The sequence below is a fragment of the Tyto alba genome, unplaced genomic scaffold (assembly GCF_018691265.1).
Source record: "Tyto alba isolate M040663 unplaced genomic scaffold, T.alba_DEE_v4.0 Super-Scaffold_40, whole genome shotgun sequence".
Taxonomy (NCBI): domain Eukaryota; kingdom Metazoa; phylum Chordata; class Aves; order Strigiformes; family Tytonidae; genus Tyto; species Tyto alba.
Genome location: NW_024881316.1, coordinates 49,329,425 through 49,396,974, shown reverse-complemented (window position 1 = coordinate 49,396,974; position 67,550 = coordinate 49,329,425). Strand labels below are relative to the sequence as shown.

Here is a 67,550-nt window from a genome sequence, read left to right as displayed (position 1 = left end):
CTTTGGCTGGCTGCCTCCCTCCTTTCATCCTCGCTAGAAGAAAGCAAGGCTTCTGTCTTCTCTGGGAAGTTGCAGAATGCTACAAAATTCCGGGATTTGTGGAAAGGTGTGAAAGCGCAGACCTTGGCAAGGTGCCTGGCATCAGGGCTAACGCCATCACCCTGGCACAGGGAGGTCCAGGATGGGCCGCCAGGAACATGCAGTCTCCTCTGGACAGTGACCATGGTGACTTATCAAAACCAGAGGAGACGATGGGGAAGTTGGTGAGATGAATCACCAAAGCCACTGACTCCAGTGCTGAGCTCCATCATCTCAGCTGGAGATCAGTTTTTGCCTAAGTGTCCCCGAAATACACCTCAACATGGTAATAGCTGCAGTAGTGAGCTCCAACCTCTTGGAGAGAGCTTTAGCGCGCTCACCAAAATAAATGAAGCGTCAACATCAGCAGGTTTAGGTTAAACTTTTAAATATCCCGGGCCAAAGCTCAGAAATGTCATTATGAGCCTGACCAGGAAGACGGTGGAGGAGAGGTGGATGTGCTCCTGGCAGCTGCTGCTGCTGAAATGATGGTGTGTATCTGCTGACCACTGATGTCCTCACGCTCTGCTCCTTTTCTGTGGCCTGATCTTGGTGGAAGTCGCTTGGCCAGGCACGGATGGAGATGTGCATTGAGTCCACAGTGCCCTAAGGTGTCTCCTGGCGGTCATGTTGGATGTTGAGTAAGTCTGGAGCAGACCTTGGATAAAGCTGGTGGAATTCCTCGGCATCACCGCTGACCCTCTCCCATCCCTGATGGCCACGTAGCATCGTCCTGCAGATCTGCGGTGGGAAGGTGGTGGCTCGTAGAGAGGGGACAAAGGAAGCGACACGGGCTCGGTGGTGAGCAGGGTGTCTGCCCTCCAGCTCCCCTTGGCAGTTCAGAGACGTAAAGTGTAATTTACACAGCTTTAAATTATTCCCTAATCTTGTGTTGTGCTTTGGTGCCCAGCTTGGTGGGGACCTCCAGGTCCGAAAGGAACGGGCCGTGGGCCGAGCGCCTCCAATTTGAGCATTTAAAAGCAGAAGGACCCAAACCCGCCAGTTCCTTCTGAGTTTGCAACGTGAAAGGGAGGATTTGAATCAGCTCACGCTGAACCGCAGCAAAGGAAGAAACTTTAAACTGTTCTATTGATCCGTATGTGCCAGGACTCTGTGTGTGTGCATACATGCACCAGTGTGTAAAGAAAAAGGAAACATATATAATAATAAATATGTACACATGAATCTACTGTACTATGTACTGCACAGCATATATAGTATATATACAGTGTGTATATTTGTACTATATATGGAGAGTATATATAGATGGTAAACATAATACAGTATAAAGTATATATAGATAATAGATATGTACTATATAGATGCTATATGTGCATCTATATAGTGTATATAGAGTGCGTATGTATACACATATAGTATACATACTATATTTACACTATATTATATACTCAGTGCTATGCATATATGGTATATACACTACATATAGATAGCATATATATTGTATACTGTACTATATAGCACACACACTATTATGTACTGTGCAGCATGCTATAGTATATTCTGTTCTATATATAATTCAGTACATATATGCCTCTGCAGATTCTTATATGTATTATACACACATGATTATAATATGCATTATATAATTACATACATGATATTATATACATGTTTTTCCTGGTATGCCAGGGTAGTGCCATCCTATGCGTCAACCAGGAGAGAAAGGTGGGCAATTATTTTTATTCCTTCAGCTTTTAGGTAGTTTTCGCTCGTGATGTTGTTCCTAAAAGCAGCAGTGAAGGGAAACACCGGCGCTGCGGGGAGCAGCCGCCCTTGCCGGGGCAACACCGAGCGAGCCAGAAAGCTTCTGGGATCCCTTGGGGATGGGAAACTGGGGGGAAATCAGCAGGGAAAGGGTGCTGCGGTGTCGGCCTGACAGAGCCCTGCGGCCACCTGCATCAAAACCCAGCCCAACAGCGCTGGCTCACTTGCAAGAAACCCTTAAGCTTCACCCAGCCCCTTCCAGGCAGCATGATTAGGCATAAAAATGGTATAAACTCAACTTTGCACGTGGCGTCACCTTCCCGAGCTGCACCAGCGTGGCGAAACCTCCGCACGCCGCCTCCCCGAGATGAGATTCCCGAGGGGGATGATTTTGGCTGCAGGTGCCCGTCGCTGGGTCAAGCTGCTTGTAAAATACACAAAAGCCTGGAGATGCCACCCGAAAATAGAGAGGAGGGGACAAAGGCACGCCGCGGAGCTGCGTTTCTCAGCCTTCTGGAAAATTTGAAAAGTCATTAAATTTTTGAAGCAAGGACGTCAGAATGGCACAGCAGCGCCAGCCAGCTTAAAATAGAGCAACAAATGACTGCTGGAGACAGAGGGCTTAATTACAAGAGGCAACAGGATCATCAAAAGTCACCATTGCTCCCACTTTGGGAAGACATCGGCTTGGGTTTGGCTTGCCAAAATTTTGGCAGCCGCTGTTTCGTTCCGGCCCCTGGATTCTCAGCATCTCAGTGTGCGCGGGATGCGAAGCCAGTAGTGGGATTCCTCTGTTTCTTGTCCAAACTGGAGCATCCTCAAAATGTCCCAGGGATGATATTCGTAGCCCAAGAAAACCTCTAGGATGAGTGATGAGGATTTCAGAGGCTGCTTTAGTGCACAGTGAGGCTGTAGGCTCCCTGCACGGTGAATTTTGCGTGAGAATAGTGGCAGAATTTGGGTCAACGCAGCCTGTTCTGCACCCAAAGGTGCCAGCTCGGCGCCGGTGCCAGCCCAGAGGTGACCAGCACAGGGACTGGTCCCCACTGAGGTCCCAAACCCACTTCTCATCCCATGAGCCGCATCCCAACCGACCTCACGCCATCCCCGGGAAAGGAGCCGGGAGAGCTGCTGCCCTGGCTTTCTGCAGCTTGGGTTTCTTAACTGCAATATTTTGGTGAGGATTTTTGTACCCTTGAACTATCTCATTTAATTGCTTTCTTGATTGCTGAAGTTCATTTAATAACAACTGGGCAGGTAGAGGGGCTGGAGAAGAATCTGGGTCATGCTTGTACCCTCAGCAACCGCCCAGTGCACTCCTTGAGAAGCAAATGCCGGAATAAAATATGTTTAATTCCCTGTAAGACCTGGGAACCTGCTGAGACGTGTTACAGAGCTGCCCTGAGAAAAGCCAGCCCCTGCCCAGCTCCTCGGCTTCATCCCTGCTGCCCCCCATCCCTCTCATCTGCAGCTAAATCGCTCGGGTAGGAATTAAAATTCAAATTTAAAGTGATTTAATCAATAGGTGACATGTCCACCCATATTTATATTCACATTGGGCTGCTGCTCACACAGCTCAGCTGACGGAGAATCAATTCACGCCATCGGAGGAGGAAAATCTCCAGCCACCACGGTGTAAATCACCTAAAAGCCTGACGATGTTCAAACTGGAGCATCCTCCTCTTGTAGCCAAGCCCATGGCTTATTGCTCTTGTCCCGGTGGAAATGAGCCCTTAATTTTTTTTCCTTCTCCAGTGATGGTGCAGTCAAACCCAAAGGGAATAGGAACACATTCTTTTTTAATGGTGATGTGGGTTATTTCAATATTTACACAGAAAAAAGCCCTTGTTTTTTGGTCTCTGGATGTTCCGGAGGATGGATCCATTCTCCAAAGCGGGAGCTCAGGTCCTGCAGCCGGGATGGGGCAAAACTCTGTGGGATTACAGCTGCTCCCCAAACCCTGCCAGGTCCCAGCATATTTATAGCATGGAAATAATGAAAGAATAAAGCTCTGAATTTTTCCTGTCAAAAATAACATTTTCTACCAATCTCGGTTTTATCAAGACCTTTTTCCAAAGCATTTTGGCAGCGAGGTGAGTTCACCAACAAGGGTATATTCCGTCAAGCATCTTGCTGAAAAATATAGATTTGCTGGATCTTCACCATCTTTCAGCGGCACCGGGAGGGAAAACGCATCCGATGTCCTGGGTCGTGCTGCCCTCTGCAGAAAATCCCGACGGATGCCGCGACGCCTTTCTGAATGAACTCACGATAAGCAAAATATTCCGATGAGGATGTGCTGGGCTCAGAGTGGTGTCGAACAGCTTGGGTGTGATCCCCGCTTCCCAGGACGGGCAGCAGGGCTGGGATGTTGCAATCCCACATCTCCGCAGCCCCGAAGGCTTTTTTCCCCACAAAATGTGCCTCTCCCTCAGCTGGGACGAGGCAGTTATTGTCCTTTTGGTTACGATTGGCTTTTGAACCTGTTTTGCATGTGCTTGCCCTTCGGGTTGCCAACCCCATTTGGGTTGCATGCATGTCAGCTTGGAAATGTTGCAAATTTACTTGTTTATTATCATGTTTGGGTTTGTTGGTTTTTTGTTGTTTTTTTTTTATTTTATTTTATTTTTTTATTTATTTCAGTTTACAGAAAAGTACTTCATCCATTGCCAGTTGAACTAGATGATCATTGTAGGTCTGTTCTAATTCTTCTCCTCTTCTCTTCTCTTCTCTTCTCTTCTCTTCTCTTCTCTTCTCTTCTCTTCTCTTCTCTTCTCTTCTCTTCTCTTCTCTTCTCTTCTCTTCTCTTCTCTTCTCTTCTCTTCTCTTCTCTTCTCTTCTCTTCTCTTCTCTTCTCTTCTCTTCTCTTCTCTTCTCTTCTCTTCTCTTCTCTTCTCTTCTCTTCTCTTCTCTTCTCTTCTCTTCTCTTCTCTTCTCTTCTCTTCTCTTCTCTTCTCTTCTCTTCTCTTCTCTTCTCTTCTCTTCTCTTCTCTTCTCTTCTCTTCTCTTCTCTTCTCTTCTCTTCTCTTCTCTTCTCTTCTCTTCTCTTCTCTTCTCTTCTCTTCTCTTCTCTTCTCTTCTCTTCTCTTCTCTTCTCTTCTCTTCTCTTCTCTTCTCTTCTCTTCTCTTCTCTTCTCTTCTCTTCTCTTCTCTTCTCTTCTCTTCTCTTCTCTTCTCTTCTCTTCTCTTCTCTTCTCTTCTCTTCTCTTCTCTTCTCTTCTCTTCTCTTCTCTTCTCTTCTCTTCTCTTCTCTTCTCTCTTCTCTTCTCTTCTCTTCTCTTCTCTTCTCTTCTCTTCTCTTCTCTTCTCTTCTCTTCTCTTCTCTTCTCTTCTCTTCTCTTCTCTTCTCTTCTCTTCTCTTCTCTTCTCTTCTCTTCTCTTCTCTTCTCTTCTCTTCTCTTCTCTTCTCTTCTCTTCTCTTCTCTTCTCTTCTCTTCTCTTCTCTTCTCTTCTCTTCTCTTCTCTTCTCTTCTCTTCTCTTCTCTTCTCTTCTCTTCTCTTCTCTTCTCTTCTCTTCTCTTCTCTTCTCTTCTCTTCTCTTCTCTTCTCTTCTCTTCTCTTCTCTTCTCTTCTCTTCTCTTCTCTTCTCTTCTCTTCTCTTCTCTTCTCTTCTCTTCTCTTCTCTTCTCTTCTCTTCTCTTCTCTTCTCTTCTCTCTCCTCTCCTCTCCTCTCCTCTCCTCTCCTCTCCTCTCCTCTCCTCTCCTCTCCTCTCCTCTCCTCTCCTCTCCTCTCCTCTCCTCTCCTCTCCTCTCCTCTCCTCTCCTCTCCTCTCCTCTCCTCTCCTCTCCTCTCCTCTCCTCTCCTCTCTCTCCCTCTGAGCAAATTTTATAGAATTGAAAACAAACCAGGGAAATATTTTCTGTTGGTTTCATTCTTCTAACACCTACACTTGCATCCAAATTTGCCCTGACAGGGACCATTTATCAGTGTAAACATGCGAGTTCAAAAGGGAGAGCGAAGGAGGCTTTGCGTGCAGGATGGGACAGTGCAGCTTCATCCCATCAACACCCATTAACACCCCCACAAAGTGCTTCACTCAGGAGCCTCCGGTTTCCTCTATGGGGAAAATACCCCTTTTGGGGGATGCTGGGGACATTGCTGACCTGCAAACAGGCTTTGGGATCCCTCAGTAAAACAGCCATTAAAATAAAGGGGAGAGGAGGAGGGCAAGACCCCAGGAATGACAGCCAAGAGCCTTTTTACCGTCCCTACAGGAACAATTTCCTACGGCCCGTCCCTCAGAAGGGGCTACAGCTCACCACCACGGGGCTCATATCCCCAGAGCACATCTTGCAAATGCTCCCTCACCCCGCGGCTGTGCGGTCTGGGGAGGAATTCAGTAAACCAGCAACAGGACTGGGAGGAGAAAAGAACCCAGCTCAGCTCCCAGGAGCCAAAAGCTCGCCAGCGGGGTTGGGTTTTGGCATCACTGGCTGGAGAGGAAGGAGCATCGCGCTGGGTTTTGGGTCATCCCATGGGGAGGATGCTGCAGAGCTGCTCAGGGGCCAAAAAAAGGCATCCCAGGTACCAGGCTGGATGTTTGCCTTGCTGTAGAGACCCATGGGGGTTGAAAACACCCCTCTCCATCCCAAACTCGCTGTGAATTAAAGGTTATTGTAATTTAACAGCTCAGGTCTCGGGGGACAAGGCCATGCTCCCTCAGCTCCAGGTTTCCCAGCTCAATCCGGACTCATTTCCCGGGAAGCCACCTCAGTGCAGACAAGGGATGTTGTGTTTCCAGAGGAATAAATGAGGCTGAATTTTGGGAAGGACACATCCATCCCGGGCTGGAGACACTTTCATGAGCACCCTTATGAACAAAGGTTTCCAAAGGAGAAGGTAGCAGATGTCTTTCTCTTTTATCTTTCTCCTTCCCTCACCCAGCTCCTCTGGGAGTTTTTCCCTGCCCCGGGAATGCGCTGTGGCCAGGGATGCTCCCAGGGATGAGGGATGAGGGGGTGGTTGGGGGGGTCACGATTCGTATGTTTACATGGAAGAGACTGAAAAGCAAGAGGTGATGGTGGCCATGAAACAGGGAAAGGGGAAAAGGAAGGGGAAAAGGAAGGGGAGAGGGAAGGGGAGAGGGAAGGGAAGGGAAGGGAAGGGAAGGGAAGGGAAGGGAAGGGAAGGGAAGGGAAGGGAAGGGAAGGGAAGGGAAGGGAAGGGAAGGGAAGGGAAGGGAAGGGAAGGGAAGGGAAGGGAAGGGAAGGGAAGGGAAGGGAAGGGAAGGGAAGGGAAGGGAAGGGAAGGGAAGGGAAGGGAAGGGAAGGGAAGGATGAGGGGAAGGGAAGGATGAGGGGAAGGAAGAAGGACTCATATTCTAAATAAATACCCACAATTTCTTTCTTTCCTCAGTTTCCCCTAAATTGCCTCTTTTACCCATCCTCCCCCCAATGTTCCTTTCCTGCACAAACTTCTTTAGCTTCTTGACTTTAAATGCAAATTTCACAGGACTTTCTGCTCCGCTCTTCTCTCCTCCCATGCCAGGATGCTCTGAGCTGGACTACTCCCACCAGCACCAGGGCTTCAAAACACTCGCTGAAATATATATATATATATATATATATATATTTTTTTTTTTCCCCCAATTTCTGCCCCTGCGTGCCTCACAATGTGAGAAAATGACTCAATTTTTCACAATGCCACTAATGCCTTTTGGTTGGGGAGGGCTGAGGTGCGCTGGGTGCAGCGACCTGAGAGCAGGGGGGTACCGCAGGGGTATTTCAGTAGCTTTTTGGGTGCTTGTGCCGGTGCCACGCGGATGTGGGTGGGTGCTGCACTGACATGGAGCGTTTCTGACGATGATGGGAATCCTGTGGGATCCCAGCATGGCCTGGGCTGCGGGCTGGGATGTGCTGGGCACGCAGGCAGCTGCCTCCAAATCCCTCCTGGGCTGGGCCTGCAGATTTAATGGCATTTAAATAAACAGGTGGGGTTTGGATTTGCTTTGGAACAGTTGTAAGGGGAAAGGAGCGGGATCCCAGTAATGTCCTGGCCCTGTGAAAGGGGGAGGTGATCCAGGATGGAGAGGGATCCAGGACAGAGGGGAGGCCAGGATGGAATGTGATCCAGAATGGAGGGAGATCCAGGACAGAGGGGGATGCAGGATGGAGGGGGTTCCAGGAGAGATGGAGATCCTGGTCAGATGCAAATCCAGGACAGACAGGGATCAAGGATGGATAAGGATCCAGAACAGATGGGGATCCAGGAGGGATGAGCATCCAGGATGGAGAGGGATTAAGGATGGAGGAGGATCCAGGACAGACAGGGATCCAGCACAGCTGGAGATGGGGGGTGGATGGGATCCAGAACGGGGGATGATCCAGGGTGGAGGGGACGGCCAGCGCTGGGGACAGAGGAGCTGACTGAGAGGCGGGTGCCTGGGGACAGTCCGGGGGAAGCAGGAGGGGGCTGGTGCTGGGGGGACCCTTCTTGGTGGCAGTTCTGTGCTCCCCAAAGGGGTGCTGGGTCTGGGGGTGCAGGATCCCTCTTGGGGGAGCAAGACCCACCCCCCCCCATGGGAGGTGCAGGTTTCAGGGGTGCTGGACCCCTCTCCCAGGGTGCAGGTTTGCCTGGGGAAACACGCTCCGTCGGGCCCGGGTGCTGCCGGGTGTCTCGTGGGAGCAGGAAGCCGGGGTGCGGCGGGTGCCACCCAACAACCGCTCCCGTCCAAAGTTGAGCGGCGAGAGGAGGCGGCAGCACCCGGCCCTGCCCGGCCCGGGGGGGTCCAGCACCTCCGTGGGGTGAGTGGCTTCCTCAGGGCTGGGAACTGGGGAGTCCTGGGCTATGGGGTGCCCCCAGCCCCACCCCGGGTTGGGGTGGCAAGCGCGGTGGGGTGTGGGCAAGCACCTTGAGCTGAGGCCGGTTTTGCTTGTCCGAGGACACAGCTGGGGAAACTGAGGCAGGGCAGGCTGGCAGCAGGTTGGAGGGCTCAGCGATGCGGGACGTCACCGGTGCCTGGTCCCGGCGTGCGCCCCAGGGCTGGCAGATCAGCTAGAGGAGGAAGACGCCTGCAGCATCCACGAGGAATAAATCCCTAATTAACCTTGTTCTAGAGGCAAAAGCACCGCCGGGCCGTGGCCTGACTTCACACCCAGCTGGGGGGTGATTTGGCCGTGGAGCTGCGGGACTGTGGGGTCCCCGAACCCCGACGTGGCTCCGGGGGCCGGGATGCCGTGCCGGGAAGGCTGAGTCACAGCCGGCGGAGCGGGCTCAGCCTGTTCAGCGTTTCGGTTTGCCAGGTTCTCGCTTACAAAGCTGGGCTTGCCCGGGGAGCTCGGCTCACCCCAGGTTTTAAGCAGGGGGGGCTTGGGTGGGGGAAAGGTCCAGGGGATTTTTTGGGGAGAGGCTGGCAATGTGTTTTCTCAAGGAGGGGGGTGGCCTCCCTGTGCTCGGTGCAGGTTTAGGGGCACCCCGGTGAGGATGCCCAGTGCAGTGGCATCACCCCACATTCCCTGGCACCACCCCCCATGTCCCAGTATCACCCCCCCCATACCCCAGCATCAACCCCCATACCCCAGCATCAACCCCCATTCCCCAGCATCAACCCCCCATGCCCCAGTATCACCCCCCCATGTGCCAGCATCACCCCTCATGCCCCAGTATCAATCCCCCGTACCCCAGTATCACCCCCTCCATTCCCCAGTATCACCCCCCCATGCCCCAGCATCACCCCCTATGCCCCAGTATCTCACCCCCTGTGCCCCAGTATCACCCCCCATTCCCCAGTATCACCCCCCCATTCCCCAGTATCACCCCCCATTCCCCAGTATCACCCCCCCCATTCCCCAGTATCACCCCCCATTCCCCAGTATCACCCCCCATTCCCCAGTATCACCCCCTGTGCCCCAGTATCAGCCCCCCATGCCCCAGCTGTTTTTGCCACCCACTGCCCGTCACCACAGAGGCGAGTGGCCACCAAGTAGCCGGGATGGGGATGGGGTACGACACCCCCCCCCCCAGACCCTGCTGGGGAGGGGGGGCTGTGGGTGCCAGTGCCACGCACTTCTTCACCACAGGGAGCTTTCCTGCGCTCCCCATCACCCCAAAATCCTCTGCCCCCTGCGAAGGGAGAGCAGGGTGGGACAATGCCGGGCATCCCGCTGGGATGAAGGGATGGGGAGGGATCCCTGGAAAAATTCCTCCTGATATTAAAGGCAGAATGGGAACCTCCCCTTCAGCACCCCCAACCAGCCTCCTTCACCCCGTTATTACCCCAATTCCCCTCCGCCGGCCTGACCCGGGGCTCATCTCTCCCCCAGCTCTGCCTCCCCCCCCCGGGCTCGATGGCTCCGGTGCTGGCAGAGGGCTCGGTGGCCCTGGCTACCGCGGTGGCCTGGGGCTCGGCCACCACCGGCCTCTTGCTGCTGCTCCTGCTCCTCTTCTGCTCCTTCTCCCACAGGTACGTTCGCTTATGGGGGTAAAAGGAAGGATTGGAGTTCTTCCCGAGGGTTTGCCACGGAGATCGTGGGCTCCGGGGAAATGCCGTGGGTGGGGAGGTGGGGTCAGCGTGGGATGGGGAGCGGGGAGCTCCGCGCCGGAGGGCGCTCTGGGTGCGAGGAACCTGCGTGGGGTCAAGCGGAGAGGGGGCGAGCAGGTGAATAAACGGAAAACAGCAGCGAGAGGAGGAGACGGGGGCGGGGGGGGGGGGGGGGACACACGGGGGGGCTCATGTGTCACCTCTGAGCCCACCCTGACCCGAGCATCCCTGGGGACGCGGCTCCGCTGACCTCCCCCTTCTTGCTCCGCAGGGCGAGCCGGCGGTTTTCCACCCAGAAAATCAAAGAAAAATCTGGGCTGGTCCGAGGGGTGAGTCCCCCCGGGGTCCCCACCCGTGTCCTCGCGGGGCCACCAACGGCTGCTGGCCCCCGGTGGAGGGCGAGGCGGTGGGTTGGGGGGACCTGGGGCCTGTCCCCACATGTCCCCTGTCCCCCCCCCGTCCCCCCCCCACCCCCGCATCCTGCGTGCTTTGACAGCCCTCCAGCGTCAGCGCGGGGGAACGTCCCTCTTCTCGCCCCAAATTCACCCCGAATGGCTAAGTTGGTGTGTGTGTCCCCCCAAAAAATAAAGCGTCACAATTAAGGGGAGGGGGGGATTGGGATGGGGAGGGGGGACAGAGGGTGGCCCTGGGCACGTGTGACCCCGTGGGTGCCCCACCCCGGGGTTTTCAGGGGATGTGGGTGAGCAGAGGGGATGTGGTTGCCCCCCCCCCCGGAGCTGTGGGGTTGTTTGGGGTCAGTCGGGGCTGGTGGGGGCCGGTTGGAGAGGGCAACCGGCCCCCCCCCCCAAAATCCTGTGTCCCCCCTGAGCACACACCCCCCCCAACACCCGTTCTGCTGGCACAAGGGCTGGGGGGGGTGACACGAGTGCCTGGGGGGGTGCACAAGTCCTGGGAGGATGATGCACAAGTGCTGGGGGGGGGTAAAAGTGCTGGGGGGGGGGGAGCACAAGGGTCCAGGGTGGATGAATGAGTGCTGGGGAGGCAGCGGGGGGGCATCAGTGCTTTGGTAATACACAAGTGACAGCAGGGGAGGATGCAAAAGCACTGGGGGGGGGATGCACAAATGCTGGGGGGGGGGATGCAGAAGTGCTGGGGGGGTGCACAAGCTCCCAGGGGGGGATGCAGAATTGCCAGGGTGGATACGAGTGCTGGGGGGAGGGAGGGATGTAAAAGTTCGGGGGGGGTGGGATGCATGAGTACAGGGAGGGGGATGGATGAGTGTTGGGGGGGATGGATGAGTGCTGGGGGGGATGCATGAATATTGCGGGGATGCATGAGTGCTGGGGGGGTGGGGGGATGCACAACAGCCCGGGGGGGGGGATGCACGAGTGAGCAGAGAGGATGCACAAGTGCCCAGGGAGGTGCACGAGTGCTCGGGGAGCGGCGGGCGGGGGGGGGGGGGGGGCTGCATGAGTGCTGGGACTGGGGGTTCACAAGTGCTGAGGGGGAAGCAGAAGTGCCGGGGGGGGGTGCATGGGTGTCGGGGTTGGGGGCGGGGGGAGGCTGCACAAGTACTGGGGAGGGGGATCTACATGAATGCCCGGGGGGATGAACAATTTCGGGGGCGGGGAATGCAAAAATATCAGGGGGATGCACAGCTGCCCCGGGGGGCGTGTGGATACAGGAGTGCCCGGGGAGGTGCACAAGTGCTGGGGGGGTGCACACAATTTCTGGGGAGGATGTAGGAGTGTCCAGGGAGGGGGATACAGGTGTAGCTGGGGCGCGGGGGGGGATGCACGAGTGCCGGGGGGGGCTAATACATAAGCACCCACTTATTCCCGTTGCAGGTGAAGCTGGTGAGGCTGGGCTCCGGCGGCGGGGGAGCAGCACGGCCGGGAGGTGGGTCACAACGGGGGGGGGGGACACACACACATACACACACACACACTGGTTGTGTCCCTCTGCCACCCCCGGCCCCGCCGCCGCGGGTGCTCCCGGGGCCCCTCGCACACGCAGGGATGTGGGTGCCGGGTGCCACTTGCCAGGGCCCTTCCCCGGTGTGGGGTGCAGCGGGATGGGACACACACCCCCCCCCCCCAAAACACCCACGCACACCCCGGGGTGCTGGCTGTGCCCCGGGGAAGGGCCACGCTGGTGGAAGGGAGCCGGGCGCCGCGGGCCGAAGGTCCCCGGGGACTCGTCCAACCCAACCCCGTTAATGATTTGCCCGACCCATGAACTCGGAGAAGCTCAGGGGCTCGGCGGGACTTTGAGCCGGCCCTCGGGCAGACGTGGGGGGTTATTTCCCCCCACCTTCACCCCCCCCCCCCCCCCCCCCCCCGCAAGTTGGGGTCACGGCAGCCAAAATGGGATAAATCAGCGCAGTTCGTTAAGCAGCTACTTGCAGTCCCCCGGCACGGAGAAGAGGACGGGGGACACCCCGCGGCCACGGTGAAGGGGCTCGCTGTGTCCAAAATCAGCTCCTAAAATTCCCAGTTACAGCAAAACAGCCCAGTGAAACCTGCTGCGGGGCCCAGTCCCTCCAGCAGGACAGTGTCGGCTGCTTTCAAATACCCGCTGGCCTGCCCCGTGCCAGGAGAAAGGGAATTGCCTGGGGAAAGCTTTAAAAAAGATATTTTAATGCTCCAAACCTTCCCGACGGATTAAGCATTCAGCCCGTTTGCTTTTCCACGGAGCTGGGAACAAGTTTCTCGCCCCGTTTTACGCCAGGAACACGTTATTTAGCACCGCTGGATAACGAAGCGAATTAAACGCCGCGTATTAATTTCCCCTTTTTGCCGCGCTGTGGCTGAGCTTCGAGCTGCTCAAGAGAAATCCCTGCTCCTCCTTGTGCTGCGGCGGGGAACACCTGAGTATTTTATGGGGTGGCCCCACCAGCCTGGCCCCAAGCACCCCGTTTCTGGGGCTCCCCCGGGTGCGTTTCCCCCCCCCCCTCTCAGCGAGGCACCCCTCACTCTCTCCTGCTTTTCTGTAGAGGGACGGGGAAAGGACACCCCAAAAGCGAAGCCTTGGTCCCTTGGGGTGCGCAGGCGGGATGCTGGGGTGCACCACGGTGCTCTTGCTGGGGTACTCACATCAGGGGGGGCTCACACTGGGTGCCCGTGTTGGGGTGCTCATATTGGGGTGCCCACAGTGGGTGCTCATGTTGGGGTGCTTACATTGGGGTGCTCGTGTTGGGGTGCACACACCAGGGGTGCTCACGTTGGGGGTGCTCACTTTGGGGTGCTCATGCTGGGATGCCAACAGAGCATTCATGCTGGGGTGTTCATGTTGGGGTGCTCATGTTGGGGTGCTCATGCTGTGATGCTCACATAGGGGGTGCTCACACAGGGGGTGCTCACACTGGGGTGCTCGTGCTGGGGTGCTCAGGTTGGGATGTTTGCTTTGGGGTGCTCATGTTGGGGTGACCATGTTGGGGTGCTCATGCTGGGGTGCTCATGTTGGGCTGCTCATGTTGGGGTGACCGTATTGGGGTGCTCATGCTGGGGTGCTCACACAGGGGGTGCTCATGCTGGGATGCGCACACTGGGATGCTAACAGAGCACTCATGTTGGGGTGCTCGTGCTGGGGTGCTCATGTTGGGATGTTTGCTTTGGGGTGCTCATGTTGGGGTGCTCACGCTGGGGTGCTCACACAGGGGGTGCTCACATTGGGATGCTCATGTTGGGGTGCTCACACAGGGGGTGCTCACATTGGGATGCTCATGTTGGGGTGCTCACACCGGGGTGCTCACACTGGGGTGCTCACAGCCAGAGGCTGCTTTCTGCCAGGACAGAGCTGGTGGGGGGTGAGGAGGCTGCGCTTTTCCCGAGGGGCTCCAGCCTGGATTGGGGGGGGGAGCACCCAGCATCCTGCACCCCAAATCCCACAGGACCACCATATCCCTGCATATTTAAAGCAGAAGGCGAAACACCCAGTTACGCAGCTTTTCCAGAGTCTCCTTTGCTTTCGGAGCGAACAAACTGGCTCGGTGTCCTGCTCCACCAGCTCCCTGTGTTGACAGATCTCGCACGCAGAGCAGAGCCTCCTACTTAAATAAATATTTGACCGAAGGGGAAGGCGGGTGGCAGGTCCTGACACCGCGCTGGTCCCGCAGTGGGGAGCACAAATCCCCCTGCCAGCAACCCGGGGATGCTGGCCCTGGTTTTGCTTCGCTTTTTATTATCTTTTTCACCAAAAGCTGGGGGAGCAGGACCCGGTGCTACTTTACCTTTACATTAGGCTGGAATGGTGCTGGGGGTACCCTCCCCAGCTCAGCATCTCTTCTCCCCCCTCCCTGCAGGCACCCCCTCTCCCGGTGAGCCCCAGCAGCAGGAAGACAGCCCCACGGTGCCGGGGGACCCAGATAATCCCGCTGCGGGGGATCCTGAGCTGCACATGCTGGGCTGGACACCCCGTTCCCACGTACTCTCCAGCCCGACCCCAAGGGCCCCCGAGTTTCTGCGGCACCGGCAGCTGCCGGTTGTACCCGGGGGTGCCGGCACACCCGCAGCGGACACTGTGCCGGATGCCGAGGGACCCATCTATGAAAGTATCCGGTACAAATCTGGGACGCTGGCAAAGCCTTGGGGTGGTGGCAGCACCCCGGGGGACTCCCCACCCCAGCCCGCCGGGGATGAGCTGAGCATCCCCGTGCAGATCATCGCCCAGGAGGAGCCGGGCAGCGAGGGGAACCCCGACCCCGTGTACGCTCGGGTGTGCAAACCGCCCCGGGCGCCACAGCCCCGGCAGCCCACCGGCCCCGCCGAACCCCAAGAAGAAGCATCTCCATCGGTACCAGAAAAACGCTTCGATGTGGCATAGGATGCCCCGGAGATGTTTTGGAGCTGCCTCAAGCCCAGGCGGTTCGTGCAAGTTTGATGGAGGGTTTTCCCGGCTGCGGGCAGGCACGGGCAGCGGCCATGGAGAGCAGCTCCCTCCCTTCCCAGCTCGAAAATTAAATGTAGGTGGCCCGGGTCATCCCACAGCATCCAGCATGGGGGTCCCTGAGTGTCCCTCTGGGACTTCCCCATTGCTTGGGGGGCCTGTGGGGAGTTGGGGTCACTCCCACGTGGGCTTGGCCAAAGAAAAAAAATGCAGAAGAAAAACGCGTGATTATTTTTTGGAGACGCTCCCCCCCCCCAAAAAAAAAAAGCAAAAACTTTCTTCCACGCATCATCCAGCTCAGATCCCCTGGGAAAAACCACCTGTAGGAAGGTCTTGCTTCCTGGGAGCAAGAGTTTATGGATGGAGAACTGTGTAAATAGTCCTTAATGGCTATTTTAATCATTTTTCATGAGTGTGCTGTGCTCTGCTTCATCCCCGAGGCCGTTTGGATGGGCTCTGCTGGGGGGACGAGTATCCCGCGGCCGGGGCTAAGGCAGGGGTGGGGACAGTGGCCACATTTCGCCGGATCCGAGGTGTGGGCTGGCCTGATAGAGTGATGGGACTCAGCTTATCTGCTCCCCAAAATGCTGACGGGGCCCCGGGAAGGGTTGGAGGGCAGCGTATAATGGGAGCAGCGGTTATGTGGCGTGTGCGAGATAACGCTGTTGTGCCCGTGCCGGGGGTGGCCCTGGATCTCCGCTACCGCTGCAACCCCCCACCAGCCCCAGGCAGCTCCGTGGGGACCTGCACGGCCCCATCTCCCCCCTCTTCCTCGCTTTCCATCGCCTCCCCTTTGCCCGTTGATGGTGGCCACCAGCGGATGCCCAGCCCAAAGCGGGCAGAGCCGCGGAGACCCATCGTCCCCCGTCCCACCACCGCGGCAGGAGGGTCTGGCTGCTCCCATCTCCCAGCTCGCCATCCCAGCAGCCGTCTCATCCTCTCCTCCCTCCTTCTCTCATCACATCAACCTCCAAAGCAGCCTGGGCTGCAACCCCAAGCTCTTCTCCTTCTCCCCTTTTTTGCTCTGCGTCCTGGTAAAACACCCAGGCGGGGCCCATCGGGACGTGGCATCGTGCTCCCAGACCCACCTCGCCGGGCTTTGCTTCTCCCCTCCTGCATCCACCCCCGCTGCTACCGATGCTGGTGGCCGACGTGCCGCGGGCCACAGCGGAGATGCCAGGGAGGAGACTTAGCTGCTACGCAGTGGCTCTACTGGGGCTGAGTCAGAGAGAATTTTAAGAAAGGGATTTCATTTTAAAGGGACAAAAAAAAAAAACAAAAAAAAAAACAAACAAAAAAAAAACACCAAAAAAATAATAATAAAAAAAAGGCTGTGACGTTATTCCTGGCTCAGGAGCTGGGGATATTTCTATTTTCACTCTCTGAAGTGTGGTGCTGCAAGCGGCGGGGTGAGTCATCTGGGCACGGCCCCGGCACGCCGGGTCCGGCACGGCCGCGCTCGGGGAGGCGAGGGTTGGGTGGCCGGAGCCACGGCGAGTCGGAGGGTTCTGCTCACCTGGGTCTCCCCCCGGCCCCGCAGACCCACCGCCCCCTTCGAGGCACCGGCTGGCGTGGGGAGAGGGAGGTGCTGCGGCTCGGGGGGCGACAGATCACTGACCCCCCGGCATGGCTGGGGCTGGAAGGGTCTATATGCTCACCTGACTTCCTATACACTCAGCCACCTTCCTGCACACTCGCCTGCCTTCCTATATGCTCATATCTCCTCCTATATGCTCATATCTCCTCCTATATGCTCAACCTGCCTTCCTATACACTCGCCTGCCTCAACATACATCCACCTTCTTACACTCACCTGCCTCTCCATATGCTCATCTGCCTCCTTAGACATTCATCTGACCTATACATTCACCTGCCTTCCTATACACTCATCCACCTTCCTACACATTCATCTGCCTTCCTATACACTCACCTGCCTCTCCATATGCTCTTCTGCCTTCCTAGACATTCATCTGACCTCCTATGCACTCACCTGCCTGCCTTATACACTCATCCATCTTTCTACACACTCATCTACCTTCCTATATGCTCACCTGCCTTCCTATATGCTCATCAACTTTCCTGTATGCTCACCTGCCTTCCTATATGCCTATCTGCCTCCCTACACACTCATCTGCCTTCCTATATGTTTACCTGCCTTCGGATATGCCCATTCACCTTCCTATACACTCACCTGCCTTCCTATACACTCATCCACCTTCCTACACACTCACCTGCCTTCCTATATGCTCATATCTCTTCCTATATGCTCAGCCTGCCTTCCTATACACTCATCTGCCTCTCCATATGCTCAGCTGCCTTTCTATATGCTTGTCTGCCTTCCTAGACATTCATCTGACCTCCTATACATTCACCCGCTTTCCTATACACTCATCCACCTTCCTACACACTCATCTGCCTTCCCATATGCTCTTCTGCCTTCCTAGACATTCATCCGACCTCCTATACACTCACCTGCCTGCCTTATACACTCATCCACCTTCCTGCATGCTCATCTACCTTCCTATACGTTCACCTGCCTTCCTATCCATAGGTGCTGCCGGTAGCATCCCCCGCCGAGCTGGAGCAGCGTGTCCGTGGGAAGCAGCGGGGCAGGCGCGTGGCCGTGTCCCGCTTCACACCACCTGCAACCCTGGATAGAAACATCAAAAATAGAGATTAGAGGGAAAAAAAAAACAAAAAAACAAAAAAACAACAAAACAACAAGTGTCTTCCCCAGCAGGTTTTGCTTCTCACAGCTGTGCTGTCACCTGCAGCACCCGTCCTGCTGCATCCCGGCGCAGCCAGAAAGGAGAGAGGTGACAGCTCACTGTCCCGTGAGGGGTGTGTGTGGGCTGGAATTGCTTGAAATGCCCCTAAAAGAGATGAAGTCTGGTGCTGCTGGTGGAAATCCATGGGAAACACAGCAAAAAAAAAAACAAAACCAAAAAAAAAAAAAACAAAGGAGGGCCAAGAGGATGCATAAAAGCCCCTGGGTGCTGCCCTGGTGTTGGGCTGGGCCTGGCTCCAATCCCCTTGCGCCTGCGTTGCTGCAAGTAATTTTAGCAGCATAAAGGGAAAACACTAAATTTTTAGGAGGGTGACACATGAAAGTTTGAAAAGACTGAAGATTTTGATTCGAGGCTGGCTTGCCCCGGCTATCTCAGGAGGGGTGTGTTGGCACATTCCCTGTTCCTTAATAAATATTAACCCATCGGTTGATTTGCACTGGGATGGAGATTTAACACTAACGACGTCTTTACAGGTGTCATAAAAATAAAGGAGTGGGGTTGGAACATTTCCAAGCTCGCCCATCAATCAGAAGGGTGAGTCTTTGACAGAGGCTTCCTTTCATCCAGTTTCAACAGAATTATTCAGTTCTATCTAAAAGAGGAGTCTTTGCTTCTCTGGACACTGTTGGAGTTGTCCTTCAAGCCCCAGAGAAGGGGGTGGTGATGTTCCTGGTCCATAGTTGAATGAGGATGGGAAATAACTCAGGATTTTCCTTCTCCACTGGAAAAGGAGGAGGTCAACCTTCTCTCTCTGGCCAAGCAAAGCATCTTTCATTAAAAAAAAAAAAAAAAAAAAAAAAAAAGAAGTAATACGTTAATTAAGTGAAAAACAAGCAGAAAGAGATCAAACCGACCAACTCCTACCTCCTTTCTTACCATCTTTCTGCATCCTAGAATTCCCAGATTAGGGCGAAATTGCCACCTCCAGCAGCTGGAGCACGTTGACGTGTGCTGCAAGATGGGTACAAGAGGATGGACGTCCAAGAAGGTGACGAGATGCTGCAGGGGGTCGGTGACCCACTGCCACACCCGGGCGCGGAGGGAAGACCCTGCAGATGCAAAAAAGCAGGCAGGTTCTGAAATATTCACAATATTTCACAAATATCGTGGCCGGGAGGCGCGTTGCAGTAGGACAGGCTGGTTGCAAAGAGAGGTGGCACTGGCTGGTGGCGGAAAGCCCTGGGGTGATCAGGAGGCCATCCCGAAACGCCGGCATCCTGTTCGCGGGGAGCAGCTCGCTGGAAAAACAAACAGCGACAGGCAACCTGTCAGGCAGGTGTTAGGGGGTTCCTTTACCCGCCGCTCAAAGGACAGGCCAGTTAATTATTAATTTTCTATTTTAAATGAAGCAGAGTGAAAGAAGGAGGCTTGGCTGGGTGAGAAGCTTGGGGCTGCGGGGAAGGGCAGGTTGAGATCGACACGGGCAGGCCCAAAAAAAAAAAAGTCAGTGATCCTAGAAACCTGCTCGGGGAGCAGCACCGAGATCTCATCTGCTGTCAGCAAGCCCCAGGAGAGGACAAATCCTGCCCGTGCCGTGTGTGTGTCCAGCCAGAGGCCTCCAGCCCCTCTCCCCTAGCTCAGATGGAAGATCTCCGTAGGGTGCTCCCAGCCCTGGGACCTTTTGGATGGGAGGAGATCCAGGACAGAACAAGCCTTTGCTGACATCCCCCATGAAGGGTCTTGAAGCCTTCAGCAACCCACAGGTCGGTAACTTTGGGAGCTAGAGGTGACGTCTTTCTATTTCAGAGCCCTTGGTGGACCTTTCTTCCATCTGTCTGTCCTGCGAGTTTCTGGAGCCGTGCGAACCTTTAGCACCCAGAGCATCCGGCGGCAAGGAACCTCTCAGCTCCACAGGGGACTGAGATGAAAGGCTCCACGTGGTTTTGAACTTGTAAACCAGCTTCACTCATTATCCCGTTTAGTAAAAGAAAATTCACTGTTTCCGAGCCACTCGCCATCTTACAGACCCCTGTCACACTCCTCCTTGGTCTCCTTCCTCCTCACCAGCTAGTTTGTGCAGATTACAGTTTCCCCCTTATATCAGACTGATACAGCTTTTTTTTTTTCCAGAGAAGCTCCTCCACACTTCTGTCTTCATCACGTTCTCCAAGCAAGAGAGTTTTCCCCAAAACCACCCACTGAGCTGCAGTGGAGAAGCTCCAGTTTGTGCGCGGTGGTCTGAGCCACGGTGAAGAGTCAGACTCCGTAGCGTGAGCGCCCCGGCCTTTTTCCTAGGAGCTCCATATCTCACCAACTTGGTTTTACTCAGCTTCCAGAATAAACCAGACGCAAGAAAGAGCCCATGCCCTGTGCGCTTGACTGAGTACTTTGTAGAGACCTGGAGATTTCTGAAACCATGTGGTCCCCAAGGGAAGAGCAGTGCTAGGAGTGAAAGCAGAGAGTTAAAAATGAGCAAGCCAAAGCAAAGGCAGAGGGAAGAAAAAAAAAAAAAAAAAAAAAAAGGCAAACAGGCCAGAGGTTTTTTTTTTTTAAAAAAAAAAAAAGTAGAAGGGCAAAGAGCAGAAAAGGAAACTCGTGAGCTTTCTTCCCCTCTTGGCTTGTCCTTGCTCAGACAGCAAAGAGGAGGGGAGGCTGGAGCCCGCGGGTCTGCTCCTGCAGCCGGGCTTGTCTCCTGGAGAAGTCCCTGCAACTCCAGCCCCGCACAAACCTCTTCCCTGGCAAGAGCAGGAGAGGGGCTGTGAGCTCTCTAATGTATCCGCGTGTTTCTTAAACACCCTTAAGAGGCGTACACCCTCCAAAAAAGCTGGTTATCGCTGGGTTTCAACACTTCCACGAAAGCCAGGAGGTGCAGTGAGTGGCTAAAAGCACCATTTCCTCCAGCGGAACGCGGCTGGGGCGCTTACGCCGCCCGGCAGATTTGGAAATGCAAGTTTTGGGATGAGCTTTTTAACGCAAGAGCGGGCTCCGCTTCCCCGCGGACATCCCAGCAGCCGCCGGGGAAGGAGCCGGGAGCCAAACGACTTTGCTCCCTTCCCCCTTCCCAGCTCCACCGGCAGCTTGTCGAGACGAGCCGGCGCTGGCTGCTGCACGCTTGGCAGCGAGGGAGCGGGGAGCCTTGCCCAGGTTTGGCTGGGCGAGTTCCCCGGATCGTGCGCGGCAGATTTGGGTTAAAATACACCAAATAGGTTGTCCGCTCGTAATCCGGGGAACAAGGAGGCGTCGCGGCGGCGCAGGGACACCGACAACAGGGTGTGTGGGCACAGCCGATCCGCTGTGCCCCGGGGGATGAAGGATAACCAGGCACAGACCCCAACACCACATCACAAAATAATTATATGGTTAAATAAAACGGGAAGAACAAGGAGAGCCCAGGGGTCCCTGGGCCATTTTAAGGTGATTGCTCCCCAAATGAGTTTTTGCTAATGGGGCTCAGATGGTGACCTGCAAGAGAAAAGCCCCCCTGCCCTAGCAGGTGCTGGTTTTGGTGGTTTTGCTTTTACGTGGCCCACCCAGTGCCTGTCAAACACTGTATTTTCAGACTATCAAGGAGCGGTCGCATCGCACTTCCAAAGATTTTCCTACTTGCATTAGAAAAAGCAATTTTTTTAATGTAAGAGTGGGGTGTCTCCACGGGCTTTAGTCACACAGTGCCTGAAAAAAAAGCACCTCACCATTGATTTTTCAGCTAACAGTGACGCATCATGCAAAAAAAAAAATCATTTCCCCACTTTTTCCTCCCTCCCCCAAGAGTTTGATGCATTAAGGAGGGGCTGAGGGCCAACAGCTGGAAGCAAGAGAGAGGCAGTGGAGGCAATCGGGAGATTTGCAACCCAGCCAAGGGCTCTGAAAACCTCTGCCAGCACCCGCCCCTCCTTCCATGGCCCCCTCCAAAAAGCAGGGGGAGAGGAGGAGCAGGCCTGGGGCACCAGCAGCGCTGTTCGGAGTCCACCGCGAGCACGGGCTTCGTTACCGATGTTTACATCGTTCTTTCCTGTTTCCTTTTTTGTATTAAAATTGGAAATCCCGAGCGCAGCCAGGCTGCCCTTGAACGCTCCTCACAAACGTGCCACGAAGCATAAACAGCTGGGGAGCCCTTTATTGCACTATATATGGACAAGGAGCCAAACTCCCTTTTTAATTTTGAAACAATCCCCCACCACCACCACCCAAAAAAAAAAAAAAAGCACACGCTTTCTTTTTCAAACATGCTTACTCCTTGCAGTTTGTTTCATCTGAGAGAGCGCCGCTGAAAAGCATTCCCTACAGACAAAAAGCAGAAGTGCAGCATGGAGCGAGAGTCCGGGGCACCAGTTTCTGCCTTCTGCATTAAATGTTGCAGGCTGCTTTGTTTACAATGTGGAATAGAGCCTGGAGGGTGTTTGGATGGAAGCAAAATTGCAAACGGCTGACTTGAATAACCGGGAATCACGGTCGCGTATCACCGTCTTCGCTGCAACTCAGAAACGACACAGCAGGCGCCGAGAGCTGCAGGACGTGCGTAGGATCAGAGCTTCCTCCGTGGATGCTGACGTGCCAAACCCCACCGCCTCCGCGGAGCTTCCCCGGGTCCCCCTGCTCCTGCGAGACGCTGCGAATAACTGCGCTGCGGAAAGCTTTCCCGACGTCACGTTTCTCTTCGCCATACGCGGCTTTGCGGATAATCTTTTTAAGCCCCTCCCAACGTCCTGCTCAGCGTCCAGGACGCTTCCGCATGGGAGAATTGGCAAAACCGCATTAAAAGAGCGTTAGGATCAGACTACCAGCTTTCGTGTCGGTGACTGGAACAGGCACGTTGCAATAACTGGCTCGCTGAAAAAAAAAAAAATGAAAGAAAAAAAGCTGGGATTATTTCACTTAAAAACAATAAGCATATAAATTATTCTTCGTGGCTACCTACTTCCCTCTTCCCCAGACCAGCCCCCTGACCACACAATGTTTACCGTGGTGGCTCTGGATCTGACTAGGGTTTGTAGCTGCTTGTAAATTCGGGAGGCTTTTCCCCCTCCAGCTTGTTGAGAGCATCGAGCCTGGGAAGGTCATGTAATCTGCTCCCAAGCAGAGGCTGCACCAGCCTGCTGACTCCCGCTCACCACGGCGGGCAAGAATGTCACCTCCTCCCGACAGCCCAATTCAAGCTTTTCCTGTAAGTTGGAAGAAATTATGCTCTGCAAAATAGAGACGAGCAAGGCAGCTGCCCTGAACCCTGGCAGTTGGCTGCTCGCAGGAGACAACGCTCAGCCAACGGCTTCCTCTCGCAGTTCGCGGCTTGCCAGAAGTCGCTGCGGGGAGATGAACCGTTTTGCGCGGTCGCCACGAAAGCCCTCCTACCCCGCAAGAAGTGGTTTTGCAAGCCTCGCTTCAAGAAGGTAATTAATTGCTCACAGAGTGTGAAGTAAGCGAAAAGTCCCGTTGAGACGTGATTAACTTCAAACTGATGGACTCACTCGCGCTCTTAGCACAGTCCTCGGCGTAATTTTGCCGTGGGTCAAGTTGCACGTCTCCAGATAACTCCCAGGCATGGGTGAGGAGTTAGCACGGGCTGTGGATGATTTCTAGGAGAAAGCTGAGATAAAGCGACTCTTCTCCTGGGGCTTTGAGAGTTCAGGAGTGGGGATGCGGCCAGATTTTCTCGGTGGTCCTCAAGGCCTTACTGTTGTTGAAGTCACCAATATCGTTTGTTGCCTCTGAGTCAAAATTGGGAAAAATAAGGGAAACTCTCCCCAATCCAGCTGGCTTTTGTTAAGGCCAGGATTTTAGGTAAATATTCTCCACACATGCACTGATACAGCAGGCCTTCAAGCGTTGCACAAGAACAAGGGGTTGAAGGCAATCAGTTTGCAGGACGTTGCCTCCATTTTAGATGGACACCACATCCCACAGAAGAGGCTCCTCACTGCCAACGGCCAACCGCACAGCACTGACAAGCTCTGCAGGATGAAACACCCCACAAACTGGGGGAGAAGTCTGATTTTGCTACCGGATGGCCCTGACAAGATGCGGCTTCGATAAGTGCCTGCGCCTGGAGTCTGGGAGGGCTTTTAGCTCTTCTTCTGCCGGTCTCATCTGCCAACGCTCGATTTGGGAAGGAGAGCGATGAGCAATGACGGGTCGGTTGACTTATGTAAGTCAGCTCAACTGCAGCTGTCAGGAAGACGAGCTTCTATGTCTCAGGACAAGAAGGGCAGCATCCAAACTCATGGACAATGCTTTTTAGGAAATTTTCATACTTTTCTTCAACTGCACAGTTGATGAAAATTTTCTTAACTTTCTCCTTGTTGCATTTCTTCCTCAAATGTCTTGATCCCATGAGCTGAGGATTTTAACAGCATCACGTTCCAAAGACCGCATGAATTAGCAACTTTGAGACCTGGATTTTCCCAGATCACAGTTTCAGTCCTTTGTGACAGCAATGACGTGCGGGAAAATCTAGTAAAAACCCTCCAGTTTATTTGGTTAATTTGGTATTGGTGGCTTGGCTCTGATTCATCTCCTATCAAAACAAAATTAATGATATTAATAGATTCAAAATGCCAGTTAAGCGGTTTATCCTGAGCTCATGTGTTCAGAAATGAAAAACTCTTGGGGTCGGGGGACAGAGGCCAAAGTGAAATGCCAGGCAGAGCAGTGGGTGGGTAAAACCAAGCCAAACTGCTCAGCATTGTTCAACTCAAACTAACAATTAATATTAATTTAAATTAAAGCTGTGACTAATGGTTATCCAGTGGACATGGGTTTCTTATGTATGACTTTTTTTTTCCATTGTGGTTTTCCCCATTTTAAAATGTTGCACAATTAGTTAAAAAATTGGGTGTGTTGCACACATAGCAATATTGGGAACACTACAAAGAGAAAGAGTAAAAAAAAATCAAAACCAACAGAACTAAACATATCTTAGTTCTTCTTATACAAAACAGGCTAAACCATCGCTAAATATTTTTAATTGTGATTTTTCACTTATGAGTTCATGGAGATTCACCAAAATCCCCTGTCAAATTCTGAGAGACCAAGGCTTCGTGAGATAGGAAAGGAAACCTCTGTTGTAGATAACTGGTTTAAAAATTTTGAGGAACCAAGGGTAGGAATAAACAGTTTCACGTCCATTCCCCAAGGCAGGAGGATAACAGATGGAATCCCTCATGGATCTGGACTAGGCGATCTGTTGTTCAACACATCATTACAAAATCTAACCAGGGAGTGAGTAGTGAGGTGACAACATTTACAGGCAAAATTATCCCAAACAGCCGTGCCTGAAACCAGGGAAAGATCTCATAGCACAATGTGATGAAGAGATACAATGGCAGACATGATTTAATGTCAGCAAGAAACACATCTTGGAAAAATGATGCTAATCATATGTATACAGTCACAGGCTCTAAATCAGCTATTACCTCTCAGGAGTAAAGAAAATTGGGGGTGATTGTTGATAGATGTCCGAGAAGATCGGCTTAACGCTCAGCAGTAGTCAAATCAAATGTTGGCAGCTGTTAGAAAAGAAATAGAAACCAAAATAATAAACATCATTATGCTGATGTATAATTACGTACCACATTTTGACAGCTGAGGCCACCCCATCTCTGATGGTTAATCAGAGGGAGAAGTCAGCTTCTGCGTAAGGGGAGACCAAAAGTCTGCAAAGGACGTGACTGGTGGGGCAGGGAGGGAGAACACGACAGAGCTCCTGAGTCACGAATACTGCAGGGACAACGAAGGAATAATTAGGCAGTAAACACCTAAGACAAAAGCTCAAGACTCTAAAGAAATTCCAGACAAACAAAAGCAAAGAAGTTTTCCGCGTAACTTATCGGCCCCGGTGAAGCTGCAGGGGCAGGATGTGGTGGAGACCAAGCGAATTAAAAGGGTTCAAAAAGGGACTAAAGAAATTAATGGATTAGAGGTGCATTAGTGCTATGAAACATGATGGGCGGATGCTCTCCAGATTAAAAGTGGACTATTAACCACAGAAAAACTACGTGAACCCTACGTGAAAAGATCTCAATGCAAGATTTGAAAGGCTGCTCCCGCGTCACACGCGCTCATCCTCGGTTCTACCACGCTTGCTCACAATCCCAGCAGAGATGCCACAGGGCGTCAACTCCAAATCCAGCCACGAACCTTCTCGTTTTGGGTGTGTGTGTGTGTGTGTCAGGTACAGGGACATATCGATGAGCTTTACGTACCCGTATTGTTCACATTTTATTTTCTTGGTATACAAAGGAATTAGCTGCCCAGGACTGGGATGCTTAAGCAGTGGATCACGCACACATACTGCTCTCACTGTATTATTAAACACTCTTACACTACACCAAGTCTCTGAATCCAGACTATAGACAGGCACCATGAGTACTTATTCTGCTTGGATTTAGCCCTTTCAGCTTACTTGCAGCTAAAATTTAACCTGACATCACCCCCAAACTTTTGATGCTAAAGGTAAAATTAGTGCGATGGGAATCGATAAAGCTGGGATAGAGAGAGGTCACATAACGCCCTAAGGTGAGAATTTTCCACGGGCTTGGAAGAATTTTGCAAGATTTAGGATAGACAGTTGATGGGTGTGACTATTTGTTTAGTCTCACGCATTTATGTCAGGGTTTTTTTTTAATGGGCTGCGAATGATTTTTTAGAACACAGAGGTGAAGAAATGCCTCTGGAAGCAGGACGCATCTGTGCCCGGTGCTGTGGGCATACGGTGCGGCTGGCATCCAGGCTAGGTAAGACACGGCTGACCTGCACCGCACACAGTGCCCGCCGCTCGCCACCCCTTTGCTGCTTGCACTGAAAACAGAGCGAAAACACAAGATGATTTCTCCCAGAGCTTCGACCAAACTTTTCCACCTTTTAATAAAATAAAAGCAACCGCGGTCGCCACACGCCAACCCGAGGCTGAGCCACCACCTCCGATTTCCCCGTTGGCCGGGCTGTCCCCGCCCTGAGGAGCAGCCCACGCCACGCCGTGACTGAAGGCAGGAAGGCGGGAGGGGGGGGCGCACCGGGCCCTCACGGCTCCTCAGGGCCGCCCACGGGAGACACTCCTCCCCACAGCTCCCGGCGAGGCCCAAGCGGGGGCCTCCCATCACGCTTCCCCCCCCCCCCACACACACACACACATCCCACAGCCGAAGCGCCCGGCGGATGAAGCCACAACCCCCGCCGAGCGCCGGGAAGGGGGCCAGGGGCTGGTGCGGCCCCCCCCGGGGGACGCGGGGCTGAAGGAGGGGGGGGCGGCAGGAGCTGCCCGCCCCGCCGCAGCCGCCCCGGGCTGGCGCCGCGCTCAGCCGCAGCGCCGCGGAGGGCGCCGGTGGGGAGGCGGTGGAAGGGCGGGGCTTTCCCCCCTCACGGCCCGCCGCTATTGGCCGCCGCGCGGCGCTGCCTCCCCGCCATTGGTCCCTTCCGGCTGGCCTGCCGCCCTCCGATTGGCGGGCGCTCCCTTCCCCAACCTCCCCGCCTTCGGCTCGCGGACGGGGGCGCGAACGTGCCGGGCGGGCTGTTCCCTGGCCGGGGGGCGCGCGCGGCCGCCACGTGGGGAACTGCACGTAGTCAGGGCGGGCGGGGGGGGGGGGGTGGAGGGCACGCGCCGTTCCCGCCAGCGGCGCGGGGCGGGGGCGCACACACAGAAACACACGGAACGCGACGGGGACGTCAGTTGGCGGGAGGGGGACAGGGCGGGGGGGGGGGGGGGGGGGGGGGGGCGGTGCTGAGGGGTGGGGGGGCCGTGAGGGGAGATCATGAGGGGTGAGGGACGGCGGCTGTGTGGTGTGAGGGGTGGTCGTGAGGGGGGATCGTGAGGGGAGATGAGGGGCGACCAGGGGATGTGAGGGGTGGCTATGAAGGGGAATCGTGAGGGGAGATGAGAGGTAGCCATGAGAGGTGAGGGGCGACCATGGGATGTGAGGGGTGGCTATGAAGGGGAATCGTGAGGGGAGATGAGAGGTAGCCATGAGAGGTGAGGGGCGACCATGGGATGTGAGGGGTGGCTATGAAGGGGAATCGTGAGGGGAGATGAGAGGTGTCCATGAGAGGTGAGGGGCGACCATGGGATGTGAGGGGTGGCTATGAAGGGGAATCGTGAGGGGAGATGAGAGGTGTCCATGAGAGGTGAGGGGCGACCAGGGGATGTGAGGGGTGGCTATGAGGGGGGAACATAAGGGGTAGCCATGAGGGGTGAGGGATGGCAGCTATGCAGTGTGATGAGTGGCCGTGAGGGGAGATGACGGCCATGGGATGTGAATGGTGGCCATGAGGGGTGGTCATGAGGAGAGATGAGTGGTAGCTGTGAGGGGTGAGGAAACGGCAGCTGTGTGGTGTGAGGGGCTGCTATGGGGGGAGAGGAGGGGAAGCCGTGAGGGGTGAGAGATGGCAACTATGTGGTGGGAGGGGTGGCCATGGGGGGAGATGAGGGGTGGACATGAGGGGTGAAGGGTGGCCATGAGTGGAGGTCGTGAGGGGTGGCTATGAGGGTTAGGAGATGGCAGCTGTGCGGTGTGAGGGGCCACTACGCAGGGAGATGAGGGGGGGCAATGAAAGGAGATCATGGGGGGAGATGAGGGGTGGACATGAGGGGTGAAGGGTGGCCATGAGTGGAGGTCGTGAGGGGTGGCTATGAGGGTTAGGAGATGGCAGCTGTGCGGTGTGAGGGGCCACTACGCAGGGAGATGAGGGGGGGCAATGAAAGGAGATCATGGGGGGAGATGGGTGGCCATGAGGAGTGAGGGGCTACTCTGGGGTGGAAGATGAGGGGCAGCCATCAGTGGAGATGGTGAGGGGTGGCTGTGAGGGTTGAATGGCAGTGTCTATGAGGGGAGATGAAAAGTAGATTTGAGGGGTGGCCATGGGGGAGTGAGGGGCAGCCATGTGGAGAGAAGGGCAGCCATGAGGGGTGAGGCGCAATGGCCATGGGGTGTAAGGGGCTGCTCTGGGGGGAGATGAGGGGTTAGGAACCATGGCTGTGAGGGAAGGTGAAGGGTGACCATGGGGATATGAGGGGCCACCATGGCAGGAGATGAGGGGAGACTGAGGATTGAGGGGTGGCTGCCGTGCAGTGCGAGAAGCCACCTTGAGGGGAGATGAGGGGCAGCCATGGCAGCTTGTGAGGCCAGGGGAAGGTGACTGGCATCACCTCCCTCTGGGCTGAGGTGCTGCCACCACTGGCTCCTTCCCCCCACCGAGCAGCTGGTGCCCACTGCCCACGGGGGGTCCTGCCCCATTCCTCTCCCCCAGCTGCCACCTCCTGACCCCCAGGACTGGGGGCTGGCAGCCCTCGGCACGGGGCTGAGCATCGCTGGGCCAACCCACTGCCGGGGGAAGCCTCCACCAACACCAGTGGTGTGTGCAGTGCCCTCTCGGCCCCCCAGCCCAGCTGGTTTGAAATGTTTTCGCTCGCCTGTTGCAGCAACACGTCTCCACAGAGAAAGCTGCCTCCTGATGTGCATGAGATCGCCAGGCGAGGGATCTCGTAGGCACCTGCCCGCATCTGCACGTGCAATAACTCCCTTCTCATTTTAACAGGTGTGGAGGTGACTTAGAAATCCAAGTCTGAGGAGCTTGGGAGGAAATTTAGGAGCACTGCTGGAAGTAGAAGATTTTGGATTCTGTTTGGGTACTTTGGAGAAGGTACCTTATTTTTACTGGACAAAAAAAAAAAATACATATATATTGTTGAGAAATACTTAAGTCCTTATGCAGACAAGGCAGGTTCCATTCTTATACAACGAGTAGATGATAACCCCTTCCTGTCCTGACAATTTACCTTGGACAACCATAGTAAAATCCTGCCCCTGCGTTCTATATATTTAGTTGGTGGTAAAAATACACTTTTTTTTTTTTTTTTTTTTAAATCTGTCAATAGGCCTAGCATTCGTCTCCACTAGCTGACATACATTAAAACAAATCGCCTTGCCTGTGTGGAGTTTTTAAATGTGTTTGTCCAGATGGGCTGGTAGCGAGTGGCCCTTCTGACAGAGGGAAGGGATATCACGCTTTTTCTCCTGGTGGGTATAAGGCAGTGTTTGGTATTTGGGGGGTCCTGAGTAAACCCCAAGGCGTTGTGTTGGCCACTTCATTTCTACATCAGCTTTCCCATAACACGCTATAAAGGGCCAAACAGCAAAAGTCGGAATTTTTGTCACAGGGAACCCAGAAGCTGAGGCTTTGAGGGAGGAAATTCAGTGCCTGAAACCAAAATAAACCCGAAAGGGGCATCGCTGGTGTTAATTTAATTCTCCCTTATTGTTAAACAGACTCGATGAGACCAGTGAAGCTGCTTCAGCAGGATAAAACCCCTTGAGGTCTGTGGAGAGCTGCGGCAGGGACTGAGTCGGGGTCATCATAAAGTCCCCTCGAAGAGAAATTAGCGGTAGGGCCCGTTAAATGCAAAGCAAGAGGCTCCCGTGTCTGTGCCTCGGCGGGGTGGGGGGGAAGGACAGTGGGGTGACGGGGAGCCCCATCCCTTGGGCAGGAGGGTGCTGGGGGAGCCCTGCGGAGGCGAAAAGCCCCATAGACAAAAAATACATTTTTTTTTTTTTTTTTTTTTTAAAAAAGCGCCTTTCAGGCCAATACAGCTTAGTAAGCATTAAGAAATCGCATGAGCGCTGCCAGCCACTACGCCTGGCGTCTCCCCCCGCCACCACCCCCGCCGCTCGGGTAAACAGCGGAGCCCGGGGAGCTGCGGGGAGCCGGGGCGGGGGCCGCGGGGCTTTGCTCTCCCGGGCGGCTCGGGGTGGAGAGCGGAGGGGTGATGCCCCCGCCCGCCCCAAAAACTGGGCGGGCGGGGAGCGCCGGCATCCCCCGGGCCGGGGCCAGGGCGGCGCAGCCCGCCGGGGCCGGGGGCGTGAATTTAAAGGGAAGCGCGGAGCCAATGCGCAGGAAGGGGCCGAGCATGTGGGGAGGTTGTTTACATCAGCCCGGCCCCGGGAGCTTTAACCCGGCCGGCGGCGAGGCGCGGAGCGGGGCTCCCCGGACGCTGTGAGTAGCGGGGCGGCGGTGCCGGGTATCCCCCACCCTGCTCCCTCCCTTCCTTCTTTCCCTCCTTCCTCCCCGCCCGGCATCGCCAGGGAGAAAAAACGGGGAGGGGAAATAAAAAAAAAAAAGCCCTAAAATAATAATAATAAAAACCCCGCGCGCGGGAGCGGCGGTTCCCGCCCGCCCGGGCCGCGCCTCCCCCCGGCCCCGGCTCCTCCCCGCCCCGCCCGGCGGGGCTCCAGCCCGGGGCCGCCGCGTACGTGAGCCGGCCGCGGCGGGGACGGGGATTTCAAAACAAGCTGCGGCGGGGGAGGAGGGCGGGGGAAGGCGGGAGCCGCGCCGGAGGTAAGCGCCGAGCCGCGCTGGGCCCGCTCCCCTGCCGTGCGACTCCCGCTTTCCCGGGGAGGTGGCCGGGGGGGGATGGGGGGGGGGAGCCGGCTCTGCACCCTCTTCCCCAGCCCCTTTCGGGTCTCTGCCGTCCCCCGGTGCGCGCATCCCCCTCTCCCGAGCCGGGCCCGGTGCCTGTCCCTCCCCCCCCCTCGCCCCTCACTCTCGGTTCATGCACACACCCCTGCCCGGTGTCTGTGTGTCCCCGGTGTATGCAGCCCCCACCCCGGTGAGTGCCACACCCCCGGCCTGCCCGGTCCATGCACACCCCCCCTTCGTTCCAAGTCTTCCCCCCCCTCCTTCCCGTGCATGTCCCGCCCAACCGGGGCCTGTGCTCGGTGCATGCCCCCCCCCCCCCCGCCGCTCCCGGTGCCTGCCCCGCCCCCCGGCTTACCCGGTGCCTGTCTGTGTGTCCGTCCCCTCCCACCCCCCATGCATGTCCCCCTCCCGCCGCAACCCGCCCCACGCACACGTGCCCTGCCCGGTGCCGCCTTCCACGGCAGGCCCGGGCACACGCCTCCTCCTCCTCCTCCTCTGCCGCCGGCCCTGCCATCTTCCCCACGTGCCCTGCCAGCCCCCACGGCCGCGGGCCTTGCACACGCATGCACACACACGCATGCCATGCATGCCCTGTCTCCTGCTGCACTCTCGTCCCGCTGCTCACACCATGGCTTCAAGTCACGCTCGGCCGGCACCGCTCCCAGAAAGCAGCAAACTCCCGCCCTTTCCTTCCTGGCTGCCCTCGCTGCCGGCTCGCACCGGCCCACCGGTGCCTGGGGAAGTCACTGTGCCTGCTCCGGCATTCCTGCCTGCACCACAAAATGCGTTTTAGGCAGGCCGGCGGCCATCCGAAAGCATTTTCCTCCAGAATCGCCCGGCAGCAGCAAACTCTGGTGTGGGCGTGGGTTGGGGAGCCCTTCCTGGTGCTGCTGATGGGGATACGGTGCAGCCCCACGTTGACACGTCCACGGGTGTAACCCAAGCCGTGAGCACCAAGGCAGGATTAGGAGGAAACCCTTGGGGAAGGTGCCTGTTTTGTATTACTGTCTGTGAGGGTTAGGTCACGGGTAGGTTTGGCTCCATCCCGGGGTCAGTAGATCCTTGGTGCTCCTTTTTTTTTTTTTTTTTTAATAAAGGCCCAAACTTTGCAATCCGCTCCGTGCGGATATCTTGTTTCCCGGTCACGTGTGCCAATGGGCACAGGGCTGGAGTGCGGTTTGTAAAGGGCTTCGGGACATTTTGGGATGAGAAGGGGCTTTTTGGAAACGGCGGGCTGGGAGAGCAGACGAAAGACTGGGGTTTATTATCAGTTATTGCCACGTTTGGGGTCTCTTACAGGGTAGATTTTGTGGTCTGTGTTTCTGATCCATTGCATGGTGGTCTGTGGCAGGAGTTAGGCTGTGTTTGAGGGAACCTAGCAGCATTTCTTCCTAAAAAAACAGGGGAAATGGGGTGTGCTGTAATTGCACATTCTCTGGGAGGGGGATGTGTGCCTGCAGTCCTGGTCTGCACAGCACCATGGGTGCAGGGAGCTGTCTTTCTCCCGGCAAACCCCGGACAAACAGCAGCTGGGGTGAGCACCGGGGCACCCTCCCCGCTTTGCCACGGCTCCCCTCCCCGACCGTCCCTGCTTGCTAAACGAAGCGTTCCTCATTTGCCAAATGAGGCGCCTGCTTTCCCAGAACCTCCACCCGGGCTTTGCTCTGCCGGCAGCAGCGGCAACGCCGGTAGGCACAAGAGCTGATGTTTTTCCCCGGCGAGAGCTGGAAAAACGCCGTCCAAAATACACACCCGGCATTGAAGCAAGAAATAATTTGGGATCTGTGCCGGCTCTGACCCCTGCGGCGCGTGATTGCTAACAGCTGGGAGGGCTCGCGGCAGCAGCGTGGCCTCCCGGCTCCGCCTGCGCCGCTGACGCCCTCCCAACGCTCGCTCTTCTTTTTGCTTTGTGTTTTGGGGCGCGGGGGGGGAAGGATTTTTCAGCGTTGGTGTGTCACCCTCGGCTATGGGCCGAGCGCTGAAATGGAATCTGGCGTTCAACGGTCTGCTGGAAGCAGATGTGGCTCCGAAAACTGGATTTGGGCAGGGTTTTCCTTCCCTCTTCCCCCCCCCCCCCACACCCCGGACTGGAGGGGGGGGAAGGAAAGGAAAGGCAAAATGAAACCCCGAAGGAAATGAGAAGCAGCCTCCCACCTTCAGCGCTGCCCTCCCCGCACCTGGCCGCCGGCCAAGCGCTGCCTTGAAACCGGCGTGCGTCGGCCGTCGGGGAGGGAGGCGGAGGAGATTTCAGCGCCGTTTTCTACACGGCGGCGGCACCGACGTTGCCGCGTCGATTCCCTGAGCCCTCGGAGGGGCAGTTCCCAAATCCCGGAGCCTCGGCTATCAGGGAGTGAGGTTTTAAGGTGATGTGGGAGGAAATGTGGTCTGGTGGTTAACGCCCGCGGTGAGGTGGAGGGGCTTTGCTGCTGCTTCGCTCTGGGATTTGAGCCAAACCGCCGTGTCCCCCTCCACCAGCTGTTTTGATCTTCTTTTGGATGAGAAAGTCGCATGTGGGTTTATATAGGAGATTTGGGAGCAGAGCTGCTTGGTCACATCGCTTGTGTTCAGAAAACATGTTGCACTGTGGGGGGGGGAAAAAAAAAAAAAAAAAAAATTATCAGACAGAGTGGGCTCTGGAGCATCCCCCGGTGATGCCCGTATGCTGCAGAGTCCGGAGTGTTTCTCGGGCAGGGCGAGATAAGAGGGAAGCCAGGGGAGCGGCTCTGCTCGGCCGGCTGCCGCGGCCGCTTTGATCCTGCTCTGGAGGGAAGGTGGTGACGGCGGCCAAGTCCCGGTGCGCTGCGGGCCGGGCAGCCCTGGCGCAAGGTGCTCTCCTCGGCACTCCTCTATCCGCTTCGCACCCTATCCCGCTCTTCCTGCTCTATTCTTTATGGCTCCTAAATAGCTGTTAATTTTCTACTTGGGGCCGGCGGGATTTCGGGGGAAGGACAAAGTGAGCTTGAGTGCGTATGGTTATTCATAAAACCACTTGTAAATCTTGGGTGTCCTTTGAAGCAGGACGTGGTTTGGAGTAACCCTGGGGCGGCTGGAGGTTGAGAGGAGCGGTGAGCTCCCCTTGCCTTCCTCGGGAAATTTTTCTCATCCAAGATAGTGTGCAAGACAGCGCTGTATAAACCAGATGTCAAAAAAAAAAAACCAAACCCAAACTCAAAAAATAACGTGGCATCTGCCATGACAGCGACCCTGTGTGAGGAAGGGAGGGTCTGGATGTGAGCGCGTGGCGGTTCAGGATTAATCCCCCCTCTTGCACAAGCAGCAGCTCCTTGGACTTGGACTCTCTGTGGCCTGGGTTATGCTCCAGCCCAGACACCTGACAAACATCCGACAAACACCCGCAGCCCCTGGTCGTCTGGGTGACACTCACTGACAAGCCCAGGCAGGGTGACAGAGGTGACAGGTTTGTTGGCGGTGAGAAAGCACGTGACTTTTTCAGTGTACCCCAAGACATGGGGCAGCACGGAACCTCTTGCCTCCTCTCCCTCCTCCCAAACCCCAGGCGCTGTCACCCTTCGGCGTTGCCGCAGCGTGCATCCTCATGCTCCGTGCTCCTCGGGGAGAGGGTGTTGCGGCAGAGGAGACACTGGGAGGAGGATGGGACAGAGGAGGTCAGTGCGTGCTGCTGGAGCCATCATATTTATTTGGGCTGGATGCTCTGTCTGTCCCCATGCCTGGGTATCCCTTGCTTTGAAGGAAACCTATAAACCCTTTTTTCTTTTAAAACAGCAGTAAAATCTACAAACCCAAAGAAATGAGCCAGGCAAGCTGTTCTCTGAACAGGCTTGCTAGCAGAGCTGTACCGACACAAGAAAAAACAATGTCAGAGGAAAGGACAGTGGTTTTGGGGGCAAAAATAGGTTAAAGAGAGTTACAGAGAAGGAGTTCTGGATAAAAATGCTCCAAAATTTTCTTTTTGTAACAAAGCAGGTCAGGAGGATGCTCCCTGTTTGTTGCCAGACCGACCCTAGGAGGGCTGGGCATGAGATACAAGCTTGGAGAAACCTCTCCCAAAAGCACGAGAGCTCCCAAAAAGGGGAGCATTGGGGTGCTAGCTGAGAAGGGGCGCTGGCTTTTGCTGTCAGACAGCTCTCCTCTCCTGCTGGGTGCGGGCAGGGGAGTTGCAGCGCTGAGCTGGGCACGAGCCCAAGTCTCGAGGTCAAGGTTGAAGAACACAGACGGCGGGTTTCAGCGTGACAGGCGGGAATAGCCACAGTGGCCTTGGGAGTGGGCACCGGTGGTGGCTCGAGGAGGGGACGTGGGCTCCGAAGACTGTCCTGACTGCGTCTGTGGGTTTCCTTGGTGCTGGGCTCATCCCTTTTTTTTTTTTTTTTCCAGAAGGGTTTAGAAATGATGGTAAAGACAAGAGCTGCAGGGTGGGGAGAGCTCAGGCACACCGCTGTCCCCACATCTCCAGGGGTGGCTGGAGATACTGGTGCAGCAGAGAGCAGCTTTCTCAGCTCCCAGGGTGGCAGTGGAAGGGGAAGACACTGGTTGAACGTCGTGGTCCTGCACTGGAGGTAACACCCCCATGTCTTTCTCTTCCGCAGCGTGTCCGAGATGGCGAGCGTCCTGTCCAGGCGTCTGGGGAAGCGCTCCCTGCTAGGCACCCGCGTCTCTGCACCCAGCACCTTGGCCGACGGGGTGCTGGTGGCCACCCAAATCCCTGGCTTGCAGACCGACCTCGGTCAGGCATCTGCCCATGCGGCGCTGCGAGAGGACGGATCCTGCGCGCAGGCAGCGGAGGAGAGCAGCCAAGTACCCAGGTTCCCCGGCCACCGGCAGCTCTGTGCCGGGCAGCAGGTACGTAAGGAAGCTCTCGGTGTTCTTGGCTGGCGGGGTGCGCTCCAGTGGGTGGCTCTGGCAGGGAATAAAACTCCTGGGGCTCTCCTGCTGTAAGGTGCGGTGAGGATCTGTAATTACCAAGAACCGTTAATGGGTGTTGGCGTTAGTGTGCTTGGCCCCGGCTGTGCCTGATGGGTTTGGAGCATCGTGGCTCAAGTGGAGATCCTTCTCCTCCAGGAGACATCTCCAATCCTAGCCAGAAGTGGGTGTCCAGAGAAGACAGAAAGAATACCTGACGTTTCCCTCCAGTGTTTTCCCACTGAGGCTAAGGGAGGTGGTTTCTATACATTTAGTGACTCCCAGTGGACTTCTCTTCCATGAGCTTGTTCTGCTTCCCCATAACCCACGTTCACACCTGAAGGGAAGTGGCAAGGAGCCCCCCAGCACAGCCACACTGGCCATGAACCTCATGGCTCGGGCCTCAGAGCTCGATCTGCAGCAGCTTTTTGCTGCAGGGTTAAGGCTCAATGGTGTGGAAGAAGCTCTTGGGGACGAGTGAGGTGCGGTGGCTCATCCAGAAAGGACATCTAGTCCTGCTGGATCCCACCATTTCTAGTGCCCTGGGCTCCTGATGCTTTGCTGTGCCTTGGCCAGGGCACTGCCTGGGGCCCGGACCAGCACTCAGTCTCAGTCCTACGGGCACAGTTCCTGTTAGCACTTACTTGGCCAAGCAGCACTGCCTGAGGAGAGCCGTGAGCTGCTGACGTAGAGCCCATTTCTTGGCTGCTACCTGCAGAACTGTAAAACCTTTTCTGGGCAGAGCTTGTGAAATGGAGTGTAAATAAGGCCCCTGTTCGGTTTTCTGGCTCTTCCTGCCCTGTTTTTATTAACCACAGGACAGCGAGAGTTGTTTTCTCCTACATGCTCCGCTGTGGAGGACTTTGCTTGCTTGCTTTGCTGCTGGGAACAACATGAAAATAGCGATGGGGTGCCTTCACCTCCCAGTGACAGCCAGGATCTGCGCTGGGAGCCCTGCGAAGCTGAAGGAGATGTTGGCTCCTCATGCCATGTGCAGTTTGGGGGATGGCCCATGTAGTTCACGTGGAAGCCTCACTCCTTTTCAGAAAGAGAGGGTCAGGGTCTTCTGTGTCCTGATTCTTGCGCTGATCCCCTTAACTCTGGTTCCACCGTGGGTGGCTTTTTCCATCCCAGTGTTTCTGCTGGAGGTTCTACTTGTGATGGTATCGCAGGCTCCTCCCTGGTCAGGGTATGGGTCCGCGTGTCCATCCCATATTGTCTTTTTGGTGGTGACACCTGTAGCACTTCCATAAAGAGATGTTTTTCTTCTTATAAATAGCCGGGGACACACGTAGTGTCTTTTGACACAGATACATTTCCATTAACAGAAATAAGCTCATGGGTGATAGTGGTGGAAAACTGCCCCATCAGAAGGAGTTTGGGACTGTGCAGGAGAAGGTGAGGTTTGCACATCTCCTTCCCCTGCCTGAAGGAACTGGGGCTGGAGGAGCCAAGGGGTGAATTCAGGATCACTTTGTCCTGGAAAACTCCATTTCCTCCTCCCCCTCTGGCTTTTAATCCTTTTACCTACGTATTTTGCCAGCGTGTGCAATAATTGTGGGAGTCCTTGTAGCAGGATGACATGAGAACAAAGCCAAAGCAGACAAATTCATTGGAGAAAAGTCTACCCAAACTTATGACATTGAGAGAGGCGGCTGATTCCAGCTTGGCAAATCCCTCAGCGTGGGATTGCTGGAGCTGGGGAGCTTGTGCCTGGGAAAAGCAGATCTCTTGGTGGTGGGGCTGGGATGAACCTTGGCCACACCTTTGATTTGCCGTGATGACAGTCTGAAGTCCAAGCCTTTCAAGACAGGCTCTGCGTTTGTCCTAAAGCCACCTGTGGCCCCCTCCGCTGCGGGAGGAGGAGGAGGGAGGATCCTGTGACAGGCGAAGGCTTGCTTGTGCTGAAGCAGGCCATCCCCCGACAGCAGCGGGGTGGCGGGTGGCACCGACAAACCATGCCTCGTGCCGTTTTCAGGTCCTCGTCACCTACAATGGGCAGGAGTGCGCCGGCCTCGTGGAGCAGCACAACCCGCTGAGCGACAAGGTGAAGGTGCTGCTGCCGGAGCAGGGCTTGCAGGCGTGCTGGAGGGTGCAGGACGTGCGGCCGGCCACGCTCCAGCCCACAGCCCTGCCCACAGCCGGCGGTCCTGGCCCTGCTGAGGCGCTGCAGAGATCCGTATCCAGCAGTATCGATGTACCCAAAAGGTTCGTGCTGTTGCCTGGTGGCATCTCACTTGAGTGGGAGAGCGGCTCTTGGTGGCTCTGGCAGCGCTCGCTCCCGGTTTTACACCAGGAGAGCGGTGATGCTGGGGGTATATCTGCCTTCCCAACATGGGATTATCCAGAAGATGGTTAAATTTTAGGATTAAGGGGATTTTCAATTTTTCTTTTCCTCCAAATGAGGAGAAAACATCCTTCCCAGTGACTTAAAAATGACTTGAAGTCTATAGAGGGAGGTGGTGGGGGTGAACCTGAGCTGCTGCAGGTTGTGCTGCCCTTCGGATGCCTGGTGGCTCCCCGGCTTGTACCTGGGCTGTTTCTCTGTTCTTCCCTCTGCACGTTTCACACCTCTTCCCCCCGCCGTGCAGGAAAGCCGACGCCGCTGTGGAGATGGACGAGATGGTGGCAGCCATGGTGCTGACGAGCCTCTCCTGCAGCCCGGTGGTGCAGAGCCCTCCCACTGGCGAGAGCGGCATCCACCGTGAGTGTGCATTAAAAAAATATATATTAAAGAAAATCCATCTGAAATGCGAGATGTAGGGAAACGTGCCGTGCCCTTTGAATCTCAGTGCTTGGGCTCTTGTTGGCTGCCTGGTGCTGAATAGCTGCTGGCACGGGGACCACGCTGGGCTGGAGGTGGCCAGGGAGGGGCACCAGGGTCATGGCAGAGGCCACGGGTGCCGGCACCGGTTGGGGCCAGGCAGGCCGGGACACCCCTGGCAGCACGGTGGGGGTAACCCTGCTCTCTGCAGCCATCCCAGGGGGCCGGGGAGCCCTGCACTGGAGTCCCAGGCTGGGGAGCACTGCCCGGTCGCTCCTTTTTTTAGAGGCAGTTTCATTCCCGAGGAGTCAAATGCAGCCGGAGGGATAAAAATAGCTGCCCGGAGCCGTGGGAAATGTGCGTGCCCTGGTGCTGGCTGCTCGCCGTGTGCCGGCTGCGCCTGTGGGATTGCACTGGTGCCAAGGAAGATGGGGACGGGGCGGGAAAAAAAAAAAGGATAAATGGCCAATAATTGGAAGCTGGCGCTGAGCAAAGGTGCAAAGGCTACACCTTGCCAAGGTTTGTTTTTTTTTTTTAAATAAATAAATAGAGGGAAAGTGTTGGTGCGGGTTATGCAGCCTCAGGGCTGGTCTCTGCCGGGGGGGGTGACGGTGGCAGCATGTGTCCCCTCCCCGCAGCCTCACGGGCAGCGTGCGATCCCTGGAAGGAGAGCGGCGACGTCTCGGACAGCGGCAGCAGCACCACCAGCGGGCACTGGAGCGGGGGCAGCGACATCTCCACCCCTTCGCCCCCCCACCCCGCCGGCAGCCCCAAGTACTCCAGCGAGGCCCTGAGCTCCCCCCAGGCAGATGACGGCTTCGAGACTGACTCCGACCCCTTTCTCCTCGACGAACCCGCTCCACGCAAGAGAAAGGTATTGCTGCTGGCAGGGGGGTGGTCCCAGCACCGGTGGGGTGGCTTGAGCTGAGCTGGTGTCCTGCAGAGGGGACGCTGCCACCAGGCAGAGGGTGACACTGGCTGTCTCTCCACCAGAACTCAGTGAAGGTGATGTACAAGTGCCTGTGGCCGAGCTGCGGCAAGGTCCTGCGCTCCATCGTCGGCATCAAGCGGCATGTCAAGACCCAGCACCTTGGGTAAGGCAAAGATTTCACCTCCTCAATCCCTGCCCAACCCGAAGCTGCCTACCCTGCCACTGCGTAATTTGTAATTCCTGCAGCGAGTATCCCCAGTATCAGAGATACTGACCTCTCTGCACTGAGCTTGGCAGTTCTCAGCTAAGCAGTCCATGCCACCAAAGCCACTGTTGGATGTGTCCCCACCTTCAGGGTGCCCAGGGCTTTCCGGGAGGCACGGGAGCCCCATTTGGGCTTTGGGACTGCCTAGCTCGGGTGCATGTTTTGCAGCGGGGGAGCTGAGATTCCGCGTGAGCCCGGTTGGGTTTCGCAGGGGCTGGCAGCCCGAGAGCTGTGCCTGCTGCCGCGGCGGCTGGCTCCAGCTCAGCCGTTGGGGCTGACACAGACACCCACGTGCCCACCCAGTGGTGGCTGCCCCTTTGACAGTTTGCTTGTCCTGATCTCCTGCAAATTCCCCCCGAAATATGAAGTGGTGTGGGTGTGGGGATCAGCTGTGCTCTCCTACGGTGGCCCCATTGCATTTCTCACCCCAACCTTAGTTTTCATGTGCTTTGGTCTGTGTTTTTCCCGTATTTACTTTTCTCCTCCCCCCTTGCAAACACGAGTGCTCTGGGAAAGGCGAGGACAGAAGGGCTGCGATGCAGTGGGCAGCGCTGGACTGCCATCCAGTGCCGGATAAACGCACTGGGAAAATAATAAAAAAAACTCCAGAAGAGGCTGTTTCCTGCTGGGTGAACCGCAGGGCTTTGGTCACAGCTGTGCTAAACGAACTCAATTAGAAATGAGCACGGGATTTTTAGTGGTGCCTGGTCAACGTGCCGGTGTTTTTAGGCCCTGGAAGAGGTGTTGATCCTCCTTGGAAGCGCAAAGTGCTGCTGCAGAGACAGTGGCTGTTGCTGATCCCGGCCGACATGGTGCTGTGGAGCCTGGGAGCGAAGCTGCTCTGCCCCAGGGAAGTCAGAGGCCACTCACCTTGCCGGAAACAGGGCTGCCTTTTCACTGCTGTCCCCCTTTCCTCCCCGGCAGGGACAGCGCAGACTCTGACCAGCGGAAGCGGGAGGAGGATTTCTACTACACTGAAGTGCAGGTGAAGGAAGAGCCGGCACCAGAGGCAGCCGCCGCCGCCAGCCCCACGTCCGCATCCGCCCCCATCATCATCCAGCAAGCGCTGGCAAAGCCGGAGGCGTTACTGGTGGAACAGCCGGTGCTGGAGCCCGCCCTGGCCAGCAGTGCCCTGAGCCAGTCTGCCCCCAGCTCCTTCTGGCACATCCAGGCTGATCATGCCTACCAGGTGAGCTGGTGACATCTCCCAGGGATGGGGTCACCTCCCGAAATCTTGCCAAAGGGCAGGCTGGGATCCGGTTTGCTCCACAAGTCCCTGCTGCAGCGGGGACATTTAATCTGCACTGCAGCAGGGAGAGGTTTTGGTGCTGGTGTAGCACCATCCCCTGCCTGGCTGCCCTTCAGCCCTTGAGCAACCGGCTTCGTTAACACCTGGTGAAGGGGCTCAGGCCCGTTCCTGGGCTGCAGGGAGCTGATGGCCTCTACTCCCCTGCAGCTACCCTGTGCTGGTATGCAACACGCCCTTCTGTCGGCAGATAACCTGGGGCTGGAATGCAGCCACGCCGGATCCTGCACGTCTCCACTGCATGCTCGCCTGGGCACGGGCTTTTGACTCATGGGAAACCTGGGGACCCACAGCAGTGGCCCCGTGGGCAACCTGGGCCAGTGGCCCTTGTCTCATCGGGCTGCTTAAGAGCCGAGTGCTGTTCTGGAGCTGCAAGCTAGTGCAGGGATAGGGTATATAGATCCATAAGCTGCATGTATATCCATTCCCATCCCTGGGATCGGGTACGACGTCATGTAAAAGCAGAAAGCCTACATAAATAGGGGCAAAAATATATACGTATAGACCAGGATGGTGCACGTGGTTTAGTGAAGTGAAGAAGCTGCTGTGCCCCAGCGAAGGGAAGAGGTGCGTGCCTCCTGGAAAAGAGGTCTCACAGGGATTTCCCTCCCACCCCCAGTGCTCCCAGTTTGTGGGTACTCCAGGCTGGGAGGTAAATGCCTGTGGGGCAGCACGTGGGAATGGGGGGCCCCCGGGGCTAGTGCTGACCCCTCTTTTCCCCCCACAGGCGTTGCCCTCGATACAAATTCCAGTGTCCCCCCACATCTTCACCAGCATCAGCTGGGCCACTGCCACCTCGACCCTCCCGTCCCTGTCACCGGTGAGTCCCGCGTGTGTTTCCCCTTCGTCCTTTTGGGGTGCAGGGTTGGGCTGGGAGCTATGGGGACCTCATCTCTGCTTTCTCACTCCCCATTCTAAACACCCAGACCTGTGGGCTGGGGACATTCGCGTCTGCCGCTGCTCCATCGCAGCACCCGGGGCCCACCCAGGAGGGGGAACCGCGTTGTCCCACCTCCCCTTTGACACCCGATTCCCCGCAGGTGCGGAGCCGGTCGCTCAGCTTCAGCGAACCCCAGCCGCCGACGCCGATGCTCAAGTCCCACCTGATCGTCGCTTCGCCGCCCAGGGTGTCCATCGGCACCAGGTGAGGGTCCCGCCGGCCCGAGGGAGCAGAGGTGGAGCCGAGATGCGGCTCAGCCGTGGTCATGGGGCCTTAGATACATGGCTGAAATTCTGCAACGAGTGGATAAATGTTGTGGTTTGTTGTTTTTTTTTTGTTTTTTTTTTTTTTTTTTTCCCCCCCCTTTCACAGGAAAGTCCGTGGTGAAGCCAAAAAGTGCCGTAAGGTGTACGGCATCGAGCACCGGGACCAGTGGTGCACAGCCTGCCGGTGGAAAAAAGCCTGCCAGCGCTTCCTGGACTGAGCGCAGCACCGCGGTGCCGCGTCCCTCCCCTGCTCCTGCCCGGGGAGCACCGGAGTCCCTCACTGCTGCAACCAGGGACCTTGGAGGTACCTCCTGGGACCCCAGAAGACACCTCCAGAGCTGCGTGTAAATTCCTCCTTCTGTATATTGTACATCTGCTGGGTTTGCTCTTTTTTTTAAAAAAAAATTTCCAACTTTTTCTTTCTTTTTTTTAAAACCTGAAGAATATCTCCCTTTGTACGGTAAAAGCTGGGGCTGGGAGGGAAGGAAGCCAGTTCCTCAGGGTTCGGGGGAGGTTGGAGGCAATCTGGGGACCAAAGAGCTTCCTGCATTTCCCAGAGCAGCCCTAAAATCTCCCGAACTGTCGCGGCGTGACTGGGGTGAAGCGTTGAGGCAGCTTCCCGTGACCTTTTGACTACCTAAAAAGTGCAAATCCCTCGAACCCTTTAAGGGAGAGGGTCCGTAACAATTATAGCTTTAAAAAAGAAAACGCTGTTGGGTTGCTGCAAGCAAGGCAGGAGCGGTTCTTGGGGCAGGAGCCAGAAGTTTCTCTCTCCGTGTGGATGTGGTCTTTGCTCAGGTCACGTCACACCCGTAGCTCAAGCCCACACGTGTCTCCAGTCAGTTCCAGCGTGTTGTTTTTGGAGGCATTTGGGGGGAAACCTCCCCTCTCCCCCCAAACATTTTAATCAGGAAAACACTGAGAATATTTAAGGCAAAAGCTGGTGTTTCTTCTCATTTTAGGCTTTGTAAGTCTGCTTAGCTCCGTGAAAAATCTGTGTTGTGGCCCTCGCCGTGTCTTTCAAAACTAGGCTGAGCAATTTTTATTTTTTCTAATTAATGATTCCACCAGTAAAGGCAGCTGGGGGGAATCGGGAAGGGCTTTCCCTTAGCATCACCATATGGCCCCAATTCAGCAAAACACTTCAACATTTGCTTTGAATCCCGTTGAGCCTGGAGGGGAGTCAGTTTTCTGACTTCCATCCTTTAAAAGATATATTTACCCAACCTGACTTGCTGCTGGTTTCCCATCGCTGCCACAGCTCTCCCACCTACACCAGCATTGCTGGTGCATCAGGCTGGGATGTGTGTGGCTGAGGGAGCTGCGTTGCCCCATCAGCTTTTTTAGGATTTTTTTTTTTTTTAACAGGATTTGTATTATTTTTTTTCTCTGCGTTTTTGATAATCATAGGCTGTAACCCACAGCTGTCAAGCCGAGAGCGATCCCTGCACACGGCTTGTGCCCGGGGTGCTTCTAAGGACCCTCCTTATAAAGGAGGTTTTAAGGACTCTCCTTATAAAAGCAAATTAAGTGGCTGGGAGGGTGTGGTATTGCTCCGGATCGCTGCGAGCCCTCTTGTTGAAGAGTCAGGTGGGCAGGCGAAGCGGGTTGAGATACTTATATATGTGTTACTGGTGCTTGTCGACGCATTTGGGTATTTTTGTTGCCGTTCACTTGCAATTCTATAGGTATGAACAGTATATTGTCCTGCAACCTGATATTCCCTCCAGTATCGAACGAACCGCTGCAAAATTTGGCTGCTGGAAAGCAGGAGCAGAGCTCCCCAGGCGGGGTGCGACCCCGCGGGGTTACATCCCAGGTGGGTCTGGGCAGGTCCGGCTTAAATCCCGGGAAGAGGAGAGGTTTTGCTCCCTGAGAGCCTCTGGCTCTGGCTCCCATCCCTGCCGGGGCCCAGTGTGAGCAGCAAAAGGGCAGGAAAAGCCTTTTCCTCTCCCGCCAACATCGGAGACTTTGCAGGTTCCCAGGTTGAGCGTTTTATTACAAAAACAACTTTCCAAAGCGCGTTGCAGGTTGGTGCTCTGCATCCGCAGCCCTGTAGCGATTAATTGCGTGGTGGTGGTGTTGCACTCCTCAAAAATAGTTTTGTTTTTTTGTTTGTTTTTTTTTTTTTTTTTATTAAGAAAGCCCTCACGCCTTTGCTGCTGATTGACCTCCAGCATTACCCATCCTGCGTGGCCCTGCGGAGCTCAGCCCATTCATCCTTCTGGGGAAGCGCCTGACAGCATTTTCAGGGATGCTGCTGGCTCTCCGTAAGCAAGCCGGCGCTTTGGGAAGTCCCACACAGCACCTAGCTGCATTTTAATTTTTCGAATTTTATTTTCTTTTTGTTTAAAAAAAAAAAACAAACAAAAACAAACACCAGGGCTCGAAGCAGCAGCCAGAGCACAGGGGGGAAAAAAAAAAAAAAAGAAACAAAAAACCAAAAGGGGGTGAATTTGTCCTTTCCTCAGACCTTGTGCCTTTGCCCCCATGACTCAGAGAGACCCAGGCAGGACTGGAAATTTTTTACTTCTTGCTTTTTATGCCCTTTCTGCCCCAAAAGGCATCAGGCTCTGCCCGGGCACAGCTCAGCTCCCAGCTCTGTCACTCAGGAAATACCAAACCAAGCCATCTGGGGTTGGCGGCGGGGTGCAGTGTCACCCCAGCCCCAGGAGGGGGTTCACCATCCCCTCCCCTCCCCAAAACCGGGGTGTAGTACAGGGCACCCCCCGTCCTTCCCAGCGCAGATCTGCCTCAGCAATCAGGTTTTTCACTGGTGGGAGCTCAGGTGTCTGAAAAATAAAGCAAAAATAACTTTCTGCTTTTCTGTTAAAGATGCTTTTTTAAGAAAAGAATATATATATATATATATAGGAAGAAAAAGGCATCAATGGCTTTAGAACAAGCAGGCATAGCACTTACTGCCAGGGGTGTTTCTGGGGGGCTGTACAGCTGCTTTTCGCAGGGTTTTTGCGGTACGGACTGAACAGGACAAAATTGTCCTCGTGCTCGTGGCTCTTTTCTGTTTATTTTTTAGTTTTAAGGGAGAAGCTGGTGCAGGGTGGGTTGTTTTTTATGTTTTTCCTTCTTGGTTTGGGAGCATTTTGGAATTTTTACACTTGCAAACAGAAAAAACTCCTCGTATTTTTGCAGAAACGACAGCAGGCTTCCACCCTGTCTATTGGCTTGGTTGGCATTGGATATATAATTTTTATTTTTCGCCCTTTTCCCTATTATTTCTCTTTCCTGTTATTTTTTAACTCACTTCCAGCCACCTCCCGACCATTGGACTTTTCCTCCCGACACTTGAGTCTCGCTGGTCTCAAGAAAAACTCCTCTTCGGCCCCAACCGCGGGTAACCCCGACCTGTAAATCCAGCTTGGAGAGTTTCCCCTCATCCATCCGGCTGTCTCCCGGAGCGTGTATATGTATGTATATAGGAACCTCTTAATTGGGCACTAATTAATTGGAGGCTGCTCCCCCCCCCCCCACCTCTCCAGCCGGGACACTCACCCCACTGCTGGTGGGACCCCGAAGCGCGTCGCTTTAGCGCAGGGTGACCCCACATCAGTGGGAGATTTTGGGGGGGTGTCACGGGGCGGGGGGGGGGGTTGGGGACATTTGGCGCTGTGGCCGTGCCCCAGGGGGCCACCGGCCAAGGAGGGATGATGCCGTATCGAGTCAATTTTCTGTCGTCTTGGAGCTTTTCTCAGCTGTCTTCCAAGTATTATTTTTATTGTTTAAAAAAAAAAAAAAAAAAAAAAAGAAGGGGGGGGGGTTGGCAAAAAGTTTAAAAAAAAAAAAAAATGTGAAATGTAATTTTTACAGCAGCAATATGAAATATATTTTATAAGAAATAAAAAGAAAAGTTGCCTGGTAGCTCGCTGGCTTCGCCTTGTCCTTGTAGCCTGTGGCGTGGGGGGGGCCCTCCCCCCCGTGTCCCCCCGCCTGTGTCCCCGGTACAGGGCGGGGGGCATCGACCCCGAGGTGCTTCCCCCGCCCCGGCTCAGGGAGCCCCTTGGCACAACCATTTCTAGCACCACTAGATAGCAGTGTCTGCCCAGTACTGGGAGCCCCAGTCCCTCCCTCCGCAGCAGGTGCTGCCCATCCTTTTTTTTTTTTTTTTATTGCCCCCCCCCCCCCCCAAAAAAATTTTGAATTCACCAAATTTTTAACCTGAAAGCTTCAGGGAGGAGTTCATAGGTGCTAAACCCTGCGGGTTTTTAATCACAGTGGGGGGCTTGGGAGGGCTGCAGGCTTTGCCTTGCTGGGAGTGGAGCTGAGAAGTTGCATTTTTTTACAGAAAAAAAAAAAAGAAATGGTTAATTTTATATATATATATTTTTTTTATATGTGTATTGAGGTGAACTGGAAAAGGAAAAAAAGGGGAGAAGAGAGAGGGAAATGGGGACGCAGAGGGGAGTGATCCCTCCCCTGCAGGAGAAAAGAAAGGGGAAAAAAAAATAAACTATTAAAAATTAGATCCCAGGAACACCAAATTGATGTAATTCCTACAATTTCTGCAGGGTTATGGCTGAGCCCGACCCGTCCCCACGTGCCGCGGGCGGAACCAGCTCTCCCGCCGGCCAAGCTCTTCCCCAATTAATTTTTTAATTGACAACCCCTCTCTTTATTGTTTGTCAAAAAAAAAAAAATAAAAATAAAAAACAAGTGTGAGGAATGGCCTCTCTGCCCGGAGCTGGTTCGGCACCTGGTGCCCATCGTTAACCAGTTTGCAAACTGGGACCCCCCCGGGGCGGGGCCACCCTGTGCCCCTCTGCCCAAAATAGCACCGGGGGGGGGGGGGGGGCTCCGAGGAGAGGTGAGCCCCCCAAGGCTCCGGGGGGGGGGCTGCAGGGTCTGGGCCTGATGGAGCTGGGCAGAGATTCCCCTTCTCTCCCTTAAACCCTCAAATCCCGTTTTTTTTCCCCCAAATAACCCCCCTGCTCCATCCCAATTTTTGGCAGTGCCGTGGGGCTGCCCTCCCTGCAGCTCTGCAACAGCCCACGCAGGGGGTGGATTACTCCCATCCCCAAAGCCCCCCCTGCTCTGGATATAATGCAAATTTACAAAAATCTCTTTTTTTTCCCCCCTAAAACTAAACTGTTGGATCCCCCCTGATGGGGGGGGGGGGGGGCAGCAGGGACCCCCCTCTGCAAGCATTGACCCAAGTGACGGTTGCCAGTCGCAATAATATCGTAGAAACAGTAAACTAATTTATTAATCCTTTTGCTATGTACAAGTTTAATGGAGAAATCTTTGTATGAAACAATTAAAAAGAACAAGATTTTGGAATTTTTTTTTTCTATTTTTTTTTCTTTTTTCCATAGGGGTTATTATATTATTATTAATTTTATTTTATTTTTTTCTTTTTTATACAAACAGTGAAGGGCAGCGCTGCGGGTGAGACCCGGGCGAAGAAGTCGCTCCTGGGATATGCTTTTTTTTTTTTTTTTTTTTAATTTTTTTTGGGGGGGTGGGGGATAGCAAATTAGGCAGGAAAATCAACCGTTATCCCATTATCCTCCTGGGAGCGACACGGAAAAATCCGCATCCCGGTGCAGGGACTGGGACGCGATGCATGCCGGGGTGAGGGGGGGACGCGAGGAAAATGCGCGTGGTTTGTATTGCTGAGCAAAGAAGTCAACCCCGGAGGCGTTAAAAAACTTGAAGGAAAACACTTTTATAAAAAAAAAAAAAAAAAAAAAAGGAAAAATAATAATTAAAAAAAAAAAATAAGGGGGGGGCGGGAAATGAAAAATAATTATTTCCAGGTGGTTTGTGGGGATGGAGCCACAGTGGGATGTGACCCCTCCGAAATGTTGGAAATAAATCCTGTGGGAAGCCGGATTCCGCGGCCGGGGAAGGCGCTGGGGCTGGATTCCCGCTGGCTCTAAGGCGGCTTGTTCACAGTGCCCAACCCGCCCCCCCCTAAAATTAAAAAAAAAAAAAAAAAAAAAAATCCAATTTTTTTTCAAAAATTCCTTATTTTGTTTAGATTTCCCCACTGTCCTCTCCCCCCCCATCCGCAGCATCGCGCTCCCGTCGCCGGAGGAGGCCGAAATTCGTCGGGTCTTGGTTTAAATCTGGCTTTAGTGAGTGAAGAGCAAAGTGATTTCTGAACGCGTGCAAGTCTGAAGCGCTTTGGGGTCCGTCAGAGAGAGGATGGAGGCGGCTGGGGCGGACAGGAGCAGGGTTAATTTTGCCTGTGCCTGGCGGAAGGTGCTGGGATGCGGTGCCGGAACGCTATAAAAAAATCAAAATAAAAAAAATAGAGGAAAGAAAAAGAAAAGAAAAAAAAAAAAAAAAAAAGAAGAAAATAAAGAGGAAAAAAAAAAAAAAGAATAAAACAAAGAGAAAAAAAAAAAAGAGGAAAAAATAAGAAAAAAAAAAAAGAAATTAAAAAGGAAAAAAAATAGCAGCTGAGCCAAGAGCGGAGGGAGCGGGGGGCTCTCTCCCAGGGGTGTGGGGCTGGGGGTGCATCCCCTAATTTAGGGAGGTGCCACCCGGGGATCCAAAAAAAAAAAAAAAGGAAAAAGAACTAAAAAAAAGGGGAAAAAAGTTTAAAATTCTCCCAAATTGTACCTTTGAGGGGTTGGGGGGTGGGTGGTCTCAGCAGCTGCGGGGGAGAGGGGCTGGGCGCTCCGAGCGTCCCGGGGGCGGCAGCGCGGGGTTAACCCCCTGCTCCATGCGGAGCTGGAGCGGTTTGGGGAGGAATTATTTAATTTCTGAAAGGAAAAGGTTCTCTTTGTTTCAATTTATTGTTATTTATTGGCATCTACCATCATTTATTGTCATTTATTGTAATTTTTTAATTTTAAATTTTAAAAATGTCTTTTTTTTTTTTTTTTTTTTCCTTAAATTTTCTTTATTTTATTTTTTTTTTTCCGCTTTTTGGGAGGGGGCTGAACCATCCTTCAAACCTATTTGGTGTCGAGGACAACACCCCTTTCCTTTGCCCACCCTCCCCGGCGGGGGCGGGGGGGACACCGAAGGGGCACCCTCCGGATGCTGACGGCTGCCCTCACCATCCCTCCCCGCTCTCTAATTCGGCATTTTTTCCTCAAGCCATTTCCAAATTTATTTTTAATTTTTTTTTTTTTTTTTTTTTTTTTAACACCACCCCCCCCGTTTTTTTTTAATTTGCACCTATGGACATGTGGTGTAGAAGGGGTAGAGGGTTGACTTTTTTGGCCATGGCGGACCTAGCCGGGCGGCGCCGGGGTCTCCGTTAGATCTCGTTGTGCTCGCTGATGCCGCCGGCAATGTCGTACTCACTGGAGCGGGGCGACATGCCCAGGTACTGCTTCAGGAACTCGCTAAACCTCTTCTGGTTGTTCCACTTCCTCGCCGACTTGCGGACCCCGATGAAGCCCCCGTATCGCTTCTGCACCCCCCTGGCCGTCGGCGCCGGCCTGGAACCGCGCGTCCCCCGCGGGAAACCGCCCAGCCGTCGGGAAATGTCCTCGGGTGGCTGCGGGAAGGCGCCCGGCGCCTCTTCGACGCCTTCGTCTTCGGTTGCCCCCGGCCGCAGCACCTCGCTTACCTGCAGCGGGTTCGCCCCCACCGCGCCGGGCCACGGATCGCCGGCGGCCTGGAGGTCGCGGGGCCGCGGGGCGGCTCGGCCGGCAGCAGCGCACAGCTCCCAGGTGGCCCGCGGCACGGCTTCGCCTTCGCACTCCAGGATGCAGACCTGAGCGGGAGACACCGGGGATGGGCGTCAGGTGGGTTTCGGGGACATCCCCCCCCCTCCCCGCCCCCTAAATGCCGGGTGCTCGGGCGTTCCCCCCTCGGTTGCCCCTTCCAGCCCGTCCGGCGTTGGAAGACACCCGCGGAAAGGTGCCGGCAGCTCGGCAGCCCTTGCCTGGCCTCATTCGGTTGAGGTGTCCCCTCCCAAAACCCGTCCCTGGCTTTCCAGATGTGGCGGCAGGTGGTGAAGATGCTGGGGAGCCGTGGCAGCTGCTCAGCATCCCTCTCCCAACCCTCCCCAGCCAGGCTCTGCTCTGTGCAGGACACGGTCCGCGCTTTCCCGTTGATGTCCATGCTCCCACCCCACCGCCCCGTGCTCTGCACCGCTGCGTCCTTCAGCCCGGCGTGAGCCCAAAAAATCACCAAGTCACGGGACAGCGGAGGTGGGACAGCACCTCTGGCATGTGCTCATGGCATGTCCTGGGGCCTGGGGTTGTTCCTCCCCAGGGGCAGGACTTTGCTCTTCTCCTCCTTGAACTTCATGAGGTTCCTACCGGCCCATTTCTTCAGCCTGGCAAGGTTCCTCTGGATGGCAGCATGACCCCGTGGTCTGCCACCCACGCCTTCCAACTCTGCATCATCTGCTAATTGCTGAAGGTGCATCTGCCACATCATCCCGGTCATTAACGAAGATGTCAAGGTCCTCCAGGTTTCAGTCCACCTCACTGCCCATTTATCTACCCTGTGCTTCAGCAGCTTGTCTACGAGGATGTCATGGGAGACAATGTCAAAGCCTGGCGAAAGTCAAGACAAGCTGGTTCTCTTAGTGAGAAAGCTATCAGGTTGGTCAAGCGTGATTTCCCCTTCATAAATCCATGCTGGCTGCTCCCGATGACCTTCTTGTCCTTGGTACGTTTGGAAATGCTGTGCAGGATGACGCGTTCCACCACCTTCCCGAGAACTGAGGTGAGGCCAACCGGCCCATAGCTTCCCAGCTTCATGCCTTCATCAAAAGCAGGCGTGACATCTGCCTCCTCCCAGCCCCCCAGGAACCCACCCCCAGCTCTACGGCCCTTCGAAGGCCATCAAGAGCAGCCTCGTCGAGAGGTGCCATTGGGCTTCCTCGGCACCCATGCGTGCATCCCACCACGTTTGTGTCTCATCCTTTTCCAAGAGGCCTCGTCCCCCAAGGCAAGACTCAGCCCCAGAACTGCTGCAAGGTGATAACCCCGGTGGGCTGGTGCCACCAAAACCAGCACGCAGGGGAAACCATCCACGAGAATATCGTAGATGAAGCAAACTAAATAAATGCCGAAAGAAACCAGGGCTGGAGGCCCCAGAAGGGAAGGGTTGTCTTCCCTCTCTTTGGTGTGTCTTCATCCCGGTGTTATCTTCATGCTGGGCTCTTTTAAATGCTCAACACCAACTGGGGAACCCCAAGTTGAAGCACATCAGCATGTCTCATTGCTACTAAGACCCCTGCAAAGACCCTCTTCACCATTGGCTCGTTAACTTCACCAGGGGAGAGATGCTACAAGTCCCAGCGTGGTGTCTCAGGGCTTCAGCTCAAGCACGTGGCTCTGCAGCAGCTGGTTATTTCCAGCCCCAAGGACAGCCAGGCTCTTCAGACAAGAAGTCAAAATAAAAATAGTTGTCCCAAAGTGAGGTGGTGACGAGGGTCTCGTGTACCAGGACACCTACAACGTCCTTGTGGAGACACCGGGGGTATCGTGCGCCAAGCCAAGGTCCTGTCCTGGGATCTCCAAGGCTTTGGCAAGGTCTACGGCTGATGGAGAGTGTCCTGAGAGTGCCCTGTGTTGGAGATAAAAGGTGGTGGATCACATGCAGGGAACAGCTCCGATGAGTACCTGCTAACAAGCTTCAAGAGAAATTACCCCAGGTATCATCAGCCTGAAGACCATCAGTGGTTCTGTCAGTCATCCACAAAAACAACCCCATGAACACCCCAGGCTCCTCAGCCATCGTGCTGTGGTCTTAATTCACGTGGAAATGGCTTCTGCTCACGGTGTTTTGGGAGTCCTCCGCAATCACCAGCCAATGCTGCTCCGCGTCCGGTGCCAAAACTACCTGGGGAGGCTCCTTCTGATCTTCGGTTGGCATTAACGGTGCCACCGTGGGTTTGCACCGTCCCTAGATGGCTCTGGAGACGAGGATGTAGGTGATTCATCCACCCCTTGAAGACCAAGCTCCATCAGCTGGTCCCTGTCCTGTCCTGGCATGCCTGTAACTTCAGGGGGATCTCCTATTTCTATCTCTGAAGGATGGATCAGCCACGTCGCTGATGGAACTTCCTTGGCTGTTGCTTTGGAAATGGTGGGAGGTTGTATCAAGTCCCACCTCGATGCTTCTTCCAGCTGAAACTGAGCCTTGAAAGACCCCGGGTTCTTCTGCTCCTGGTTCAAACCACTCTTGCTTTGAGATATGACCCTGCACGGGACCCATGAGCCACCAACCAGCCCATCGCCTCTCCATCTTGCTGTCCGGGGAAGACAGGGCAAAATGGAGCTCCACAAGCAGGACCCTGGAGAGACTTTGGTGCCTTCAGACTGCAAAACAACGTTCTGGGACAAAACCAGGGCGATTGCACCCCAAAACTCGGTGGCAGCGATGCACGATGGCAGGAGGTTTTGCCAGCAAAGGGGTGGCACTGGGATGGCTCCAGCAACTCCGCGCTGCCCTGGAAGTTGTTGGTCCCCCTCCCTGGATCTGGGGGGACATTTCCCAACCCTGGGGGCTTCCCGAGCTGCCGGCTCCTTTCGAGTGGACGTCTCAACCCGCCGTGATTTATCATTGCTAATAAATAGGGGGGGGGAGGCGATGGATAATCCCCCGGGGGCAGAGAGGGAACAGGAGGAAAAGAAATGCTGCTGGCTGGGGCACAGCCACGGCTCAGTGAAGGGTAAAAAAAAAAAGTATTAAGGGCTGGAAAAAAAAAACCCCAAACTGCTACTTAATGGCTCTTTCCATCCAATGTTGGAAGCAAATCAAGACAGTGAGAGGGGCTATGGGGTGCCCGGTGCCCGTTCCTCCAAAACACCGTATCACCAGCCGTCTGCAAAGCTGGTCCCATCCTGATGGGGCTCAGAGGGGGATTTTGGTGGCTCCTTGGAGGATGGGGTGGGGGTCTGGGGAGGGTCCAGGGTTGGCATGGGTGGGAACAGCGATGTTGCAAGCCATGGGGGGGCAGGAAAGCTGGGGATGCTTGGGGTCTTGGGACCCTCCTTGGGCCATCGCAGCCTTGTCCCCATCACTCTGAGCAGCCGATTCGGGGTCCGTATCCTCCCTCGGGATCATCTTGCCCCGACGGTGTCCCTGGGGGGGGGTGTGCCCAAAGAGGAGGGACAGCGGGTGGCAGCTTCCCCTTGAGATTTGGCACCGACCCCCACCTCCTCAGACCCCAAACCCCAACCCCTGCACAAGGAAGAGGGTACCCATGCGGTGGGGGGGGGGGGGGGGGGGGGGGGGGGCCTGCAGCTGGCACAGCACCCATAGGTGCTACCCCTCCCCACCCCCCCAACCCCCTCCCCCAGGGGTGCTGCCCGTGGCGGGGGGACGAGCCGGCAGGCAGAGGGACTTACGAGGACGTCGAAGCTGTCGCGGTAGAGGTGGCGGTCGCAGCGCAGGCAGTCCCCCCGGCAGTCGCCCCGCGCCCGGGCGAAGAGGCAGAGCAGCAGCAGGTCCCAGAGCACAGCCCTCATGGCGGCACCGGCAGCGGCTGCGGCGCGGGAGAGACAAAAACCCGTCAAGCCGGGATGGCACCGGCACCGCCGAGCCCTGCACCTGCACCGAAATGTGCCCGTTCTCAGCCTGTCCTCCCTCACCCCCCCACCCCTACCCCGGCCCCCGCCCGGACACGCCGTGTTCCCGATCTTCCTGCCAAAATTATCCTTTTCGGGAAAGGAGCCTGTCTGCCTCCTCACCCCCAAAACAGATCGGGCATGCCCCCGGCTTAATTTTTTCCAGGCTATCTCATGGCACGAGTCCCAGCTGGGGCTTATTTTAGCAGGTGGACATGGCAGGGCAGCACGTCGCCAGCTGTCCCCTGAGCAGGACGCTCCTTATCTGAGCATCACTGGAATTGGGAGGATGTCCTGCTCTGGTTTTCCTTCCTGGCTGTTTTTGGGGTGCTGTCTCACCCCTGTCCCTATCTTGGGAGGGTTCAGCCATCGGTGCCAGCCGGGATTGCCAGGATCTGAGCCCGCCCAGCACGGAGCAGCAAAGCCAATTCCCAAAGAAACCCCCGTGTCCCATCTGGCTTTGCCACCATCAGCGACGAGCGGTGATTAAGTGACATGACCAAGGCCACGCGCTTCCCACCCAGCTCCGGGAGGTTTAGCTTGATGCGTCCCCGTGGCCATCTGCAAAGAGGAGGGTTGGTCTTCCTGAGCCTCCCCCTCACCCTCATCCTGCCGGGAAAAGGGACCTGACGTCACCGTGGTCCTTGGGTCCCAGTGTTGCACAGCACCAAGTTTGTAAGCCAGCAAGGGGATGAGATGGAGGTGATGGAGAGGAGCAGGATGGGGCCGTGAAGGTTGGTGCTACCCTTTGGGGCACCAAGGTCCCTCCATGCCAGAGCAGCATCCAGAAACGCCTGGACTGCGATACTCAGAGGCAAGGAAGAAGACGGTGACGGTGGCTTTGCAACCCGCACGTTGCTCCAGCAGCGTTTCAGGCTGTTTTTGCGGGGGGGTTTGAGCACTTGGGCAGGAGGTCCCCAATTATTTCCCACCCCACCAAGGTGGGGGGACACCCCTGCTCCTTGCAACGGAGGCAGAGCATCTGTTGGGGTCCCCGACCAGCATCGCGGTCACCTTTTGTCCCTGCCAGCTGGGCGGTGACACATAGCCTGGCGGCTCCCAGTTGTCATTTGCTGGAGGGTACGAGGGGAAGCTGATAAGGAGCAGGAATTAGGGCTTAATCTTCATCGAGTCTCATTAAAATTGGCTGGCAGTGTGACTCAGAGGCTTGGCAGAACGCTCTGGGGATGGGGCAGCCGCCCCCCCCCCCCCCCCCCCAAAAAAAAAAAAAAGAATAACTCAGCCCCAAATGGGGTTCAGCAGAGCCAGGGAGGGGGCTGCAACACCCCCAGCCCTGTCCCCATGTCCCCAAGAGACATCAAGTGCAACGTCCTGGGAAAAGCAGCCACATCTGGCTGCAGAAGAGGCTCCGAGATTACGGCTCGGCTTTTCTTCCCCGTTAATTGAAAGATGCTATCGGGCAGGCGGGATGCGGTACCCTGCCAGCACCGCCGGCCGGGCCAGGGCTGGGAAAGAGGGAAACAACCCCCCCTTTGCACATCAGAGCCCTCCGAAAAATTAAGTCAGGCCATTAAAAGGGAAGGACCGAGTGCGGTAGATTTTTTTCTTGCTTCTGCCCGTGGGTGTTCGGCGCGAGGGGGGGTGCCAGGGTTGTGGGGTAGTGATGGCACGAAGCTCCTTTATGAGTTTCGCAGCCACAGACCCACGAGAAAGAGAGGGATGCGTTTTTTTCCTGTTTTTCCCTTTTTTTCACCATTTTTTTCCCCCCCCCAGTTTTTCCCATTTGTTCATATTTTTTTCACCCGGGAAAACTGAGCCTGGACCCTATTTCCTAAGGGATGCACTGTCCAGTCCCACTGCCCTTGCGCCTGGAGATGCCATCGACCCTGACAAAGGATGTGACAGCTCTGGCGTCATACCACAGTCACCCCTGCAGCTCCTTGGACGCCGAGGCTGCTCCTGGGCAGGAACCTTCCTCTTCCTCCCCGAAAAATAAACCTACCCATCCCGGGGAGGGGGGGGTGTGTCAGGATACGGCCACTCCATCCCGCAAAACAGCTTTGGGACCCCCGCGCTGCTATGGGCTGCCCTAAGGGTGCATCCTCCGGAGTTTTCAATCCAGCTGAATTACCCTCATTAATATTTGGGGGAAAAAAAAAAAAAAAAGGAAAAAAGGAGGTTTTTCTAGATATTCAGCCTGCGGTTCAGATAACAGCGGGGTCTGGTTATCCGTCAGGACGAGCGGCTTTTATTTATTGCTCCGGGTGGGATGATGTGGAAGATGCAGCCGTATAAAAGGGCTGATTTGGGGGGCAGTGGGAAGGATGTGGGACCTGAATAACCCGAGGAGAAGAGGTGGAAGGGGCAGCAGGTGCTTGCTGAGATGGGTTTTATTCGCTTGATTTGATGCAATTTGGGTTGGGAGCTCGCGGGCAGCGCCGGGGAGATGCTGCCTGCCTCTCCCCGGGGATGCTCCATCCCCTCTTCCCATGGGAGACGCTAACGGCGGGGATTCTCCCGGCAGCAGGATCGCTGTCCTTCCCCAAACACCTTCACAAGGGTTTAAACCCAGCGATGCTCCCGCTTTCCCAGGTCAGGATCAGTCCCGCCACGTGAGAAGCACATTCAAGAGCTCCTCGTTTCCCACGCCCGGAGCAAAACCAGCCCAAATTATTTTTTTTCCCTGCTAATTCCCCCCACTGCCCAAAGCCAAGGCCTGATCCAGAGGCCAAGAGAGACACGACCGGGCAGGATCCAGCCCCGCTAGGAGCCAGCATTGAAGGAGTCAAAGCTTTTTCCAGTCGAAAAAGCGCAATATTGTCCAACAGTGTCCCCCACTGGCACCGGCTAAAACACTTTCCTGGCTCCCCCAAACCCTGGCGATGTCGCACGGCTTTTGTGCCGGTGGCTTTCGGGGGCATTTTAGGGAGAACCGGAGGGATTTGGGAAGGGAGGGAGGGGGGGGGTTGGCTACAGATGCCCGGCGCTCAGCAGAAAAATAAACCTTTCCTTTTGTCGGTCCCCCTCAATCAGGTAATTGGCCATAATTGGCCAAAATTAGACGCCGCGGCGCGACTATAAACACAGATGTGGGCTCAAGAGACTGAGAAAGGCTGTTTAGAGGTAAAAAAAGCTCAGGAAGAACAGTTCTCCCCACGTCCCCATGTCTCAGCCATTCATTCCTGCTTTTTGGGGGGGACTAGAACAAATCAAAACAACAAAACCCCCCTTCATTTTCCTCCTTTTTGAGCTTTTTGGAAAGGAAAAAGGAATTGTTCACAAGCCGGGGATTTCCCGGAGCATCCTGCGGTGACTCCAGTGAAGTCCTGGCTAGAAGAATAAGGGGCAGAAATTCTGAACGGGGAAAGTCGTGGCACAGCGGGTCTCTCCCCCCCCCCAAAAAAATCCCCTAAAAAATCCCTCCCATCCCAGAGGAACCCACCGTCACCCCACGGGCTTCCCCCCGGCTTCGCGCAGGCGGCCCGCGCCGACTCTTGTTGCATCCCTCCGGCTCCACTCCGGTTGATTTTGGGGCCGGATGATGAAACCGAAACTTTTCCTCTCTTGGGATAGCAGGGATAGCTTTCTCCCTCCAGGAAGATATTTCTTTTAACCCTTAGCAGGGAGGGGAATATCTATGGGTGGATAGAAGCCGGACGGACCATTCTCGGACTGAAAAAAAACAAAAAAAAAAACAGCCAAGCCCCCCTAGGATGGAAAATTAAAGCGGATTTCCTACCTGCGGGTGTGCTGTTGGCTGCCGGCTCCTCTGATCTGTGACTCCTCCGGCGCCTGTACCACGGTGGTATATATAGACGGTGTACACACGCATCCCCACACCTCCCTCCCCGAACACGTGCGTCGCTGAGCCCACCCCCGGGGGCTGCCGGCGGAGGGATGCGCCAGCCGGCAGCTGGGGACTGGGGATGTGCATCCTTCCCCCCTCTCCTGTGTCCCTCATCCCTTCCTCCTCCTCTTCCCCAAATCTGGGGGGGGGGGGGGGGGGGGGGGTGTGGGGGTGGCAGCCCCGAAAGAAGCGAGGGGTGCCGGCCTCGTGGTTAGCCCAAGGCGCCGTGTCTCCAAGCATCCCGGGGACGGTGGGGTTGGGATGGAGGCCGGGGAGGGGGGGTTGTGAAACCGCTGCTCGATGGCCCCAATGTACCCTGGGGGGGGGCGGGTTACAAGGACCTGAAGGCACCAACAGCTGGGTGAACCCCAAAATAAGCCCCCCTCTCCCCCCCCAGAGCAGCCCCCAGCCCTTCCTGGGGGGCTCTTTTCCCCGCTCAGACCCCAGGAGGAGGTGAAGGGGGAGCCCCCAACCCCGTTACCAACCCTCTCCAGCACGGCTGCGGCAACACCGCGCGGCTATTGAGCGCGTCGTGCATCGATGGCAAGCGTGCGGGTGGGAATAATTGATTTTGGGCTCAGCGGATGATGGAGGGGAAGGGGGGGGGAGCAGAAAATTCCAACTTTACATTTCACGGCTGATGGAAGAGCCCAGCGAGCCAGACGCAGCCGCGTGCCGGCACCTCACGAAGCGGAGAGGCGGATTTGGCCGCTCCGGCATCGGGGATTGATGCTGCCTTTGGTTTGCAAAGGCCAAATCGGTCTTGACCTTCAACGGTTTCTCCTCCCAACCAGCATCACCCCATTTTTTTTTTTTTTTTTTTTTCCCCCACTTAGGTGGCCTGCAGCAGTAATGCTCATCCCCGCCGGCGCGGAGCCAGGACCCCCCCCAAGCATCTCTCCCTGCCCCACCTCGGCAATTAAATAATAAAATCTGCCGCGGCGCTGTGATCCTATCTTGGTAATTTCTTGTAATGACTCCCTAGGAAGGGCTGGAGATCGGAGCAAAACGCCTTTCAGTTCGGCTACAGCTATTAAAATAGTTGCATTTAATGCCCCCCAGGTGAGACCTCGGATGCGCCGGTGTTTGGGGAGGCGTAAAAAAAAAAAAAACAACAATCTAGAAATTGATGGAAATGCCCCAAAGTGGTGAAATGACATCGTAGGAGTGGTTGGAGGGGATCTGCCCGGTGCTGGGGGTAAGATGCGAGCCTGGATTTGAGGTGGTTTAGGGGAAAATAGGGCTGGTGAGCAACACTCTGCCAGCCCCATGGGCAGCCTGAGGCAAAGTGGTTCCCCATCACGATCCCAGGCAAGTGCTGGAGAAAGGGACGCTGATTCTTTTTAGCATATTTTATATTTCTTTTTAATTTTTTATAATGTTATATATATATATATATATATATTGCTTCAGTCTTTTCTTAACCACTCAGTTTTTCATTAAGGACATATTCCCTGGCTCTTACGCAAAGCTGAGCAGCAGCTGAGCTGAAGTGAGAAGGCTTCATGCCTCTTTTGTCCTCTCCCAGGGTAATTTTAAAAGCTTTCGGGGCTGCCATTCCCTCCACAGCCCCCCAGAATATTAATTTCTTGGTGTTTATTGAAGCGCTGTAACGTTTTCTCCCCTAACCTGGCCGAGGGGGATTGCCTCGGTGGCCCCTCGTTTGAGCTGGCGATGATGATGCTATTGAGCTGGCAGGAGCAGGAGGCAGCAAATGACATCGGGGTGACGTCGTTTATGATCTTGCTAATTAATGGAGGGGTCAGAGGGGATGATTGACAGTTGAGATGCCCAAATCCAGCATGCTAGGCAGGAGAAATACCCATTTTTGCAGCATTTCCAGGTTTTTCCAGGTCTGTGTGGGTACCGGCAGCTAAACTCCCATCAGCAGTACTGGGGAGGGAACAGGTTTGGGATCTGGAGATGATTCACCCCTTGTAAAATTAGGATTGAAAATACAGATGCATATTTTTTCTTAAGGCTTTTGGTCATTTCTCGTTCAAAACTGGGTCCGACCCAGCACTCTCCTTTGTGGTTCCGGGGCGGGGGGGGGGGGGTGGGGGGGGTGGGAGGGGAGAGCATCCCTGGTGAGGCAGAGCAGGAGGATTCGAAGTGACAGGCAATTAGCAGCGAAAAGCAACGATCCTTTTCAGAAAGAGGACATGAAGCAGATGGGATCTGGCGCAAGGGAAACATGGAGAGGTTTTGAAAGCTGCCTCGAGGACGCGGGAGCTGGAAAACTCGGGCGCTGGGAAGTTGTGCTGTTCCCCTGGTCTCGTGGATCCTTTAAATGTTGCAGCCGAAGGGGCCAAGGATATACCCAAGCCTGTGTGATGCCTCCCACGAAGCTACCTGATTATTTTCCTAATGAACTCCAGGCGTTTACAGGGCAGCCGTCCCCTCCATCAAGAAAAACATCCCCCCCAGCATCCCCTCCTCTCCCAGCCCCTGCTTGGGTACCACCGCCCGGGAGGTGATTTTCCAGGAGCTTTTCAAGAATCAGGAGCTCAATGCCAGGGCCGCATCCTGCTCGTGGGCAGCCTGGGTGAGACGCTTTTGATAAGACGAAGCAGCAGTTTAAAGGGCTTCATTGCCCCCCGGTTTGGGATTGATAATTAAAAAAAAGGCAAAATATTGCTGATTTACTCCCATCGGTAATGATGGGGAGGGGTTGAGCTCTGCCCCGGCGGGGTGAGGATGAGCGTGATGAAGGCTGAAGTCATTTCAGAGCCCCTACAAGCAGCTCGGGGCTGGGCAGGGGAGCGGGGCTGACACGCCACGTCCCCCTCGGGGCTGGCACGGCCACCAAACACATCAGCCAGCCGGGTCCCGCTGGGCGACAGGCGAAGACTTGCCGGGCCCGACGGGAACCCGTTTGCATCCTTCGCTGTCGATAAACCTTAATCGAGGCGCCTGGCTCCGGGCCACACGTGGGGAGAGCTGGAAGCCCTGCTGAGGATGCCCAAGGGTTGCCTGGAGACCTGCCCGCACCCAGAGGGAGGCGGATGCTCGGAGCAGGGGTGCGGGCAGGCAGCGAACCCCAAGTTGAAATGCAGGGAGGGGAAAGCAGCTCTTTGCCAAGCCACGGGGATGAGACGCATCGGGGTGTGTGTGGGGGGGTTACCCCTCCGGCTCCACCACCAACGATGGGTGCTGCAGGGAATATTGCAACTGGACCGGAGCCGATTCGATTCACCGGATGGGAAAATAAACCACTCTTCTCTCAGGTTGGTTTCCCACCACTTCAGTGAGTTGGATGAGCTCGGGGAGGGGCCTGATGGGCAGCAGGAGGACATGATGGGGCAGAAACCATCCTCCCATGCAGATGAAGCTCTTCCTGGGCAAAGTAGAACAGAATTCTCTGCCTGGTCTCCACCGTAATGCAGGCAATAATGGCTTCACTGCTGCGTCTCCAGCAGGTCCTGGCTGAAATGAGTTTGAGGTCAAGAATGGATGAGTTGAGGGATTTGGGAGAAATGTTAAGAAAAAAAACATGAAAGGGAGGGGAGAGCAATCTCTTCCTGCACTTTCCATCAAGCAGAAAAGAAGGAAAGGTGATATTCCTACAAGGGAAAAAGGACCAGAGCAATTCAGCTTGAGGCAACATCTGAGAAGATTGTAGTTTCTGCTTGGTGCCCTTCATCCCTGCTGCCGAGAAGGGCCAGTTTGGACACGGAAACTGCATTTCACTTTGGGAAAGGGAGATTTTACCCGCAAGGCCCAAGGGATGTGGCCGCTCTTCTCTGCACAACCTCAAGGTTTCGTCCTCGGAGACAGTGGAACCGTCTCTAGATGAGCACTGAGCAGCGTGACCTGCTTTGAGGGTGGCCCTGCTTTGAGCAGGGTTGGGAGCAGAACCCTCTGGAGGTCCCATCTCACCTTCCTGGGACTTTCTGCCCCAAGGAGGATCAAAGGTATCAGGCACCCAAAATGGGCCAAGAGGACCTTTATTAAAAATAATAAGGGGGGGGGGGGGCAGTATTTCATACCCCTGCCTGAAGTGACCCCAGGAGTCACAGGACATGACCATCTCCACCCATCTCCATCTCCACCTCCATCTCCATCTCCATCTCCACCTCCATCTCCATCTCCATCTCCATCTCCACCTCCATCTCCACCTCCATCTCCATCTCCATCTCCATCTCCACCTCCATCTCCATCTCCATCTCCATCTCCATCTCCATCTCCATCATCTCCATCTCCATCTCCATCTCCATCTCCATCTCCATCCCTGAGCCAGTCCCAGTGGGGACGGGGCAGCTCTTGGAGATCAGCAATATCTGGGGAGCATCTCTGGCCCACAGCAAGGTGCTGGAGAACATCCATCCTGGTGTTTTTTGAATTACTTTGTGGGACCAAGCTGCCCTGACCAGATCAGAAACCCTCCACTGGCACCCTCTTTGCTTGCAGATAGACCTGGAGCCCCCACCCTTCCTCTGGTGTTGGTTTTGGGGGTCCTGTCATATCAGCCCTATACATGGAACAAAGACGGGCGATGACTTTTCTTCAGACATCTCCAAATTAATCACTCAGGGTGATTTTTGCCCCAAAAGCTCTTCGTGCCAGCATCCCAGACCATCCTCCTGGTTACCCTACGCTGGGACACACCACCCTCAAACATCCCCGTGGCTCTGCCCTCCTCAGCCACGTTCTCCCCTGGGACACACAGATGTTAGCTGCCACCACCATCGCCACGGAGCCACCTCGGCCCGAGCCCACGAATCGGAGCACACCCAGACAGCAGCCTGTGGGCTTCTCCAAGCAGCATCACGAGTAGGTTCCTCAAGAAATAAAACCAACGGGCAATATTGCCAGCAACACAAGAGCTCTGCCGCTCGGTGCTCAGCCTCAGCGAGCGGTGGGGGCTTGACGGAGCCCCGCCAAGTATTTGTGTCATCTCTTTAGAAATTGCCGTTTTAGTGAAAGCTCGATTGCGCTCATTTAGCTGTCGCTCAAACCCTTCTGCAGCCGCTTATTAGCGCTGGAGCGGGGAGCAATGAGACTTTGCTGATGATCACCCATCCTTTCACAAATTACCTCTTACTGATGAATTAAGGCCGTCGAGACGACGGTGCCTGAAAGCCGGGAGGGTATCTGAATTTCAGAGGTGCCTGAAGCCATTACCCTTCTTTATTCATCACCAGTGGAGCCGCATCTGGAGCGTTGCATGGGATGCTTAGCTCCGAGGAGCAACGCAGGGACTGGGAGGCCACGGGGATGGTTGGAGGCTGGAGGATGGGATGGTGGAGAAGCTGTTAAATCAGGCTGTAAAGCAGTTTTTTTGTTCAAATGGAGGGGGAAAGTGGTAGATCCCAAATGTGCTCCAACATATGGTGATTCACCCCTTGTATGTCCCCTCCACGCTGTGATCGGCTGGTGCAGCTGGAGATAAGCTTGATCCCAGTGTGGGAAAATCACCTTATTAGCACCATAGGCTGATTATTCTGGGCGGAAAAGCTCTTGACTATAGGCACACCCCCCCCCCAAAACACTTCAGGGGGCAGAGAAAGATCTTTGTAGGGTGAAAGATTTGAACCCATGGCATGGGAAGTGTGGGCATGTCCATATACATGTACATGGGTCTGGGGGTCCAAAAAATGCCTTGGGAGAAGCTGAAATATTGCTGGCTGAGGGTCTCTGCCCCCCAAAGCATCCGGAAGCGGTGATGCCATTACCCCCCGCCCCGTTGGTATATTTATGTTCAACCCCCGGGGCCAGCACTTGAAAGATGGGAAGGATGATGTTCAAACCATCTACTCGCTTCTTGCTCTGGGGCCATGGTACCCCCTGTCTCCTCCTTCCCGTGGAAAAAAAAAATCTTCCCCAGGGAAAAAAAATCCGCTCGGCTCAGCCCTGCCTGATGGATGGTGGCGGGGCCAGGCTGGCGAGAAACCAGATTGAAACTGGTGACTCATTTCCCACCGGCGGCTATTTCCGGGGAGAAGAGAAGCTGTGTGTGTCCCCCCCCAACATCCATCAGGTGGTCGGAAAGTCCCCGCAGCCACCTCCGACACCCGCCACGCTGCTGCGGGGTGGACAAATGAGTTTTCACCCTAATTGCATCTTTTTCTCTATTTTTTTTTTTTTTTTTTTTTTTTTTTTGCATCCCCACCCTGTACCAAGCTCTGCTGGATGTGAGATGAGGATGAAGCTTCATCCCTGCCGGTACCCAGAGCCCCTCTGTCCCCCCCCCCCCCCAGCTGTTGATGAGTGACATTTGGCTGCGATGGAGCTGCTTTCCCTGGGAGCTGAGATAATTATCAATCACCTTCCCTAGGAGATTGCCATCGCTTATAGACACTGTGATGCCTATAGGCAGTGAGATGGAGCCAATACCAACCCAGAAATACGAGCCAGCACAGTTGCCCTGGGTTGGGGGGGCAAGATTTGGGGCAGAATTTGGGTTTTGAGGTGCTGATGATCCCATCTGAGAGCAAAGGGTGGCTCAGAGCCCAAAACACCAGCATGAATCCATCCTTGCACAGCCCCGATTGTTTGGGCTGCCTCCGGCCGGGCTCACACCAGGGGAAAAAAAAAAACTTCAAGTTTAATGAAACAGGTTCAGCAATCAATAATACTAATAGAAAAAAAAAAAAAAATTAAAAACCACCAAACGATAAGAAATATCTTTGCTCAGCAGCGACTAAATCTCTCCTCCCAACAGCCCTGCCCAGCCCACCAGCTTCACACCCTCTGCTCATCCCATCATTCCCAGTCCAGGTCCCAGCATCGAGCCTGGGTTCGTCCCCGATAAACCACGATGCACCAAAAAATAACCCCCAAACCCCAGCATTTAGTGCTTTGAGAAAGAAAAACTGCTACATCACTGTCGTCTTTAGCACATAAACCCTCTGAGTCACCGGAGGAATGTGCAGTGCTTTTTAATAGAGTCCAAACTGTCCCAGCGGGCCTCATGTTTAACATTCAGGGATTTGATTTATTTTATCTTTATTTATTAAGATTGCTCCATTAAAATATTCCCCCCCAACACCCCGACACGTGGGACAATGCATTTGCAGGAGTGAAGGGGAGTCGGCGTGGGATGCTGTGTGGGTGAGGAAGGACAGGTCAACTGCACCACTGACCCTCTTGATGCTTAATTTTTTTTTTTTTTTAACCCAAATGTAACACTAATGATTTTTCCTGATAACAGGAGTGGGTTTATGGGTGAGGGGTGGGAATGATGGGGTGATCCTTTCACGAGGGATGGGGAAAGAGGCAGCTAGGGGCAGACATGCTAGAGATCTAGGAAAGCTTGCCCAGGCAGAAAAGTTAAAAAGAAAATGTTTGTTTTCCAGGGTAAAATACAGAAATGCAGCAAGCAGACGGGTGGCTGAAAGGGGAGAGGAGGAGGGATGAGCTGCGGGCTCCTGGCTGCGGGACATTGCGGAGGCTGAAGGAGGCTGCCGTGATAATAAGGGAATAAAAATCCGGCAGAGGCAATTAAAATCCTCCCCTCCAGCCAGACATGGCTGGGAAGGCGACGGGGTGGTACCCGACATCCTCCCAGGCTCATCCTCCCCGCAGCAGCTCCGTTGGGTGCCAGGATTTGGGGCTGATGTGCCCCTTGGGGGGTTAGGGGGGTGGTGAGGGGGGGTGTTGATACCTCATCCCTGGATCTGGCTTCTTGGTTTGAAGATGCAAGGAAATATTTCCGACCGATGCCGTGGTTTTATTTCGTAGCCTCCGGCAGATATTAAAACTGATCTTGAGGGTGTGTGATGGCCACGCAGAGGTTGGCCCTGGGGGAAACCATCCCCGGCCTTGTTGATTAATTCCGGGGGATGTGGGATGCTCCGGTCCTTGAGGCCGGCGCCCAGCTTGCAACCCCTGGATCCCCATCGCTGCCCCCCATGATGATGCGTGGGACCACCGTGGGTTTTTATTTGGTTGCAATTCTGAAAGCAAACGCAACCAGGGTGGTTGTTCCAAGTGTTTTCTCGCCGGAGGCCCACAACAGCCCTTACTGCTGGGACGGAGATGGTCCCAGCTGCCTCTCAACGATCCTTCTTCCCAGCCCCATCAGTGTTAACGGCTTATTTAGGACACAGACATCTCCAGCAGCTCAACCGCACACCCCAAAGACACCTCATAAAATCGTATTTTAGTTTGGAAAGGTGGCCAGGCAGAGTTAAACAGGAGCCGGAACAAAATGTGGGCTAGTCTGAAATCCCCCAGCGGAGAGTTTTGCCTCCCACCACGCAACAAAAGCCAGTCACTCTCCATAAATTAAAATATCAGCAAATGGCTCCATCAGGTCGTTAAAAACTGTTTTGTTTTACCAATCTCTGCAGGTGCCGTGGGGGAACCCCCGTGTCCCATCTCACCCGCACACACCCGGTTTTCTCTCCCCCCCGCAGCACAGAGGGAAATAAGAAACTGGACCAAAAAGGCACGTTTCCATCGCCAGAAAATGCTGCAAATGAAGAGAAACGAGCTGGCGATCAGCCTGCCCATGGTGAGACCCCATCCTCCTCCTCGGACACACGCCCTGAACCCCAAGGGGGGTTGAGAACAAGGGGGTGACCCACGGTTTGGGGGGGGCGGAACCCGCAAGTGATGCTCTGGGATGGGGGGCACATCCCTCTGCCGCTCTTCTCGAGGCGCTTGATGCCGCCGTGTCTTGGGGAGGGGGGGCTGCACCAGGAACCCCGACTCAGGAGAAAGCGGGACCTGGGTGGGCTGGGTACTTTCTGCCAAAAGTTTCCCCCCAAATTTAATTTAATTTAATTTAATTCTATTTTATTTTATTTTATTTTATTTTATTTTATTTTATTTTATTTTATTTTATTTTATTTTATTTTATTTTATTTTATTTTATTTTATTTTATTTTATTTTATTTATTTTATTTTATCATCAGGGCCAAAACAGAGGTAGGAGGCCAGGCGGCTGCATCTCCCGATTGCCTCGCTAACCGCTGCCGGGACAGTGGGACAGACGGAGGGACAGACGGACGGGGAGGGAATAGCCTTGACTGTCACGCCCCGAGTTTTGCGGAGGTTTGTCCTCGGCCGCCACCCTTCGCCCGCCGCAGGGGCTGCTGGGACTTGTAGTTCTTCCCTTCCTGCCACCACCGCGCAGACGCAGAACTTCCCCGCCCGGGGTTCCTTGAGCCGGTGGAAGGGGGATGGCGAAGCGTTCGCTGATTGGTCCAGCGGCGGCTTCACCCCTCCCCTCCCCGTCGTCTCTGGTTTGTGATTGGTTCGTTCGCGCTTCCTTTGTTCTGGTTGGGAGGCAGCGGCCAGGGGGCGGGGCGGCGCGGCTGAGGCGGGAATTGCGGTGCTGGCGGTGGAGCTGGGGGCGAGCGGCGGCCGGTGGTGAGGGGAGGAGGGGGCCGGGGCAGGAAAGGGGCTGGCGGGAGGGGAAGCGGGTACGAGCTGGGCCTGAGGAGGTGGTGGGGAAGGGGGCAGGGGTCTGGGAAGAGCCAGGCCTGAGGGGGTGGAGGGGAAGGGGGCAGGGGTCTGGGAAGAGCCGGGCCTGAGGGGGTGGAGGGGAAGGGGGCAGGGGTCTGGGAAGAGCCGGGCCTGAGGGGGTGGAGGGGAAGGGGGCAGGGGTCTGGGAAGAGCCAGGCCTGAGGGGGTGGAGGGGAAGGGGGCAGGGATTAGGGGTATGGGAAGGGGAGA

The 67,550-nt window shown here is 55.1% G+C and overlaps 4 protein-coding genes and 1 long non-coding RNA gene across 12 annotated transcripts in view; 3 read left to right on the top strand and 2 right to left on the bottom strand.

The window, feature by feature from the left end:
- Positions 1-10,089: 10,089 nt before the first annotated feature.
- LOC116962778 (proline-rich protein 2-like) lies at positions 10,090-16,445 on the top strand. The gene is made up of 4 exons (XM_042803462.1): positions 10,090-10,205; positions 10,555-10,612; positions 12,092-12,143; positions 14,548-16,445. Exons 1-4 carry the CDS (start codon positions 10,090-10,092, stop codon positions 15,066-15,068), a joined length of 747 nt encoding a protein of 248 aa, XP_042659396.1. The 3' UTR covers positions 15,069-16,445.
- A 532-nt stretch (positions 16,446-16,977) lies between these two features.
- On the bottom strand, positions 16,978-25,364 carry LOC116962773. The gene is made up of 5 exons (XR_006166519.1): positions 25,270-25,364; positions 22,822-24,371; positions 22,095-22,690; positions 18,797-20,302; positions 16,978-18,688 (listed from the first exon to the last, which is right to left on the bottom strand). It is a non-coding gene; the product is annotated as an uncharacterized LOC116962773 (long non-coding RNA).
- A 3,474-nt stretch (positions 25,365-28,838) lies between these two features.
- ZNF395 (zinc finger protein 395) lies at positions 28,839-46,383 on the top strand. Of its 6 annotated transcripts, none has more exons than XM_032997591.2 (11): positions 28,839-29,488; positions 30,115-30,230; positions 35,827-36,079; positions 38,118-38,347; positions 38,731-38,843; positions 39,542-39,777; positions 39,897-39,997; positions 41,024-41,288; positions 42,133-42,225; positions 42,446-42,549; positions 42,718-44,938. In XM_032997591.2, the coding sequence occupies exons 3-11, from the start codon at positions 35,837-35,839 to the stop codon at positions 42,827-42,829; spliced, it is 1,497 nt and encodes a 498-aa protein (XP_032853482.1). In that variant the 5' UTR covers positions 28,839-29,488; positions 30,115-30,230; positions 35,827-35,836; the 3' UTR covers positions 42,830-44,938. The 6 variants fall into 6 exon arrangements, 4 of the variants coding, with proteins under 4 accessions (XP_032853482.1, XP_032853481.2, XP_032853483.1 ...); XR_004407800.2 differs by lacking the exons at positions 28,839-29,488; positions 30,115-30,230 and adding exons at positions 30,561-30,838; positions 45,883-46,383 and having other exon boundaries at positions 42,718-42,955; XR_006166502.1 differs by lacking the exons at positions 28,839-29,488; positions 30,115-30,230 and adding an exon at positions 30,561-30,838 and having other exon boundaries at positions 42,718-42,955; positions 44,753-44,938.
- A 2,216-nt stretch (positions 46,384-48,599) lies between these two features.
- On the bottom strand, positions 48,600-57,902 carry PNOC (prepronociceptin). 3 transcript variants are annotated; one of them, XM_042803622.1, is made up of 4 exons: positions 57,819-57,902; positions 53,900-54,036; positions 49,890-50,304; positions 48,600-48,857 (listed from the first exon to the last, which is right to left on the bottom strand). In XM_042803622.1, the coding sequence occupies exons 2-4, from the start codon at positions 54,017-54,019 to the stop codon at positions 48,808-48,810; spliced, it is 585 nt and encodes a 194-aa protein (XP_042659556.1). In that variant the 5' UTR covers positions 54,020-54,036; positions 57,819-57,902; the 3' UTR covers positions 48,600-48,807. The 3 variants fall into 3 exon arrangements, with proteins under 3 accessions (XP_042659556.1, XP_042659555.1, XP_042659557.1); XM_042803621.1 differs by lacking the exon at positions 57,819-57,902 and adding an exon at positions 57,522-57,604; XM_042803623.1 differs by lacking the exon at positions 57,819-57,902 and adding an exon at positions 54,179-54,635.
- A 9,284-nt stretch (positions 57,903-67,186) lies between these two features.
- LOC104368312 (serine/threonine-protein kinase PDIK1L) overlaps positions 67,187-67,550 on the top strand; it is a 10,877-nt gene continuing 10,513 nt past the window's right edge. The window contains exon 1 of the mRNA XM_042803110.1: positions 67,187-67,244. The gene's annotated coding sequence lies outside the window, so the exon portion shown is untranslated. The remainder of the gene's footprint in view (positions 67,245-67,550) is intronic.

What these genes read in the sequence shown, in the direction of transcription:
- ZNF395 (XM_032997590.2), top strand. Translation starts at nt 30,612, where the DNA reads ATGCCCCCGCCCGCCCCAAAAACTGGGCGGGCGGGGAGCGCCGGCATC. An exon ending in CCGCTCCACGCAAGAGAAAG is followed by an intron (nt 39,778 to 39,896) that starts GTATTGCTGCTG and finishes TCTCTCCACCAG; the next exon opens with AACTCAGTGAAGGTGATGTA. An exon ending in CCCTCCCGTCCCTGTCACCG is followed by an intron (nt 42,226 to 42,445) that starts GTGAGTCCCGCG and finishes GATTCCCCGCAG; the next exon opens with GTGCGGAGCCGGTCGCTCAG.
- PNOC (XM_042803621.1), bottom strand. Translation starts at nt 57,582, where the DNA reads ATGCAACAAGAGTCGGCGCGGGCCGCCTGCGCGAAGCCGGGGGGAAGC. An exon ending in GGGAAGCCCGTGGGGTGACG is followed by an intron (nt 54,037 to 57,521) that starts GTGGGTTCCTCT and finishes CCCGCGCCGCAG; the next exon opens with CCGCTGCCGGTGCCGCCATG. An exon ending in GCGACAGCTTCGACGTCCTC is followed by an intron (nt 50,305 to 53,899) that starts GTAAGTCCCTCT and finishes TCTCCCGCTCAG; the next exon opens with GTCTGCATCCTGGAGTGCGA.
- LOC116962778 (XM_042803462.1), top strand. Translation starts at nt 10,090, where the DNA reads ATGGCTCCGGTGCTGGCAGAGGGCTCGGTGGCCCTGGCTACCGCGGTG. An exon ending in AATCTGGGCTGGTCCGAGGG is followed by an intron (nt 10,613 to 12,091) that starts GTGAGTCCCCCC and finishes TTCCCGTTGCAG; the next exon opens with GTGAAGCTGGTGAGGCTGGG. An exon ending in GGGAGCAGCACGGCCGGGAG is followed by an intron (nt 12,144 to 14,547) that starts GTGGGTCACAAC and finishes CCCTCCCTGCAG; the next exon opens with GCACCCCCTCTCCCGGTGAG.